This window comes from Quercus robur, chromosome 3 (genome assembly GCF_932294415.1).
Source record: "Quercus robur chromosome 3, dhQueRobu3.1, whole genome shotgun sequence".
Taxonomy (NCBI): Eukaryota; Viridiplantae; Streptophyta; class Magnoliopsida; order Fagales; family Fagaceae; genus Quercus; species Quercus robur.
Genome location: NC_065536.1, coordinates 928,240 through 1,000,328, shown reverse-complemented (window position 1 = coordinate 1,000,328; position 72,089 = coordinate 928,240). Strand labels below are relative to the sequence as shown.

Here is a 72,089-nt window from a genome sequence, read left to right as displayed (position 1 = left end):
CGAAAAGATCCGTCTAGCTTTGTTCAACTTGATAATGTTGAATACTATGGCTCAGATCTAACCGTCTATGCTAATATTACTTTGGCAGATTGTGAAGACAAATGCAGGAACTCATGTATTTGCAAAGGCTTTCAATATAAATTTGTTGTGTATAATGGTTACTATTTTGTTACCCCAAGTTTCTACTAGTTAGTGGACACCATTCACCGAATTTTCAAGGAGATTTTTATTTGAGAGTTCCCAAAGCGCTGGCCTTTCCAATAGCAAGAGTCCTGATGAAGCATCCAGATTGAAGTGCTCTGCCAAAAATTCCACACAACAAAGAATAACGCATGAAAATAAGACGGTAAAGCTTTTGCTTTGGTTTGCCACAGCAGTGGGAGGTGTTGAGGTGACCAGTATTGTCTTGGTCTGGCTTTTCTTGTTAAGAAGTAGTAAATATCCAAATCCAGCTCCAAAAGGATACCTCTTGACTAATAGATTTCAACGATTCACCTTCGATGAGCTAAGAAAGGTGACGCAAGGATTCAAAGAAGTGATTGGACAAGGAGCAGGAGGGATAGTATACAAAGGTGTACTGCCTAATCAGTGTGTTGCAGCAATCAAGCGACTCAATGAAGCTAACCAAGGAGAAGCTGAGTTTCTAGCAGAAGTTAACACCATTGGAATGTTGAACCACATGTACTTGATAGATGTAAGGTTGAATTTATTCAACCATCTAATTGGCTTTATTCCGTGCCAAATTTGCTTGTATTTCAGCATTTAGTAACCCTGTATTTAGGTGGGCTTGTTGTAAGGGTAGTGAGTGAGATAGAGTGAAGTTTGCTCAAGAGTGTGTAAGAAAACAGAGACTCGCGGCTTAACCTCGTGGGTGACTCGCGGCTGCAAGCCGCCAGACTCAGCACACGTGCCAAGCATGCCAGAAGGTGAACAGTCATGCTAACTGGAGCACTACAGGACAAAACAGGACAACTGGCCATACGGTTATCTCGCGACTGGATCTCACGACTCAGTCAAGTCGCGAGGCCAAGCCGCGAGCCAGCCCTGTTTTGAAAAACCTGACGTTTCACATTCCTCTCTCACCCTAGTATATATACCCCTTATACCCACAAAAGAAAGAGAGCTTTCAGAGAGAATTTTGAGAGAGAAACCCTAGAGTAAAACAAGATTGATTCATCTACAATCTTTACATAAGTGCCTCTTCAAATTCCTCAACTCTCTTCCTCTCCATTGCCAAACCCTTGAGAGGTTTTTTACCAAAACCTTGTTCTCACCATATCCATTACTGTGAGAGGGCTGTTTGGTGTTCTGGGAAGCAGTTAGGAAGGAACCAATCTTCATTGGTTGATGCTATGGTCTAGTAGCGGAATCCGGGAAGCTAGAAAAGAAAAAGGTTCGGCGCAACCTCGTTGGAGCAAGAAGCTTGGAGGGCTTAGGTGCACTGGGTAGATTAGGCTTGGAGGGTCTATTGTTGTCCATGTATCCCAACTACATTTTCTAGTGGATTGTTTACCGTTTGGAGGGCGGCGGAGAGGTTTTACGCCGAGGGCTTCGGTTTCCTCTTCGATAACACATCACGTGTTGTCTTTGTGTTTGCATCTTCCTTTCCTTTTATTTTTGCCTTTTATTATCTGCTGTGGGTTGTGATTTTAATTTGGCTTAGATAGTTTTTCCAATTCCATATTATAGCTTATGTTAATTTTTCGCACACTAGTTGTTTGACATAATGCTTGAATTGGTTAAGTTGTAATTTGGGGGTCTAAACGTTCAAGAGTGTTTATACACATATTTGAACTTTCAATAGAGATGTGGGGATACTGTGTAGAGGGAAAACATAAGCTCTTGGTGTACGAGTACATGGAGCATGGATCTTTAGCTGAAAATCTTAATTCTAATGCACTTGATTGGGAGAAGAGGTTTGAAATTGCAGTGGGCAATGCGAAAGGCCTAGCATATCTTCATGAAGAGTGTTTAGAGTGGGTCTTACATTGTGATGTAAAGCCTCAAAATATACTACTAGATGCTGATTATCAACCAAAAGTAGCAGATTTTGGCTTGTCTAAACTACAAAGTAGAAGTACAATTGATCATTCAAACTTCTCTAAGATGAGGGGAACCAGAGGTTATATGGCTCCTGAGTGGATTTACAATCTTCCCATTACTTCGGAAGTGGATGTCTACAGTTATGGGATTGTGTTATTGGAGATGGTGACTGGAAAAAGTCTAAATGGCATGCATACCTTAGACAGCGGAGAGATAAGAGAGCATAAGAGGTTGGTGACATGGGTAAGAGAAACTATTGACTTTGAGAATGCTATAACAATGTCATGGATTGAGGAAATTATAGATCCCATGATTTGTGGTATTTATGACAAGGTTAAGGTGGAACTTTTGGTCAAAGTGGCTTTGCAACGTGTGGTAGAAAATAAGGATGATAGTCCTACCATGAACCAGGTAGTTGAAATGCTTCTAAGCCATGAGGAATGATGTTATAGGAAAATTAATTTTGAAGTTTAATGTAACTAGTAAGTTGCCCGTGCGATGCACGGATATTGTTGTAATGTTTTATATAAGATGGTTTTGGAGAATTTGTATATTTATTATAACATAATTGTTATAAAACTTTGTTAGTTAATAAGTTTATCATAAGAAACAACAATTATAAATTGCACACACATAACTATTATAATTATTCAGTTTAAGAAATGAGTAAAAAAAAAAAAAAACTTTGGAGGAATATTGTAGAATAAAAGTTGTTACAAAATGTCTCCCTCTTCCCTTAATTCTAAAACAAAATAAACATCTCAAATACTCACAGTCAATCTCAGCCTCTACAAAAACCATATGTCCAAAGGAAACAAATAATATTCAATTTTTAATTTTAAAAATCTTGAAACATTGAATCAAATGTGTTAGGTTCTAAAGACTTAGGATCTTATGTATTTAGAACTCTAATGTGTATTGTTGGCAAACCATGATTAAAACAAGATGTTTAATTGTATTTAGACTTGCTCAAAGTTGGTTCATTTATGTAAAGTTGGAACAAGTTGATGCAGAAATTAATATTGCTTCTTGGCCTAGTTCGATCGATCGAAACTTAGGCTCGATCAATCGAAAATTGGGTTAGATGCGTTTTTCTGTAGAATTCCAACTCAGCCCTAGTTTATTTAAAACATTTAGGGTTTTGTGTTTTTGCCGCAGGTATATAAGGCAAATCCTAACCACGTTTTAGTGTTACTCATATTACTGTTTGTGTAAATCTCTTGTGAGATCTGTGAGGAGTTTTCCTTTACACAAGCTTAGGATTATCAAGAAGGAGATTCCTTTAAGAGTTTGATGATCATTCAGTTGCTGCCATAAGAACTAAAGAAACACAAGCGGGTGTGCTTGTACTTGCTGGAGAATCCAAGAAAGAAGGAGTCCGTGGTTTCAGAGATTACACATAGTCGTGTCAGTAAGTTTCTACTGGTGGGTAGTAATAAGATATTAGTGGTCTAAGTCCTGTTGAACAACTTCAATTCTTTCATAGTGGATTCAGGTTTACTTTGAGGATAGGTAGGTTAAATCCTCCTCAGGTTTTTACCAGTTTGGTTACTTGGGTATAGGTAGGTTAAATCCTCCCCAGGTTTTTACCGGTTTGGTTTCTTGGGTGATCATATCATTGTGTTATTTATCTTTCCGCTTCTTTGCATGATATGATTGTTTGATTGTGTTAGCCTAGATTTGAAATTGAACTAAGTAACAACTTGGCTAATTACCTAGCTTAATCCAATTGTGTTTTTTTAAGGGGTCTATAAACTATCAAGTGGTATCAGAACGGGTAGCTCTTTTGTTTTAGATCTTTTGATCTAAGAGTTGATCATTGACCCCTGTTGTCATAGATAATTTGAAGTGTCTTTCTGATCATGTTTCTGCCCATGCTTCTGTTGATTTTATTGATGCCTGTGAAACTCTTCATAAGGAATTATTGAAATCTATGAAAATTGCTAAGAAATTCAAGGAAGAGTTAAAATTGGCTAATCTTGAAAAAGAGGAATTGGTTGTTAGATTAGATGAATCTAATAAAAAGAATGAATTTTTGAGAAATCAAATTTCCTCTCAAGATGAGAAGATGAAAAGCTTGGAACAAGAGTTAGTTGAATCTAAAGCTAAAATTGAAAATTTGACTAGTACCAAGCCTGTTGTTGATAACAGAAGTATTTTTGTTTCTCTTAAGCCTAAAACTGAGAAAGTTTATATCTCTCCTTTTAAGAGGAATAATAAAGAAAAGACTTATTTTGCTAGGTTAGACAAAGGTAAAAGTTCTGATGTTAACGCTGATGTTTCTAAACCTAAGTATAAACTTACTGTTAGAAAGTATAATAAATCTGTTTTTGTGCCTACTTGTCATCTTTGTGGTGTTGTTGGTCATATTAGACCAAATTGTTCTTTGTTGAGGCAAAATTCGAAATCTGAGACTAGATTTGCTATTAGGAATATTGATGTTCCTAAATGTGTTCCTGTTTGTCACTTTTGTGGTGTCTTCGGTCACATTCGTCATAATTGTCATAAATTGAAATTTAAGCATTCTGTATTTCAATCTAGGATATGTGATGATATTTCTCCTGCCATAAGTCCATATAAATTGTTCCATATTATTTTGAAAAATTTAAGCTTGTTGGCTTGTAAAAGGAATTTACAGGATTTCAGTCTCTCTTAGAAGATTGTTGTAATTCTTCAAATACACTTTGCTTTTCATGGATTTTCACGTACAAAGTTGAAGACTCGTGCTATATGGGTGAGAAAAGATTCTCCAAGGTGAGTGTTACTGACTTGTCCCTGATTTAATTCTTTCAATTATTTGTGAACATGTTTTGCTTTTTGTTTTTGATTGTTTTGTTTTTTTTTTTAGGTTTTTTTTAAAAAAAAAAAATCCAAAAACATTGAAAATTTTTCAAAAAGACAAAAATATTTTATTTTGTGTCTAGATTTATTTTTCTTGAGGATTACATGAATTATGATATTTCTCTCTTAATTTAGAACATGCTTGACATTGTGGAGAAACTTGAATAGTATGTGTTATAAGTGCTAAGCTATTTCTAATTTTGTGTGAGTATGTACTAATTTGTACATGTACTCAAGGGTTAATTAAGAAATTGATATTTCTTATTTGTGTACCCTCTATAGCTTAGTTAAGCACTGTCATGCATTGCATTTGCATTGTTCTTTTAGCATAATGTGTGCTTTTTGTTTTTGGTCATAAATTTTTTTAAACCAAAAAGATTTTTGTGTTTTGTATTTCACATCTTGGATTTATAATCAAGGTTTGACCATATTATCTTTACATAACATGTTTATGTACCTTGTTTAGCTTGGATGAATTTCTTTTATTGCACTTTACTAGTTTGAGTTTTGTAGTGCATGTTGTGTGGGAAAGATGTTTATGGTTTTGATCACTTTGTCCTAATCTTGAAGTCACATGACTTTGACTGTCGGACTTGAACTTATTGAGAAAGGCATAAATAACCATCTCACCACTATTTACTAGCTAATCATGAACACCTCAGTGCATATCGTAAGATTTTGTGCTCAAGAAAGTGTAGCACATGCACAAAAAGAACATAAGGTGTAGCCTTAGTTTAAATATTAAAATTGGTGTGTACATTATTAGACTTAATGTTAAATCAAACAAATAAAATTGGTGTGTACATTATGAGGCAAATCAAGAAACTTACATGATTGCAAGCTTGTTTTCTAAGAGATGTGGGAGTTATATGATATAACTCTTTAGGTGATAATCTCTTTCAAATTCTATGTGATGAATTTTGTAGAAATTGTGATTGACTTCTATTTACAAATCACCACACATGTTTTTCAAGTTTTTGCTAGTTGCACATACTACACAAGTTACTCTTTGCTAAACTTGGTACATTATATTATGTATGATCTTGTTGTGGCCATCCAAGATTACAAGTTCCTTGATTTTGATGCAAAATGTGCTTAATGTTTGAGTTTTTGAGGAAAATTGGATTGAAAAACTTGTTTTTGGAAGATCTGGGTTGAATTAAAGTGTTTTTGAAAAACTTTTCATCTCATACTCATGCATTTTATTCATAAAACAATGTGTTTTGAGGAGTTTCTGCATTAAATTGCTCTATTTTTCAAAAGTTTGGTTTTTCCAGATTTTCGATCGATTGAGTGTGATTTTTGATCAATCGAAAAATTCCATATTTTTCAAGTCTAGCTTCTACCTGACTCAATTAGCATTCGATCGATGCTCGATCGATCGAAACTGAAAAATTTCATTTTTTAAGTATTTGTCCAATCTTTTTTTTTTTTTTTTTTTTTGCATCATGTATGTTTAGGATTCACGTGCATTGCATTGTTTTTGTATCCATCTTGCAGTTTTGCAGCCATATCTCTCATTGTTTTCACACATAGCATGCATACACTTTGCTAAATTATGGAGTCTCCACTTGATTTAAAAAATTGATTGATTAATTTTTGAGCTATGTACTTTTTAGTATATGCTATTTTTATGTGTGAACTGCATAAAAATATTTTTCTTAAGAGATATGATGGATAATCAATATGCAAATATTTTCTCTACTCATGCAATTGTTTATGGGTCACATAATGCTGAGTTTGCATTTATTGAAAGAGAGAATATTTTTCTTCATGTGTATCCTCACCTTATCAACTTAATTTTTTAAGTTTGGTTTGTGTGTCTTTATTTTTCCCCACCTCCTAAATGTTCCCCAAAACTGTTTTTCCCAAAACATGTTTTTTATTTTTCCTATTTTTGTAAAGGGAGAAAAGTTTTTTTTTTAACCTTTGTTGTTCTTAGGGGAAGTTGTTGCTCTTCATAGGGGGACTTGCCTCTATTTTTTATAGAGCTAATCTGTTTTATGTTCCCTTGGTTTTCTTTTTTCTCTCTTGTTTACTATCACTCTACTCTTTGTTTGAGTTATCTTTGTCAATTCGTGACAACAAGGGGGAGTTTTAGATGAAATGTGGAAATATGTGTGGAAAATACAAAAATGTTCTGTTTAGGGGGAGTTAACATTGTTTTGTTTGTATCTAACTTAGGAGGAGAGTTAGCTTGCATATTTGTTGATTTACTGTTTTTGTTTTTCTGTGACACATGCGGTTATGCATTTTTGTTTTAGTGTTTCAAGAAATATACAGGGTGATTCAATTGAGCTGCTGTCTACACTTGCAACTGATGGATAGTAGTTAGGATTGGATTTGTTTTATGAGCATTATTTTTTTTGTAAAGGGCTTTTCTTTGTAAACTTTGAGCTTTTAGTTGTGTTTTGTCACATATTGCCTTTGTTAGGTTCTAAAGACTTAGGATCTTATGTATTTAGAACTCTAATGTGTATTGTTGGCAAACCATGATAAAAAATAAGATGTTTAGTCGTATTTAGACTTGCTCAAAGTTGGTTCATTTATGTAAAGTTGGAACAAGTTGATGCAGAAATTAATATTGCTTCTCGGCCTGGTTCGATCGATCGAAGCTTAGGTTCGATCAATTGAAAATTAGGTCAGATGCATTTTTCTGCAGAATTCCAACTCAGCCCTAGTTTATTTAAAACATTTAGGGTTTTGTGTTTTTGCCCCAGGTATATAAGGTAAAACCTAACCACGTTTTAGTGTTGCTCATATTGCTGTTTGTGTAAATCTCTTGTGAGATCTGTGAGGAGCTTTCCTTTACACAAACTTAGGATTATCAAGAAGAAGATTTCTTTAAGAGCTTGATAATCATTCAGTTGCTGCCATAAGAATTTAAAGAAATACAAGCGGGTGTGCTTGTACTTGCTGGAGAATCCAAGAAAGAAGGAGTCCGTGGTTTCGGAGCTTGCACGTGGTCATGTCAGTAAGTTTCTACTAGTGGGTAGCAATAGGATGTTAGTGGTCTAATTCCTGTTGAACAACTTCGATTCTTTCATAGTTGATTTAGGTTTACCTTGAGGATAGGTAGGTTAAATCCTCCCCAGGTTTTTACCAATTTGGTTTCTTGGGTGATCATATCATTGTGTTATTTATCTTTCTGCTGCTTTGCATGATATGATTGTTTGATTGTGTTAGCCTAGATTTGAAATTGGACTAAGTAACAACTTGGCTAATTACATATCTTAATCCAATTGTGTTTTTTTAAGGGGTCTAAAAACTATCAAGTGGTATCAGACCGGGTAGCTCTTTTGTTTTAGATCTTTTGATCTAAGAGCTGATCCTTGACCCTTGTTGTCATGGATAATTTGAAGTGTCTTTCTGATCATGTTTTTGCCCATGCTTATGTTGATTTTATTGATGCCATTGAAACTCTTCGTAAGGAATTATTAAAATCTAAAAAAATTGCTAAGAAATTCAAGGAATAGTTAAAATTGGCTAATCTTGAAAAAGAGGAATTGGTTGTTAGATTAGATGAATCTAATAAAAAGAATGAATTTTTGAGAAATTAAATTTCCTCTCAAGATGAGAAGATGAAAAGCTTGGAACAAGAGTTAGTTGAATTTAAAGGTAAAATTGAAAATTTAACTAGTACCAAGCTTGTTGTTGATAACAGAAGTGTTTCTGTCTCTCTTAAGCCTAAAACTGAGAAAGTTTATATCCCTCTTTTTAAGTGGAATAATAAAGAAAAAGCTTATTTTGCTAGGTTAGACAAAGGTAAAAGTTCTGATGTTGACGCTGATATTTCTAAACCTAAGTCTAAACCTACTGTTAGAGAGCATGATAAATCTGTTTTTGTGCCTACTTGTCACCTTTGTGGTGTTGTTGGTCATATTAGACCAAATTGTTCTTTGTTGAGGCAAAAATCGAAATCTGAGACTAGATTTGCTGTTAGGAATACTGATGTTCCTAAATGTGTGCCTATTTGTCACTTTTGTGGTGTCTGGTCACATTCATCCTAATTGTCATAAATTGAAATTTAAGCATTCTGTGTTTCAATCTAGGATATATGATGATATTTCTCCTGCCATAAGTCCAAATAAATTGTTCCATATTATTTTGAAAAATTTAAGCTTGTTGGCTTGTGAAAGGAATTTGTAAGATTTCAGTCTCCCTCAGAAGATTGGTGTAATTCCTCAAATACACTCTGCTTCTCATGGATTTTCACCCTCGTGCTATGTGGCTTGTAATTGGGTAGTTCTAGGATGTGTTCAAATACTTCAAGAAACAAAGTTTCAAGATCAAGTGTTGAAGTCATCAAGTCTGTCCAAGCAACAAGCTGAGAAGTGCAAATTCATTAAAGCTCGACAGTTGTCTCGATAGCTGCACCTATCGAGGTTTAAGGAAGCTGTTTAGCCTGTGGCTCGACACCTGCTTGCCAGCTTATCTGTCGAGATTTAAGAAATTCAGAATTCTGATCTAATTTCTTGGAATCTGTGATTATGTGTTTAGGTCTTCTTTTCTTCTAACCCTAAACATATAAAAGGATTATTTTAAGGGCCGTCAAGGAGTTCACAAGTTGCACAAGTATTGAGCAAACTCTGTTCAAGCAAATTGTGATCGAAGACAAAGTTCTTACCCTAGTTCATCTCTTTCTCTTGAAGAAGTTGCTGTTTATGTGCACTGTAAAGTTTTGTAACCAAGCATCTTCTTGATCTTCATCGTGTGGATGAACTAAAGAACTTTGCAGCCAACAACCTTCTTAGTTGGTGATTGAAGTCGCGTACTGAGATCCGCACAATTGGTTAGTCACGTACTTGGGAGTCGTGCAACGAAAGGGGAACTGTCACTACAGAACAAGTCCAATTGGGTATTGGGGTAAGGGTTCAACTGTAGGTTAGTAAGGTACTTGAGATTCTTTTACTTGTAACTGCTTGTTGTGATAATAGTGGAGTTTTGGGAGTGGTGACTTGAAAATCACCCAGTGGGGTTTTTGTCGTTAGGTTTTCCCCATTTGTAAACAAATCACCGTGTCATTTATTTTCCGCCGCATATTTAGTTTATTGGTGATTTGTTTGTGCTACCACGTGTTTTGCATGTTAATTTGATTAATTAATAACTTGGCTAATTAATTAATTATTTTAATCACAAGGGGTAATTCGTTTTTGGCCTATCATTTAAGAAATTATAGACATCAACATAAAAGAAAAAAAGTACCACTATCCTCCAAACGTCAATGTTTAATCAAATCTTGTTAAAGCTCAAAATTGAGAATATTTTCTTGTAAGCACAGTTAGTGCAAAATTCAAATTTAGCAACACTTTTGTTATTTTCTATATGTATCCCAAACTAATATGAAAATAACCTTTTGGAATATGCAGTCACTTATCAACCAAAAACCACAATGGTTGAAAAGTGATTCTTAGAACATATATATGGATGCCCTTATAAAGCTTTCAAATCTTCATCATACAAAGAACATTCTATAAATATACATAATAAATTGCCAAACATAAGTATGTATATGGATACTCATACTCAGAAGTCATATTCTAGATTGCCCTCACAGCAATAACTATAGTTGATATTGCTGCCACGGGTGTCACCACATGTGCCAGAACTGGCACCACTGTCACTGCCACCGGTACAATTATGGCAAATCTAGGTGCAACGTCAACAAAATGAAAAATTGGGCACCAAAATACAATTTTTTTAACAATTTGCTTTGTTTGTCAAGATGTCACAAACTTGTCAGCCTAGTTCTCTTGGACCAATGCACCTCTAATGGATTCATCTACTTCTCATAAATTCAAATACAGGAACTTACATTAGAAGATTAACAATTTTATGATAATTCTTTCAATTTACCAAGAATTTTGTAACTATCATTTCTACCATATATTATTATTTAGTATAAGATCATGTATACAATCAATGATTAAACAAAGAATATTAGAAAAAAAACCTTTGCTTTTAGAAAATTAGACCAAAGGTTATGAAGAGTCATTAATAATTAACACCCCTCTATCTTATTCATTACTTGAAGTTTAATTAGTAAATTACTGATGTTGTATCTAAAAAGAGTAGTAAATTAATGATGATGCATTCACTCAAAAAAGGTAATGACAATTTAGAAGATTGTGGTGAGAGTTCAATTCTCCATTCATGGAGAGTGCCATTTGGCAAAACCTCATGCTGTCTCGCATGAGATCTCTGCTTTTATATATATACATATTAATTTAAATTGAAAAATTCCTACTTTACGTTGTATTAATAATGTAAAATTAGGGGGAAGTTGTAGGAGTCATGCCCAAATGCAGCTGTTCCGTGACGTTATTGATGAATGTGGATTTATTGACCTTGGTTTCATTGGGTCACAATTCACTTGGTAGAAGCATTTCTGGATGGACACTCCATTTGGGAAAGATTGGATCGAGGACTTGCAAATAATGATTGGTTTATGCAATTTGCTAGAACAAAAATTCACCACCTCTCATCCAATGCCTCAGACCATTTTCCATTATGGATTATCCTGGACGGTTTGGAAATCCCTAGCATTACTAAACCATTCAGATTTGAAAAGATGTGGTTATTTGATAGAGGGTGCTCAAATGTTGTGGAGGCAGTGTGGACATCCCATGAGGAGGCCAAGCCTAGCATCAAGGTGGTCAAGAAGATAAAAAAATGTGGGAAAGAACTCCAAGAATGGAACCGTAAGCACTTTAGGAATGTGAGAAGGGAGCTTGAAAAAACGAGAAAAATGCTAAAGGAGGCCGAGAGAGAAGCTATGAGAACAGGAGTGAATTTCCGAGTTAGAGAACTTAAAAAAGAAATTGATGAGCTAGTGGACAAAGAGTACAGGATGTGGTTCCAAAGGTCTAAGGCGTTGTGGGCAGCCAATGGAGACAAGAACTCAAAATTCTTTCACTATCGTGCCACCCAAAGGAAGAGGAAGAACTCAATCCTAAAGATCCGTAAAACTGATAGGGAGTGGAGCTCGGATATGGAACAACTCACAAAGATCTTAATCACCTATTTCAAGGAGCTGTATAACTTGGCAAATTTGCCACCATGTGCAGCAGCCACAAACTCAATCAATCAAGTGATCAATGGAGAGATGAATGAACAACTCTCTCAGGATTTTCAGGCTTGGGAGGTACAACAAGCTATAAAGCAGATGGCCCTACTAAAAGCACCAAGTCCAGATGGTATGCCTCCTTTATTTTTTCAGCATTATTGTAATTTGATTGGAGATGATGTAATTGATTCTGTTCTTACTCTTCTTAATTCTGCATCTGTACCCGAGCACCTAAACCACACTTTTATTACTCTCATCCCAAAGAAAAGAAATCCCAAGCATGTTTCTGACTTTAGGCCTATTAGCCTTTGTAATGTATTGTACAAGATTTTTTTGAAAGTCTTAGCAAATAGGCTTAAAAGCATTCTACCAAAAATTATCACTGAACACCAAAGTGTCTTCATCAAAAGCTGTCTTATTTCAGATAATATTTTGGTAGCCTTTGAATCCCTACATAGCATGCAAAAACAAACAGGGAAAGATGGCTTCATGGCAATCAAACTTGACATGAGCAAGGCCTATGATAGGGTGGAATGGCCTTACCTTGAAGCTGTCATGAAAAAATTGGGGTTCAATGATAGATGGATTAAACTTCTCATGTTATGTGTTACCACTGTATCCTACTCCATTCTGGTTAATGGGGAACCCAAAGGCTTAATCCATCCATCAAGAGGCATCAGACAAGGAGATCCCATCTCCCTATTCCTATTCCTATTATGCACAAAAGGCTTTCATGGCCTAATCAGTCAAGCAGCTGCACAGGGTGATATTAGAGGCTATTCTTCATCTAGAAATAGTCCTCGCCTAACCCACCTCTTTTTTGTAGATGATAGCCTCCTGTTTTGCAGGTCCACAATTCAAGAAGGTCAAAAAATCCTAGAAATTCTTGATACTTATGGCAGGTGTTCGGGTCAACAGATTAATAGAAATAAGACTACCATATTCTTCAGCAAATCCATAGATAAGGACACAAGGGACCACATTAAGCTTGCATTGGAATGGAGGAAATAAGACAATATGAGAAGTACCTTGGCCTTCCATCTCTTGTTGGAAAAAATAAAAAGGCCAGTTTTAACTACATCAAAGAAAGAGTATGGAGAAAAATTTAAGGGTGGAAAGAGAAACTTCTATCACAAGCAGGAAAGGAAATTCTAATCAAGGTTGTGGTCCAAGCAATTCCAAGCTACACCATGAGTTGTTTAAACTCCCTTTTGGTCTATGTTCAGAAATTGAAAGCCTAGTAAGAAAGTTTTGGTGGGGTTAGAAAGGAGACAGGAGGAAGATTCATTGGGTCAAATGGGAAACTCTATGCCTCCCAAAATCTGAAGGGGGTATGGGATTCAAAGACTTGGCCCTTTTCAATGATGCACTAATTGCAAAACAAGCATGGAGGCTTTTGCACAATCAGAATTCTCTATTTTATAGGGTATTCAAATCCAAATTCTTCTCGGATTGCTCGATTTTGGAGGCCTCAAATTCTCATTCAAGATCTTATGCTTGGCATAGTATCCTAAAAGGCTGGGATGTTTTGTTGAAAGGTGCTAGATGGAGAGTAGGAAGTGGGGAGTCCATTAGTGTGTGGCTTGATGCATGGCTGCCATCATTGGAGCACCCACGGATACAATCACACATTTTAGAAGGATTTGAAGATATTAAGGTAAAAGACCTCATAGATTCGGAGACACACAGCTGGTATGATAATCTCATTCAAGGTTTGTTCAACAATCAGGAGGTAAACTTAATAAAGAGTATTCCCTTATGCACTACCCCTATTGCTGATACACTCACATGGCCTTTCAATGCTTCAGGTTCATACACTGTCAAATCTGGATACAAGTTCTTAGCCAAAGACGAGCTTCAGAATCAATCACCTGCCCATTCAGACCAAAACAATGACCTTTGTAAGCTAATATGGGGTCTTGATGTCCCAAACAAAATTAAAAATTTTGTGTGGAGGTTTAGCAGAGATGTGATTCCAGTAAAGAAAAACATGAAAAAGAGAAAGATCTTGAATGATGACAAGTGCGAACAATGTGGACAAGTTGAATAATCGGTTCTACACGCAATCTGGGAGTGCTAAAAACTATCTCCAATATGGGACGTTATACCTGACTTCACATGCCATCAATCTCGCTCATTTGCAGATATAAAGGACCTGCTTCTTTATGTCTCAAATGTAGGCAGCAAGGTGGATTTATTGGTAGTCATCATGTGAAACATATGGTATCGTAGAAACCAACTGAGATTGAACAAGGACAATCCCATATCGCAGGTGCTTCAAACCTCCCAACGATGCTTACTGGATTACCAAAAGGAAAACAGAGTGCGGAGAACTTAGATGGACACCCCAACATCGACCCGAGTTGCTTGGCATCCCCCACCTGATGGCTGCGTGAAAATAAACTTTGACGGAGCAACTTTCAAGGACATCAATAAGGCTGGTCTTGGAATCGTTATTCGGGATGGGTCTGGACAGGTGCTGGCATCCCTATCAGAGCAGATTCAACTACCCTACTCATCGGACCTGGTTGAAGCAATGGCAGCGGCAAGAGCTATCTATTTTGCTACAGAACTTGGTTTTTCTAGTTACATCTTGGAAGGTGATTCAGAACTAATAATCAAGGCACTAAAGAATGAGGAAGACTCACTTGCACCCTTTGGTCACATCCTAGCTGCAACCAAAACCTCAACAGATGTCAGTTGTATTTCATTTTCCCACATTCGTAGACTTGGCAATTCTATTGCTCACAACCTTGCAAAACATGCACGACATGTTGCGGATTTAAAGGTGTGGATGGAGGATGTTCCTCCACACCTCTATTCTGTATTGTTATCCGACCATGGTTGATTTTCTTTAATGAAATTCCAGTCTTGTTTCTCAAAAAAAAAAATAATAATATAAAATTTTTTGTAAAAAATGTACAATATTTTTTATATTTTGTAAATGTGGACAACACTGTATGCTTTTATTTGGTTTACAATATAAAAGTTACATTATTTATACAATGTAAACCTACAATTATCTATTTAAATTAAGATAACTTTCCCTTTTCTTTTTTCTCACTTAGCGAATCTTAGAAGGTTACATGATAGCCTTGCACTATGTGTGAGGTACATCATTAAAAACATATTTTTATAATCGTAGAGTAATCGAAATTATTAGAGAATATGATACCAAAACCACTGAAACATTTATACATTCTATGCAACATTTCACTCAATAAATAGAAATTGAAAACAAATTAAAACTGTGGAGGCCAGTTAATCAATAATTGTTAAAACCGTGTTAATTAGGCCTATGGCCCATCCGAAGATGTTAAACCATCTGAGGAGGCCCACATAAGGTTATAAGGGGAACCAAATGAGAAGAGGGGTAGATATCACATGAGATGGGTCCAGTATTCATCCGAGGACAAAATCCTTCTCGGCAATATGTGTCCGAGGACGACTTGAACGCCGTATTGTTACAAACACACTTCGAAACTACATTACCACTAAAGGTGGGACATGGGGCCAAAGGTAAGAAAGAAAAGATAAACAAATATCTTTAACAACTGCTGTCTTTGCATTAATTGCCTCTCAACCAACTCTCTGGCCGAATTAATGTGGAGGTGATGCCTGAATAGTGATGAAGCAGCCTTACAGCTGCTAGTTGAAGGTTCCAGGAAGTGTTGGATGGGATAGGAAGGGATCTCCTGAATCCAACCTACACGTGTGTGGTGAAGATGACACTAAGTGGGCAATATATAACATGGAAGAATGCATTGAGAAAGAAAAGATCGGAACTTCTAAACAATTGATGCTTAGAAGAAAATCTTACGAAATAAAGAACTTAGCTTGTTTCAAGGATAAATTGATAGTAGCACTTGTATTAATCCATCTAGAAATTTAATCGTTTTTCTTCTGAGGTTAATCTAGTTCTTTTATATCCTCGCTCTACAAATTTATTGTTTGGGTCTTTAGCGTTCGAACCTAATACGAGTTTGGGATCGATACAAATTGAGTCCTTACAATTGGGGCTGTCTGTGGGAAGAGCTTGATTTAAATTAAAAGAAATCTGGTTCAACGTTCATGATGGAGGAAGCAGGTCCACATCAATACACAGCAGGACCACACCAGGTAGATGCCAACCCACACCAAGCAGAGTCAAGAGGTTCTCAGCATGGTAATCCGCATCGGAGTCTCGAACGGAGAGAAGGCCATGAGGGGAGTGTGCGCATAACTCATACCACCAAAAGTCACTCTCGTGGGAAGAGTCATGTTTCCCATGCAAAGAATGACAGGAACCTGCAACGTGAAATTGACGAGTTGAAAAGAGAGTTGCGTCACGCCTGGCGAGGATGTTCCCTGCCTAGCTCCACACCATCATTCGAAGAGACGGATGGAGCTAGTTATAGGCGGAGATCCAGAACTCTGCCTAGTGAGACTTTTTCCTATGAAGAGGAGTGCAACCATCAACATAGGTGCAAAAGCCCGCCTCGTAGGGGCTTAGGGAACAACGCCATGAACAAAGCGTTAAGCCAAGTCTCCAAATCACCCTTCACAAGAAATATAGAAGACGCGATTCTTCCTTGACGATTCCATCAGCCTACATTCACCCTATATGACGGTCGGAAAGACCCAGTAGAACGCGCTAGCCATTTTCGCCAAAGGATGGCTATCTACTCCAGAGATGAGGCCTTGATGTGCAAGGTCTTTCCATTAAGTTTGGGTCTGGTGGTGATGAGATGGTTTAACGGCTTAAGGGCCAACTCTATTGAGTCCTTCAAAAAGCTTACCTGGGCCTTTGGCGCTCGCTTTATCACTTGCAGTAGGGTTCCTCGGCCTTTGGGATCCTTGCTGACTATGTCTATGCGAGAGGGCGAGACTCTTAAAACTTATTCAGATAGATACTGGGAAATGTTTAATGAGATAAAGGGAGAGCATGATGATGTGGCTATAAGTACTTTCAAGGCTAGTCTTCCAGCCGAGCATGATTTAAGGAAATCTCTAACTGGTAAACCTGTTACCAGTGTACACCAATTGATGGATAGGATTGACAAGTACAAAAGAATAGAAGAAGACTAACTTTAGGGAAAAGGAAAGACTAAGATAATCCCTCAGGAGATGAGGGATTTCAGGCAAGATTGTTACAATAGTAACCGAACTCGGAAAGACTTCATTGGGCAGTCAGGTTCTACTAACACTCAGATGGTTCATGCAGTGTTTCGGAAGCCAGTGCAGCAAGTATTTGAGAAAATAAAGAATGAGCCCTTTTTTAAATGGCCAAACAAGATGGTAAGAGAGCCTAAGAGACGCAACCAAAATCTTTATTACCACTATCATTAGGATCATGGACACACGACGGAGGATTGCAGAAATTTATGGGACCATTTGGAGCAGTTAGTCTGAGAGGGAAAATTGAAGCAACTCTTATATCATTCCAGTGGTAGGGTAGGCCAAGCAGGCTCAGAGATGCGTGGGGACGCTTCTTTCAGACTCCTCCTTGGCACAATAAACGTTATTTTTGCCTCCCCAGGGAGGACTGGATCTTATCCTTCCAAGGTACTGTCGGTATTCCGACCTCCAGCCGAGGAGCATTGCCAAGCGTCAAAAAAAGCCAAGGTGGACGTCCCCCTGATTTTGGGCTTTTCGGATGAGGATAAGATTGGAATCATATAGCCCCATGATGATGCTCTGGTGGTCACGTTGAGAATTGGTGGGTACGATGTAAAAAGGGTAATGATTGATCAAGGTAATGTTGTTGATATAATGTACCCAAATTTGTATAAGGGGCTAGGTTTGAAGCCTGAGGACTTGGCAGCCTACAGTTCCCCTCTGGTGAGTTTTGAGGGAAGGATGGTCATTCCAAAAGGATAGATCAGACTATCTATGCAAACTGGTATGGATGTGGTGAAGGTGGACTTCATTGTTGTAGATGTTTTCTCTCCATACACGGCTATTATGGGCAGACCTTGGCTTCATACCCTAGGAGCAGTCTCATTTACTCTACATCAGAAAGTGAAGTACCCATCTAGAGGCCAAGTATTGGAGATAGTAGGAAGCCAGGTTGTAGCTCGACAGTGCCTGGTAGTGGCTATACAACATTGGCTAGAGGCAGAGACCTCGGTTACCGCCGATAATAGATTATAGCAATTAAAACCCCCAGCATTACCCTTAGATGGACCAGCCAACGGGGTAAAATGTGAAGATTTGGAGAGGGTAATTGTTGCTGATGATCCGGAAAGATTTTTCCAGGTTGGGGCTAAACTACCTTTGCAAGAGAAGGAGCGATTGATGGAATTCCTCAGAGAAAATGTGGATGTGTTTGCATGAAGCCCATATGAAGCCCCAGGTGTAGATCCAAATTTCATTTTTCATCGACTCAACGTGAATCCTTCCGTTATTCTGAAAAGATAGCCACCTCGACGACCATCAAAAGAGCATGCCGAAGCTGTCAGAAGTGAGGTGGCCAAGCTCAAGCAGGTTGGGGCTATCAAAGAAGTTTTTTACCCTCAATGGTTAGCCAATATGATGGTGGTAAAGAAGAAGACAGGAAAGTGGCGAGTGTGCGTGGACTTCACGGACCTCAATAAGGCTTGTCCCAAGGATCATTTTCCCATGCCAAAGATAGACCAGTTGGTGGATGCAACCGTTGGTCATCCTCAGATGAGTTTTTTGGATGCCTTTTAAGGATATCACCAAATACCGCTAGCATTGGAAGATCATACCGCTAGCATTGGAAGATCATACCGCTAGCATTGTAAGATCAAGAGAATACGGCTTTTGTCACCCCTATTGGAAATTATCATTATAAAGTGATGCTCTTTGGTTTGAAAAATGCATGATCTATCTATCAACGGATGATGACTAAAATGTTCGAACCGCAACTGGGCAAAAACATTGAAGTCTATATCGATGATATGGTAATGAAGAGTAAAGTGGTGTCTGAGCATGTGGAACATCTTATGAACATCTTTGGAATACTGAGAAAGCATAAGCTATGTCTGAATGCTTCAAAGTGTTCCTTTGGTGTAGGCTCCAGGAGGTTCTTGGGGTACATGGTGACTCATAGAGGAATTGAGGTGAACCCAAATCAGATTAAGGCCATCAACGATTTACAAGCACCTCGGAATCCGAAAGAGGTGCAGAAACTGACTGGAATGACTACTGCTTTGAACTGATTTATCTCCAGGTCGGCTGAGAGGTGCCGTCCCTTTTTCCTTCTATCGCATAAGTGGAAAGGATTTGAATGGACCGAGAAGTGTGCTGTAGCGTTTCAGCAATTGAAAGAGTACCTGTCTAGGTTGCCTATCACGTCTAGTCCTGAGGTGGATGAGGTCCTGTTTGCATATTTGGCAGTTGCCCCTCATGCAGTTAGTTTTGTCTTAATAGAAGAGGACAGTGGTGTCCAAAGACCAGTTTATTACGTAAGTAAGTCCCTTCATGAAGCTGAGGTGAGATACTTATCATTGGAAAAGGCCATTTTGGTGGTGGTTCATGCAACACGTAAACTTCCACATTACTTTCAGGCCCATACTGTGGTTATTTTAACTTAGCTACCTCTCAAGTCCATACTTAGATGTGCAGATTATACTGGGAGAATTGCTAAGTGGGGCACAATCCTTGGTGCTTTCGACATCAAGTATATACCTTGCACCTCTTTGAAAGGCCAAGTCCTTGCTGATCTGGTAGCTGAGTTCACCGAATGTCCAGAAGAAGCTAACATGAAGCAAAGTGACATGGATGAAAAGTTGGTTGGTCTGATTACCACACAAGGCGGTTCCTCCTGGAGAGTATATGTGGACGGAGCAACAAACCAGCGGGGGGCAGGATTGGGGCTAGTTCTAATATCCCCTGAAGAGATCATCATTGAGAAATCCTTGAGGTTGGGATTCTCGACTACTAACAACGAAGCAGAATATGAAACTTTGTTGATGGGAATGAGTATGGTCCAGAAAGTGGGTGGAAAGGTAGTAGAATTATTCTCGGGTTCAAGATTGATAGTCGGCGAAGTGAAAGGAGATCTGGAAGCGCGAGATCCAAGAATGCAGGGATATTAGAGTCAAGTTAGGTGTATGCAAACGAAATTTGAATCTTTTGACTTGTCGCATATCCCTTGAGGTGAAAATACCCACGTCGATTCCCTGGCAACCCTTGCCACCTCTTCAGCACGGAGTTTTCCTTGGGTGATAATCGTCGAAGATTTGTGTACACCCACCCCACCAGGAAAGGACGCACGTCAGGTTCATCAAATCAATCTAGTGTTGACCTGGATGGATCCCATATTGAAATTCCTCGAAAGTGACACCTTACCCGAAGAGAAAATAGAAGCTGAAAAAATACGAAGGAAAGCTCCTCGGTTTTGGTTATCCGAGGACAAAAAGTTATAAAAACGCTATTTTTCTCAGCCGTACCTACTTTGTATACATTCCGAGATGTCAGAGTCACTCCTAGAGGAGTTGTACAAAGGCATTTGTGGAAGTCATACAGGGGGAAGGTCCTTATCGCACTAGGCCATTACTCAAGCATATTTGTGGCCAAATATGCAGAAGGAAGCGCAGGAGTATGTTAGAAAATGTGACTAGTGTCAGAGGTTCACTCCAAACATCCACCAGCCTAGAGGAATTCTTAACCCTCTGTCCTGCCCTTGGCCTTTTGCTTAATGGGGGCTAGATATTGTCGGCCCTTTTCCTAAAGCCTTAGGAAACAAAAAGTATCTGTTGGTTGGTACAGATTATTTTACTAAATGGGTCGAAATTGAACCTTTGACTAACATCAGAGACGTAGATGTTAAGAGGTTTATCTGGAAGAATATTGTTACGCGATTTGGAACTCCGCGCACTCTTGTCTCAGATAACGGCCTTTAAATTTGATAGTAAGACCTTCAGGCAATACTGTTTAGACTTAGGTATAAAGAATAGATATTCCACTCCGGCCTATCCTCAGGGGAATAGGCAAGCTGAAGCTGTTAACAAAGTAATAGTCAATGGACTTAAGAAGAGACTGGATGATGCAAAAGGAAAATGGGTGGAGGAATTGCCACATGTCCTTTGGACCTATCGAACAACGCCTCGACGATTAACAGGAGAGACTCCTTTTTCCATGACCTATGGAGTCGAGGTTGTCATCCTTCTAGAAAATAGATTCCCAACGTTAAGGACTAGTACATTTTCCTCTGACAATAACGATGGGCTGTTGGGGAAAAGTTCAGACTTGATCGAAGAGCGAAGGGAGAATGCAATGGTCCAATTGGCTTACTACCAGCATAAACTCAAGCAAGGCTATGATACTAATGTAAAGTTGAGACCGTTAGCGGTAGGAGATCTGGTGCTGAGGAAAGTTCTAGGAACCACCAAGAATCCAACCTGGGGAAAATTGGGGCCTAATTGGGAAGGGCCTTATCGAATTACTTCAGTAGCCAGAATAGGAGCCTATTATCTGGAAGACCTAGATGAAAAAAGCTGTACTCCATCCTTGGAATGTAAGCAATCTCAAGAGGTATTATTATTAATAAAAGTAATCTAGTTTGGGTTTCTTTTAATTTATGCTAATCATGCATCTTGTGTTTCCATACCCTATGGCATCTTATGAAGTATTAAATAGAAACTAAGTTATGTCAGGTCCTCGGATCACAAGCTTAGTGGAAATTAATACCCTATGACATCTATTGAAGTATTGAACAGAAACTAAGTTATGTCATGTCCTCGAACCACAAGCTTGGTGGAAATTAATACCCTATGACATCTATTGAAGTATTGAATAGAAACTAAGCTATGTCAGGTCCTCGGACCACAAGCTTAGTGGAAATTAATACCCTATGACATCTATTGAAGTATTGAACAGAACAGAAACTAAGTTATGTGAGGTCCTCGGACCACAAATTTAGTGGAAATTAATACCCTATGACATCTATTGAAGTATTGAATAGAAACTAAGTTATTTCAGGTCCTCGGACCATAAACTTAGTGGAAATTAATATCCTGTGAAATCTATTAGGTCATTAAGTGGGTTCCATGGAAACTAATACAGCCTCTCGCTATTAAAATGCTAGTGCCACTTGGGCTTATGCAATCCAGAATAACAAATTCTCAAATATTGTTCTAGGATCACAGGGTTTTTAATTATCTATTGAAGATATAAAACCCAATAAGCCTATGAGCATCATCTAATGTATAACTGAAGTGTTTTAGACCTAACTTTATCCAACTTTTGAACATTCCCTTAAGTTTCAATTTATTAGAAGGAGCACATATGTATCCAAAATGTCTCCCTGAAATCTCACAGTATTAATGTTTATCACCCATTTTAGCTGCCAACTGTTAATGTGTATAAGTTATTTTTTCTCTTGCAAACGAAAGACAGTCAAGATGAATCCATTCAAGCTAAGATAACAGAGCGAACAAGTACAAAAATAAGATAAAACGGCAACAACAATAAGCAAATAGACACAAAGTCCTTACAAAAATCCTAATCAAATTGAAAAATAAGGCCTATTTTTTCAACTTAATTTGGAGCTTGGGAGCTTGGTTGGCTGATTTATCTGCCTCTGAGGTAATGACTCCCTCTTTGTTCTTAGTAGCCCCCTCAGCTGGCATGACTGTGGAAGACAAATCCTGTTGAAAGCCTTGAGAGGCTACCTCTGCCTCAGAAGCTGCTGCAATCTTGTCCAAGGAGGCTTCTTGAGGGGCATTGGTGTCTTTAGCTGGTTTGGTTGGCCAAAGGGAGGAAGATTTTGAGGCAAAACGTCCTGATTAGGATCAGTGGTTGAGGGGGTGTCTTCGGCTAGAGTGGATGGAGGATCCGGGGCATTGCTGTAGGATAGAACACATTTTCTTCCTTTCTTAACTCAGATGAGCCTCAACCCCAACTCGGTTAAGGGCTTCATTCTAGGTTTGGGCGCAGTAAATGCGACACACCATTGACACCTCTGCCTTTAGGGTTTCCTCTATCTCAGCCACCCCGAGGTCGTAACCTTTTTGTTCGGCCTTGTTCGTTGCCTATTCAGCCTCAACCCTTGCCCTCTTGGCTTCCTCCCTGGATTTTTTAGCTTGCTCCCTTAATTTTTGGGTTTCCTCCAAGTGCTTTTTAAGGACCGCCACTTGCTCCGGGTAGCCTTCAATTCTTCATTTGCTTCGCACAAGCACTTTCTCTGGTCCTCGGCTTGCTTTTGGTAGCCTTCCAAGGCCGAGTTAGAGCTTTTGCGAGCTTGCTCCTCAGCAATTAATTTTTTCTTCGTGTTCGCCAAGTTTTGCTCGGATATTGTTAAAGTTTGTACAGCGACGCCCGTCTTTTCCTTTCATCTTCTAACTAATTATAGCAGTTATTGAGCATCTCATCCAGTTTAAAAGTGTTTTGGATAACCTAAAAGGAAGAAATTAACACTACAGTCAGTAAAGAGTACACATCAGTGAGTAATGATCGTAAAAGGAAAAAGAAGATAGTTAGCACTATACCATTCCCAAATATCTTTTATTGTTAAGGATGAGCTCATTCTTCCTTACATTTTTTTATTTCGGCCATGTCCTTTGGGAGTAATAAAGCCTCCTCGACAGCCGAGGCTATGTGGCACCCAATGCCACCGTTGAAGTCCCTAATAGATACATCATCTTGTAGGGGTTCCCCACCGTGTATGGGTACTGGCAGCCAGGCTTGTGGCTTAGGAGGTTGAGTGTCAGACCTCTCCTGGCCTCGCTGAAGAGTATGGCTAGTTTTCTGCTGCTTTGCAGCTTGTTGGGCATCTTCTTCGTGGGTCGAACGAGACTTTCCAATGTCTACCACATCTTTCCCTTTCTGCTCCCTTCACCTTTTCAGTTCGGCAACATTAGCTCTGACCGGCTAGGGAGGTTGATGAGGAGTGGGAGGAGAAGGCCTGATGGGAAAAGGAGGAATCTAGGATTGCGTTGATTTTCCTAGTGCACTTTTCCTAGGCTGATTCTCTGTTAGCTCCATTAGACTTTTCTGGGGCTTCCTTTGTACTCCCATCTCGTCAAGATCTTCCTCGAAGTGTGTAGTTTGATTAAAAATCCCAAAATCGTCCGAGGAGTCTGATAGTTCTACAACTTCCTCTGGATTTTCTTCTTCTTCTTCCTCTTTTTCTTTGTCTTCCCCTTTCTCTTCTACTTCCTCTTCCCTGAGGGCAAGCTGGGATGAAGAGGCTCTTGTTGAGATAGCGGCAACAAAAAGAGGCTTAATGCGGGAGGTGTCCTTAGGAAGTGGAACACCTTCTGGAATGACGAACCCCTGGTAGGCAATGCTAATATGGCGAAACCGAGGATCGCGGGCTCTGATCACGCACTTCAGTGCTTGGAAAGCAAACGAGAGGGGGGTGTATCCGAGAATTAAATGGGTTGTTCGGAGTTGGCTGTCAGCTTCGTTCATTTATATCTCGGTTTGCAATATCCTATCCAAACTTACTTTGTTGACTAAACTAAGTTTGGGCTTGGTAGAACGTCTATCTGCAAAATCATTGAATTGGAATAAAGCGTCATTAAGGATAAGAATACTGAGACTCAAAAAAAAAAAAAAAAAGGGGGAAAATATGTATAAACCGAACGTTATGAATCTATGGCTGCATTCCCACCTGGTTCTCCTTCCTCCATGGGGCATGGCAGACCATCATGCTATTCCCCAGAAAAGATAAGGAAATCATTCTTTAAGTTCTTGTTTGAAGTGGGAAGGCACTGAATTAGCCTCACCGCGGGATACCTCGACTTGAGATAATATCCTTGCTCCTTCAAATGGTTGAGGTTGTACACCCAATTCACATCATGATGGGTCAGGTTTAGGTCCATTCTCTCATTTAAGGCTTCTATACTTCTCAGGACTCTAAACATGTTTGGGGCATACTGAGTGGGGGATAACCTAAAGAACCTAAGGTAATTCCTAGTAATAGTACCCATGGGGATGGTCATCCCGCCTTCTATGAAGGCAATTATGGAAATAACCACTTCCCCTTTTCTTCTAGCGCCGGCCCATTCCCCCTGGGCTGTGTACCTCATACCTACTGTTGGGGGGATCCTAAACTTAGCGCGGAAATTTCTCATACCTTCCTCGGACTCAACCAGACATTGAAACTTACTTACTTTCCCCATTTTCCCAAAGGGTTTTGTAGAAAAATTAACGAGTTTAAGATGAAAGCTGAAAAGGTTTTAAGAAGACTTATAAGTTTGAAAAAGGGTCCTCGGAACAGATTGTAGTATTTGGAGATGCACAAGAAAACAACGAAAAAGGAGAAAGACAGGTTCAGTGTATGAGTTCTAGAATTGTGTGATCGCTGAAGGTAAGAAAGAGAGTTGATTTGAAAATTCCTTTATAGTTGTGCAGAGGTTATGAGCGGAAAAGTTCCTGCTCGCAAAACGAGACAGACCCTCCACCGTTCGATTTACATCTTACCGTTGAATGTGGGGGACTGGGGCGTCACCAAAATTTAATGCTGCCGCGCTCGGGACGTTGAAGCGTCAGGAGCATGCCCAAAACATAAAAGGATATGGGCTGAGGACATCAAAGTCAACATTTTCTCCCGAGGAGTCGAAAAGCAAGATTTTGAGGGGCTATTGTGGGGGCCAGTTAATCAATAATTATTAAAACCGTGTTAATTGGGCCTGTGGCCCATCCGAAGACGTTAAACCATCCGAGGAGGCCCACATAAGGTTATAAGGGAAACCAAATGAAAAGAGGGATATATATCACATGAGATGGGTCCAGTATTCGTCCGAGGACAAAATCCTTCTCAACAATATGTGTCCGAGGATGACCTGAACGCCGTATTGTTACAAACACACTTTGAAACTACATTACCACTAAAGGTGGGACATGGGGCCAAGGGTAAGAAAGAAAAAATAAACAAATATCTTTAACAACTGCTGCCTTAGTATTAATTGCCTCTCAACCAACTTTCTGGCCGTATTAATGTGGAGGTGATGCCTGAACAGTGATGAAGCAGCCTTACAGCTGCTGGTTGAAGGTTCCAGGAAGTGTTGGATAGGACAGAAAGGGATCCCCCGAATCTAACCTACACGTGTATGGTGAAAATGACACTAAGAGGGCAATATATAAAATGGAAGAATGCATTGAGAAAGAAAAGATCAGAACTTCTAAACAATTGATGCTTAGAAGAAAATCTTACGAAATAAAGAACTTAGCTTATTTCAAGGATAAATTGATAGTAACACTTGTATTAATCCATCTAGAAACTTTAAGTTTAATCGTTTTTCTTCTGAAGTTAATCTAGTTCTTTTATATCTACGTTCTACAAATTTATTGTTTGGGCCTTTAGCGTTCGAACCCAATACGAGTTTGGGTTCGATACAAATTGAGTCCTTACAAAAACAAACTTGAATTATATGATATAAAGCTATAAAGAAAGTAAAAGAGTAGATTTTTTTTTTTTTCTTTTTACTTTTTTAATCTCTATCCCCTGTCAATAATTAAACACCCCCAACACACACACACAAGGCCGTGTATTATTATTCTTAAAAATTAGTATATTCCTTGAAATTTCCAAAAGTTTATTAACGTATTTTGGCTATTCCATGATATCTCATTCTACTAAAAATCTTTTAATATATAAGAAACATTTATATTTGTGAATTTGCTGGACTATTTCATCGGCAATGTTGGGTCAAAACTTAATAATTAGACACATAAAAAAAAAAAAAGAATCATTAATTAGTACATTTTATTATTATTCCTACAAAATGAGTACATTCCTTGAAACTTTCAAAAGGGTTTAAACGTACTCGGGCCGTTCTATTTTTCTCATTCTAAAAATAATAATAATAATAATATAAGAAGCAATTATAATTGTGACTTTGCTGGACAGTTTCATCAGCAATGTTGGGTCAAAAAGTAATAATTAGTCACATAAAAAAAAAAATAATAAATAACTAGTACATTGTATTATTATTCCTACAAAATGAGTACATTCCTTGAAACTTCAAAAAATGTATAAACGTATTCTGGCCGTGCTATTTTTTTTATTCTAAAAAATGATAATTTAATATAAGAAACAGTAATAATTGTGAATTTCTTAGAGTTTTTCATCAGCAATGTTGGGTAAAAACTTAATAATTAGTCACATAAAAAATAATTAATAATTAGTACATTGTATTATTATTCCTACAAAATGAGTACATTCATTGAAACTTCCAAAAGTGTATAAATGTATTTTAGCTGTGTTATTTTTCTCATTCTAAAAAACAATAATTTAATATAAGAAGCAGTTATGATTGTGAATTTGTTGGACTGTTTCATTAGCAATGTTGGGTTAAAACTTGATAATTAGTCACATAAAAAAAATTAATAATTAGTACATTGTATTATTATTATTATTATTATTATTATTATTTTTTGATACCTACTAAGAAAGACACAGAGTTTATCAAGATTACAAAAAAGTTGGATCAACCCAACTATGGTGTATTGGCATTCGGATTGCTAATTTTGCAGCAACATAAACAAAATCAAGAACACATTTGGGGACAACTAACAGATTATAAACAAGTCCATTTTGATACAAAAACTCCATATCAGCAATCAAGTATCTCTCCTGCCAAGCTGGATTCTTAGACTAGTTTAAAAGTTGGACTAGATACTTGTTGTTTGTCAAAAACAGATCGAAATCCGTAGGTTTTGGCTGTGATGACTGCTTCCATCAAGGCCTCCTGTACATTGTATTGTTATTCCTACAAAATGAGTACATTCCTTGAAACTTCCAACCCGTGCTATTTTTCTCATTCTAAAAAATAATAATTTAATATTAGAAACAGTTTAATTGTGAATTTGTTGGACGGTTTCATTAGTAATGTTGGGTCAAAATACAATAATCTCAGTACATTGTTTTTTTTTTTTTTTTTTTTTTTATTTATTCCAACAAATTAGTACATTCCTTGAAACTTCCAAAAGTGTATAAAATGTACTATGTTTTTCATTCTAGTAAAAATCATTAACTATAAGAAATAGTTATGAATGTGAATTTGTTGGAATGTTTCCTTAGTAATGTTTACTAATAATACAATAATCAAATATATGCATCCTTCCTCTTGAACTCATAACTGTGGTGGAACTTACATGTTGTGAAAATGAGAATGTCTATATCCAATATTGGGGAGAAAATTGGCTTTTGTCCCTTTCGCGCAAAATTTTCAGTAAAATACCCATGTTCTGAAACTATTTAGGGAAATGCCCTTATTTTAAAAATTGAGTTTTTAAAACTCGAGTTCCAATGAAAAACTCGATTTGCCTAAAATCGAGTTACTTGAAAAAAATTACATGGAACTCGAGTTCCTGAAACTCGAGTTCCATGTAAATTTTTTCAAGTTTTTGCCTATAACTCGATTTTGGGCGAATCGAGTTCTTCATTGGAACTCGATTTTTAAAAAATCGAGTTTCAAACAGGGGTATTTCTCTAAATAGTTTCAGAACAGGAGCATTTTGCTGAAAATTTTGCGCGAAAGTGATATATCCCCATTTTGGCCCCCAATATGTGAGATACCATTTCGTTAGAATACACGTTTTTTGACTTTGTGGTAATAATTCCATAGGGGATATAACACACACACACATACATATATATATAGGACAAAATGGGCTTCTGCCCTTTTCAGAAAAATTAATTAGCCTTTTGCCCTTCTTTCCAAACTAAATAGGGAAATGCCCTTTTTTTGAAACTCGACTTTCTCAAAATCGAGTTAAAAAAACAAAAAATTCTGGAGCTTTATAGTGACGTTTTCAAGGACCTATAGTGACGTTTTTAAGGACCTATAGTGGCATTTTGTAACTTGATATCCATGAAATCGAGTTATAGGCAATTTTATTGCCTATAACTCGATTTCATGGATATCAAGTTACAAAATGCCACTATAGGTCCTTAAAAACGTCACTATAGGTCCTTGAAAACGTCACTATAGGTCCTTGAAAATGTCAATATAGGGCTTAACTCGATTTTGAAAAAGTCGAGTTTCAAAAGAGGGGCATTTCCCTATTTAGTTTGGGAAGAAGGGCAAAAGGCTAATTAATTTCCCTGAAAAGGGCAAAAGCCCATTTTGTCCTATATATATATATATACTAAGTCTTGCTTGAGCTGCTTTATTGTACAGTTATTCTTTACATTTTCTCTTCCACACATAGTAGTGGTAGAAGTGGACTCCAGAGACACTACCAATTAATTGATTTAGTCTAGAAGGTTATGAGAAAGTGAGAAACAGACCCTCATAATATATTATTAGCGGTCAGAATTAATTATGATCGTTGTATACACAAATATATTGGCTATGTTGGTATTAGAGAGTGTTTATATTTGCATTGTTTCAGACATAGTGTATATATATATATTTTTTACCTATTTTTGTTTGGTTAACTCGTGGTGCTCTATTTTCGGCAGCCCAAAAAAAAAAAAAAAAAAAGATTTTGCATCTTTTCTGTATGTTGCAATACCACACATAACCATTTTAAGAAAAATTATTGATATATAATTCAAAAGTTAGAGATGAGAGGATTTGAATGTTGAATATTTCCATTTAAAACATGCATAAAAAAGTGTCAATTGAATTACTTTTTAAACTTTATATTATGCCACCTAATTAGTAGGCATGCAAGAAAGTAAAATTAGGGTTGTGAAATAGTACTTGCCCAAATGAAAACAAAAATTACACATAAACACAAGCTATATTCTACTAATTTCAAAAGGCACAAGTTGGTCAACAGATTGTGGTAAGTAGGTAAGGAACCATTTTATTTGTTACAACTTATAAGGTACATTATTATAAATATTGTAATTTTGTGTTTTTAATAACACATGAATAAAACCATGAATCTGTATTAATACAAGATGGTGGAATGGAATCAAATTCCAATCAAATATCCCAAAACTTAACCTTACAAAATTAATTTTACTTTTTATAATTCTCTCTTAATAGCCAATATTTATAAATTGAACCATTCTATAATTAATATCATCATTCTTTATTTAAAATAACTATTCCCATACATATTAGAAACGGAAAAAAGAAAAAGAGAAAAAGAACATCTCCCCTAAATATTAAATTCTGATGACTGACAGTTTCATTTGCTTTATTTGATTATTATGAAAATATTTAACATAAGCTTTTTTTTTTTTTTTTTTTTTTTTTTTTTTTTTTTAAATACACGTTTCCTAAAAGGTTGATTCTGATAAATATTTGAAATTAAAAATTATACATTAGAAAAAAAAATGTATATTAATATCCATTGTATAATAGAAGTTGATCAGACTAATATTGGTCAACTGTAGCCAAAGATGACTTTTAGGGATTGTTTTAGTTATTACGTGGGTTAAAGAATAACTATTACGAATCTTTTGATAATAAATATGCAACAAAATACCGAATGATGATTTAAATTTTCAATGGAATAGTTATTCCTTTTCTGCATACTAAACAGTAAACAATGGAAAATAGAAATTATAGTGTTCATGCATTATACGGTATAGGACCTTTTTTTTTTCTATGGGATATAGGACTGATATTTGTTAATCGTAAAAGAACTTTGTGGTTCATTTTATCGGGCATTATCTATTTATATCATAGGTTATGTTATTTTACTTTATTGTAGCAAACTTTTACACCCAAAATAAAGATAAAAAAAGGTATGTTGATGCTTGATACCTTATCCAAAAAAAAGGCAGTATGTTGATACCATACGTCACTCATAATTAACTAAATGAACAAGTGAAATATTTCGAGATTAAATAAATTCATTACAAATATAATAAGCTTAATAATTTTAATACACTTAGAGATTTATCATTTTTTAAAATTAATTTATTAATATACTTATTATATATTTCTCAATTGATCATTACTTAATTAAGAAATGTATAATTTTTTTGTCATAATTGTAAGCTGTAACCCATCTTGGGGTCACAAATGGGGTTTTGGATCGAGCATGTCATTGGTTGGACACAAACCTTGTGAACTTTCTCAATGCTTGATGGACTTGCACTAAAAAGATCCTCCAGGCCCATGCTATAGGCTTGGGCTTTAAAGGGCCCAGGCTTATCCCCTCCAACAACACTTTTAAAGTGTCAAAAAAAGAAAAAGAAAAATGTGTACCAGCGTATAAAAAAATCTGTAGTGCAATGAGGATTAAGGAAGAATGGATAAATACATTTATTACAGTCCACTCGTATCTATATTTTCACAAAAAAAAAAAAAAGAAAAAGAAAAATACATTGAAAAAGTTAAAAGTATTTTCTAGTACATAAAATTTCTAAATTACTTTCCCAACAACCTTAATCCTCATGGCTCATAAGCATCTCTACCACCTGAGTCATGGTGGGTCTTTCGTCCTTTTTTTCTGCAACACATTGCAAAGCCACTTTGATTAGAAGTTCCATCTTAGCCTTGTCATAATTGTTAGTTAACATGGGATCTATAATTTCTTCAATCCATGACTTCTTTGTAGTTGTTCCAATGTTAACATTCTCCCTTACCAACATGACCAACCTTTTATGCTCTCTTATTTCTCCATTGTCCGCAGTATGCATGTCATTTGGGCCTTTTCCAGTTATCATTTCCAACAACATAATTTCATAACTATACACATCAACTTTAGAAGTGATGGGAAGATTATAGACTCACTCAGGAGCCATATAACCTCTGGTTCCTCTCATCCTCGAGAAGCTTGAATGATCAATCTTACTTCTACTTTGTAGTTTAGACAAACCAAAATCTGCTACTTTTGGTTGATAGTCAGCATTTAGGAGTATATTCTGAGGCTTTACATCACAATGTAAAACCCACTCTAAGCATTCTTCATGCAAATAAGCTAGGCCTTTAGCAGCACCCACTGCAATTTCAAACCTTTTCATCCAATCAAGTGAATTAGAACTAAGATTTTCAGCTAAAGATCCATGCTCCATGTATTCATACACCAAGAGCTTATGCTTTCCCTCTACACAATATCCCCACATCTCTATCAAGTACATGTGGTTCAACATCCCAATGGTGTTTACTTCTGCAAGGAACTCTGCTTCTCCTCGGTTAGCTTCGTTGAGTTGCTTGATTGCTGCTACTCGTTGATCAGACAATACATCTTTGTAGACTATCCCTCCTGCTCCTTGTCCAATCACTTCTTTGAATCCTTGGGTTGCTTTTCTTAGCTCATTAAAGGTGAATCGTTTGAATTTAGTTGTTAGGCCTAGGTATCCTTGTGCAGTGGAGTCTGGACGTTTACTAGTTTTTAACAAGAAAAACCAAACCAGGACAATACAACTCACCTCCACACCTCCCACTGCTGTGGCGAACCAAAGCAAAAGCTTTACCATCTTATTTTCAAATGTGCTTCTTTCTTGGTTAGAGACAATGCTTGAACACTGCAATCTAAATTCTTCATCAGGCAGCTTGTGATTGGAAATACCAGCTTTTGGTACTCTCAAATAAAGATCTCCATCAAAATTTGGTGAACGGCGTCCATTTAGTAGCCGAGACTTGGGGTAACAGTTATAGCCACCATCTTCCATCCTAAATTTATATTGAAATCCTTTGCAATTGCACCTATTTAGGCATTCTTTTTGACAATCCTGGAAGGCAAGATTCTGTAAGAAGTCTATATCTGAGCCATAGTACTCAACATGAGCAAGTTGGATAAAAGTAGACTCATCTCGATGGTCGCAAGAGATACTAAATTCTGGTTCGCACCCAGAAGACCAATCACTATGATCTTTCATATTGAAGCCTTGCAAGCAAAAGCATCTTCGGCCAGAGACATGGTCGTAAGTACACACACCATTAGGTCCACAGATGCCATGAATCCTGCAAGGATCAGAGATGGCTTGCCATGTTACAACCCAATCCCAACTCCCATTCATCTCTTGCAGGCTGTATAATCGAAGGTTGCCATCAGGATCAAGCGTTAATCGTCTGAGTCACAGTACCAAAATCTGTTGCATAGAATTTTAAAAAGTCAGATGACCAGAAATAGCCTGAGTCATCTAGTAGTGCAGCTCTACTAGTATTGTAGATAGAAATCCCAGCATCTGAAATGTCTTCGAGGGATGGGTCTGGCCAGTAGAGACTTGAAAGTTTTGGACCTTGGAAAAGCAGGTGGAATGCATTATCTTCATCGAAAAAGAGCTTATAGTAGCCAGAAGAATGGACACCTTGGCCTCTATTTGAGATCAGGCTTGTACCAAATGTTAGTAGTTGTTGAGGAAGAAGAGTATCTGTAGATGAATCAAAGCTTTGCCAAATAGCAACACTTGAGAAATTATAAAGCATAAGATTGCCTGTGTTCATTAGCTGTAGTTGCAAATTGGAGGCCTCTGATGTGGTCAAGGCTTCTATTTTAGTTTTCCAAACGACACTACCAGCTGAATCGGTTAGGTGAAGCTTGCCGTCTTTCAAAACTGAAAGCTTTGAACCTTTTCAATCAACAGGATCGTCTCGGTTTGCTATCCAAACAACTGTGGGAACAGAGGGTTTTGTCATCCATATGGCAAAGCAGAAAGCATTATCACCAACAGGGTAAAACCCTGCAGAGAATTCACCATTTGCTGAAACCAACTTGTCACTTGGTTTCTCAACAGACAGAGATGTGCCTATGAGAGTGTCAAATGTTTTAGATGAAGCAGATAAAGAAAGAGCTTGCAGCAGACATAGAAGAAAGAAGAGAGTTGAGATATCCATGAGAAATGCAACAGGCTGAACAAGATGTTTCTTTTGGTTAAATCTTTATATACCGTATATTTATTATTTAACAGAGGAAAGAAATTGCTCAACTAATAAAACCTTTGCATCCCCCCTAGTGGCGCAGAACAAGACTCTTGGACCATGACACTTTGAACACCTTTGGTTTTACTGTTATTATTACATGGTTAATTTGCATTGATTTGTATTAGGTTTTTGCGTGTTTTGCTATATATAGAATAAATTAATAAAGCAGTGTTAATAACACTTTCACACAAGGCATACACAAAACAACTGAGATTGTGCATTGAAGACACGATTTACTTTAAGCCATTACCATTACAGCTAGATTAGTTAATTAGTTTCTTCCCTTTCAGTTAGAATGCTGTGTTTGACGGTGTACCTCATTGTAACATTAAGACTCATTTTTCACTTTCAATAATATTCTCATCCATATTTAGATTGAGAGAGTGAGAAAGAGAGTTAGATTTGAACACGTACGGTATGGATACTTTCTAATTGGTGGGGAAAAATAGCACTAGCAAAGTATAGTCAAAGCACTAAGTATAAAGACAAATTATGATCTTGTTTAGAGGGAAGATTAGGGAGATGTCTTGTTTAATTAGGTATTGTTTATTAGCTAGGCTTTTATCTTAAATCGCACTTGGAACATGGATCCTATTTACATTAACCTATCATTTTGAGGGATCTTTTGTTATCTTATCATTTTTGAGACCATGATGAATAATTTTGATCCAAAACTAAAAATTTAGGGAAAAGTTAACAAATGTCCTAGGGGCATTGGTTTAGAAATATTTAATGAGAAAATAATAAAGCAATTAATTAATTTATTTATATTTTCTTTGAAAGTTGTGTAAAACATTTCTTAAAACAATTTATTAACAATTGTCCTATAAGGACACTCATTAACATGACTCAAAAGTATATAGCGTGTTGATCAAAATGGTGGGACAAGTGTTCGACGAATGTGGGATGATGTTTATAATAAAAGTATATTGACCATCATATGATTTATATGAAAAGGAAGTGGCAAAGATGGGAAATAATGAGGAAATTAATGAATAACTTGTCAACAAGAAAAATGATTTGCTAGTGGAAAAAGAAATAACCAAATTTGGAAAGTGCACACAAACCCTAGATTATGAATTTAGTGCACATAAACCAATTATAAAATATATTTACGATCTTAAGATTAAGAACGACTTCATCTGGCATCAGCTAGATCACTAGATTTGTAGGCAAAGGAATAGAGAATTTCTCTCAAATATTTTATAAAACTCAACCCAAAATTTGCCTTTTGTTTTACAGTTAGTTGTTAACTGGTAGCTAGGCCTATATAAAAGGACCGTAAACTTGATTACCAAGAGAACAAAATATCTAGGAAAAACAGCAATATTAACGTTGGGTTGGGGAGATAATAGGAAACACTGTAATTAATGTTGGGGAGATAATCAGAAAGACCAATTAATATTTGGTTGGGGGAGATAATAGGAAACACAGTAATTAATGTTGGGGAGATAACAATAATAATGCTAGGTAGATATAAGAAAGACCAATTAATGTTGGGGAGATAATAGGAAAGATCAATTTTCTATGCAAGAGCACCTTCTATCACTCTCCAATAGAAATTTTACCAATTGAGTTAATTGGAATCTACAAATACTATAAAGTTTTATTCTTCGTGTCTGTACTATAAAGTTTTATTCTTCGTGTCTGTTTAGCTAGCTTATTTTTTGCCAATTTATTTTACTATTCAACTTATTTTTGCTATTATTCATAAGTCGCATTGCACTTTTTGATACTATTCATACGTTCTACTATACTATTTCAACTAGCATTTACCTTTATTTACAGTACTTTCAAAAAACGTTTTCAATTTCAGTAAAATAAGTAGATCCCAAAAAGACCCATCATATATAACAAAATCTATTGCTGGTCATTCATTAACCTGACCATATCTTTTTAAAATATTTGAATTAGCTAAGATTTTATGTTATGCTTGGATCTTCTCTATACAGCTGTAACTTTTGATTGGTAAGTCTTGAGAAAAGTTTGGATAATATTATCTTATACAATAATAGATAAATGTAATATCGTTTTCCATGAATCCCGTGCATCTCCACTAGTGAATAATGCAAGAGAAAGTGAAAAGCAAGAAAAGGACAATAATATATGGTAGCATATTGCATGCGGCACGGGGCATCCTAGTATTCCCAATACATTAGGGCAAAGGCAAAGAAACAATACAATGAACGGTTTGCAGAAAATATTCAAGAAAAAAGAAAAAAGAAAAAAAAAACGGTATGCAGAAACTAGAGTTTTATTTATTTATTTATTTAAATCACGTATAGAAAATCTTCATTTAGAAGTTGGTCCATATGCAGAGTCCTTTGCCTTGTTTTATTTATTTATTTATTTTTTGTTTATATTTTCTTGGCAATACATCATAAAAAGTCTTGGTGTGCGCAACTAGTGGCCAGGCAAACAAGTAGAAAGATTATTTCAACAAGTGGGCAGTTCAGATTTCGTTCTTCAATTATATATGATGAAGAAGAAAGATCTCGATCGTGCAATACCTCTTGCGTTTCCTTATGGATATCTCAATTTTCTTCCTTCTTTTATGTCTGCTACAAACTCTTCCTCTATCTTCATCTAATACATTAGACACTCTTAAAGGCACATCTCTATCAGTTGAGAAACCAAGTGACAAATTGGTTTCAGAAAATGGTGAATTCTCTGCGGGGTTTTTCCCTGTTGGAGATAATGCTTTTTGCTTTGCCATATGGCTAAACAAGTCCTCAACTCCCACAGTTGTTTGGATGGCAAACCGAGATGAACCTGTTAATGGAAGAGGTTCAGTGCTTTCTATTTTGGCAGACGGCCAGCTTATACTAACCAATTCACTTGGTATCACCATTTGGACAACTAAAGCAGCAGACTTGACCTCATTAGAGCCAGAGGTCACCAATTTGCAACTACAGCTCCAAAACACAGGCAATCTCGTTCTTCATAATTCCAAAGATGTTGTCATCTGGCAAAGCTTTGATTCACCATCAGATACGCTTCTACCTCAACAAGCACTCACCATGATGTCGAGCCTTATCTCAAAAAAAGGCCAAGATGACTATTCTTCTGGCAACTATAAGCTCTTTTTTGACAATGATAATGTGCTCCACCTGCTTTTCCAAGGTCCAACAATGTCCAGTCTCTACTGGCCGGATCCATGGCTTGAAAACCCTGGACAAGCTGGAAGGTCTATGTACAATACTAGTAGACGTGCACTACTACACGACTCGGGTTATTTTGAGTCATCTGATCATTTTCAATTCAATGCAACAGATTTTGGTGTGGTAACTCACAGACGATTAACACTTGACCCTGATGGCAACCTTCGATTATACAGCCTACAAAAGATGAATGGGAGTTGGGATGTAACATGGCAAGCCTTCTCTGACCCATGCAGGATTCATGGCATATGTGGACCTAACAGTCTTTGCAGTTATGATCATGTTTCTGGCAGGAGATGCTCTTGCTTGCAGGGCTTCAAGACTTTAGATCAGACTGATTGGTCTTATGGGTGCGAACCAGAATTCAGCATCCCTTGCAACCATACAGATGAGTCTAGCTTTGTCCAACTTGCTCATGCTGAATTCTATGGGTCAGATATCTTCTTCTATCAGAATGTTACCTTTCAATTTTGTCAAGAACAGTGCCTGAATAGGTGTGATTGCAATGGCTTCCAATATAAATACGATGAGGGTAGTGGTTACTATAATTGTTACCCCAAGTATCTACTAATGAACGGACACCAATCACCAAATTTTGTCGGAGATTTTTATTTAAGACTACCAAAAGCAGGTATTTTTCATAGCAAGACTCCTGGTGAAGAATTCAAGTTACAATGTTCTGCCAAACTATCCAAGCAAATCATAAGAACGTATGAAAATAAGACGGTAAGGCTTTTGCTTTGGTTTGCCACAGCAGTGGGAGGCTTGGAGGCGACTTGTGTTTTTCTGGTCTGGTTATTCTTGTTAAGAACTAGTAAACATCCTAACCCAGATCCTACTTCACAAGGATATCTCCTCACAGCTAAATTTAAGCGATTCACCTTTGATGAGCTAAGAAAGGCAACGCGGGGATTCAAAGAAGTGATTGGGCGAGGAGCAGGAGGGACAGTATATAAAGGTGTACTGCCTGATCAGCGGGTTGCAGCAATCAAGCGACTTGATGAAGCTAAACAAGGAGAAGCAGAATTTCTAGCTGAAGTAAGCACCATTGGGATGTTGAACCACATGTACTTGATAGAGATGTGGGGATATTGTGCAGAGGGAAAGCATAAGCTTCTGGTGTACGAGTACATGGAACATGGATCTTTGGCTGAAAATATTACCTCTAATACACTTGATTGGAAGAAGAGGTTTGAAATAGCAGTGGGCACTGCAAAAGGCCTAGCTTATTTGCATGAAGAGTGCTTAGAGTGGGTTTTACATTGTGATGTAAAGCCTTAGAATATATTGCTAGATTTGAATTTTCAACCAAAAGTCGCAGATTTTGGCTTGTCTAAACTAGTAAGTAGAAGTATGAGTGATCATTCAAGCTTCTCAAGGATGAGGGGAACTAGAGGTTACATGGCTCCTGAGTGGGTTTATAATCTTCCCATTACTTCTAAAGTGGATGTTTATAGCTATGGAATTGTGTTGTTGGAAATGGTGACTGGAAAGAGCCCAGGTGGCATGCATACCTCTAACAGTGGAGAGACAAGAGAGCATAAGAGGTTGGTCACTTTGGTAAAAGAGCATATAAACATTGGAGCTGCAACAAGGAAGTCATGGATCGAAGAAATTATAGATCCCAAGATGTCTGGCAAATATGACAAGGTTAAGATGGAACTTTTGGTCAAAGTGGCCTTGCAATGTGTGGCAGAGGACAGGGATGAGAGACCTAGCATGAACCAGGTAGTAGAGATGCTCATAGGCCATGAGGATTAATATTTGTTGAAATAATTTAGAAGTTTTGTTTAATTTGAGTTGTAAAAAGATTTCATTATGCATTCCTATTTCTTTTTTGTGGAAGAGTAGAAATTTCTGAACTGTAATAAAGGAATTTTTGGATTAATATTCTCTCCACTGTATATAGACTCTTCTTTGATTTTTTCCAACATGTAAAATTTGATAAGGAGTAATGCTATAGTGACAACTAATTGGCAATATTTTTACAAAATGTTGATATCTTATTAGTTTTCATTAAGGCCCACAATTAATATAACTTTTTCATTTACCAATGATTACTCACTGTATCAGCAGTTTGTAAAAATTTTTATAAAATAATTTGTATTTCTATATTATTCTTTGATAAGTACGTAAAAGAGAAAGCAGAAAATGTTGGACGCTTTTGGCCTATTGGTTAATTAAACATGCTTTACAACGCTGTTACTAAGCTGTTGGCCAGACATATGAAGCCTTTCCCATATGAACTCATTAATCCATTTCAGGCGAGCTTCATCTTCGGCAGAAGAGCAATAGATAACATTGTATATTCCAAAAGGCTGTTATGAAATTCATGGGAAGCAAGCCCAAATGTCGATCAAGATTGGTTTTGTGAAATTTTATGACATGCTATAATAGAGTTTCATTCCTTGGAGTCTAGAAATTGGTTTTGAGAAAACCTTCCTCTTACTAGTGATAGGAATATAAAGTAGTACACATCCTAAGCTCTTGTGTTTCTTCCTTGTAAGGCCTTGGACCAGAGGGAGCTGGTGGTGTGATTAGGGTTATGATAGTAAGGGATAAAAGGCTTTTCGAGGAATGTTAAGATAGCTTTGGGATAACCATGACCTGAGTGGGTCAAAGTGAGTTTCAAAATAGTTACTCCATTAATGAAAATTTCCCATAGATAAAGGGTTTTACATTTGCATTTGTCACTAATTATTTTAAGAAAAAACCAAGTAAATTTTTTTTAAAAAAAATACATATTTATCTATTTATATACGTCTAAAAGCTGAAGTTCAGTATTTATTGTTGCTATGCTCCTGTTGAGCAAAATCAACAGCAACATTATCCACCCATTTTCAACATATTCTTTTTTTTTTTTTTTTTTTTTTTCATATTAATTTCCCAAATTATTGTTATACTTTCTCCAACTTTTTCCCTCCCTTTTACATTTTCATCTTCCTATTACTATCTACCTTATTACCCGTTTGGATACTGTATCTGCGTTCCACGCTTAGCGTTTCACTTTTTTTTTTGTTGAGAATAGCGTTAATTGAGTTCCAATGGGTCCCGTGCACTGTTCACGGGACCCACAAACCTATTTTTTCAACAAAACTTTCATTAAAAATGGGTCCCACAGCATTATTCACTCATTTAAAAATTATTTTGTTACAGTGTTTTCAGTTTTCAATTTTCAGCAAAATGAGCGGTATCCAAACGGACCCTTGATATCACTTTTCCTCTATCCCTTTACCTTCATTTATTTTTGGCTTTATCTTATTCCCTTTTTCTTACTATAAATTTACAATTATCTCTCTCATTCTATATATAGTTTTCCTACAAACAAAATGTTGTCTCCCTCTTTCTCTCTCTCAAAATTTTGTTTTCCATTTTTCGGTGGATTTTTTTTTTTTTTTTTTTTTTAAATTTTCTTGCCTCTCTAGATTCTCTACTTTAGGTTAATGAAATTTTGTATTATTTGGAATTCTAATTTGGGTTGATTTGATTAAGTTGTATTTTTAAGTTGTTTTCTTTTTTCTTCTCTCTGATTTCATAGAGGGGTGTTATCATATTGCATTATAAATATAGTATATAAGAATATAATGCTATTTCATTACATAACATAACCTGATTTGGATAATTTAGTGTTTACTACTATATATATATATATATATATATTTTTTATTTTTACCTTTTTCTTCTCATATTATTTTCTGTAGATTTCTTATTATTCTCTATTGAAAAAGTAACTATTCTTTCTCTCTTGATTTAAAAAAAATAATAATAAATTCTTTCTTGCAATTCTACTTTATACTGATGAATCATTGTGATTTATAACCTCTAATTTGGGTTCATATGTTTTGGTGTTGTATTTTTTAGTTCCCCATATACAAGTAGTATCTCTCTCTCTCTCTCTCTCAGGTTTGATTTATTTATTTATTTTTGAGTTAATACTTGATAATTTTGGAAGTAAGAATTTGAGTTTATATCCAAACACAATCTTGGCTATGCTAATTACAGATCGACATTCAGTTCATTTTGGTCTATTTGGGTTCACTTCATCCACTTTGGTCTAATTCATTCTACTTCAGTCCATTTTGGTCTACTTCGATCCACTCCAGTTCAATTAGGTCCATTCGGTCTAGTTTGAATAATACTAAAGCTACATTGCTGATTTGAATAAAATACATCTTTCTTTTTTAAAAAAAAAACTAAAGCCTTTTTGGGTGATTCCGATGTGGTTGGGTTTGTTATTCTCCAATTTGTTGATTCGAGTGGTTGTTCAATCAAATCAATACATGATTGGCTTGAATTAGTCTATATATAATTGGAACAACGACCATGGGAATGGCGATGGCAGTGCTTGACATGGCAAAACATTAGAGAGATGGAAGAAAATTTTTCTAGAGCCCAGACTCTTATACAATGAAAAGACTAAATGTTGAATTGTGTATCAAATTGTACAAAGGAATGCCTTTGATATATGCATAGAAGTATAAGTATAATATAGATGATGTCACAGAAACTTGAAGAAAGCACACACAATACTCTCATGATGGAATAGAAACTAAACTATTAGCTTCTGGTATTAAATCTCAAATCCACGAGGGGTTTCCCTGAATCCACAAGGCAATAAACTAGAATCTACCGAAGTAAGAATTTGACAAAAGTTTGTATTTATTGCTAATAGTCTAATTTGCCTCTGACGGCTACAAAATATATAAATATTAAGAAAAATGTCTAAAACCCTAATTTGCACTAATTAGGTGACAAAATATCGTAATTTACCAAAAATGGCAAAATTAAGTTAAATGAAGAATCATAAACTACTAACCTTAAGGGTCGTCCCAAAACAAGTGGGACCTTATTCTGACTTTTGAGAAAAATATTATTAAGGAAATAAAAATTACTATAAATGGCAAAATTGCAGTTTTCAGGACTTAAATGAAGGAATTCGCCATTTTAGGGGTACCTCATGGCAAAGTAATGTTTATTACTCAGAAGGTCGTTTCACTTCAGTTTGCCAAATTTCATGTGATTTCGACTCCGAGGCCCATGGTTTCTACTAGTGTCTTTTTGCTTTGTGTGATGATCTCAAGATGTTGATACCCCATTTTGCAACTCGCATTTAACCTCATATGGAGGGTAAAAGGGTAATTTCATCTTGGAAATATGCATATTTATTCTGGTCACTAGATCATTAATCTCATTTCACCAAAATGATCTTGATGTTGTAACGATCAAATCGACTGGTCATAAACCCTAATTGGACTATCAGATTGAAAGTTAGCATCAAATCAAGTTTTAATGGCTGAGATGCACTATCACAAATTGAGTCCAATTATATGTGATTATGAACAATTGATTCCAATTGGTTATAATTATAATCAATTTGGGGTAATGATTTATCAAAATTTGATTGGTTAGGACTACATTTTATGGTGAGGTTGCATACACCTAATTAATTAGATAGATAAACATTAATTATTCAATGAGTAATTTGTGAAATTATCTTTTAATTAGGGTAAATTTGGAACTAATTAAGTCTGAAATAGGAGTGATTGGAGCCATTTAATGTTAATTGAGAGCTAATTTGAGACCTATTAATGTTAATTATGCTGAAATTATTTTCTAACAAATGACCTCTACTCACCATTTCGTTGATGTCTCTCCAAATATTTTGAATCTGTGAATAAAGTTAATTTTCCTAGAAACTAGACATTTGCGGCTTCAATTTGAGCATAAGAACGAGACAATTCCAATCAGAATTGAGTCAGATATGATTATTCGAAGTTGACTTTACAGGCTGTTACTACAGCTACAGGAAAACCGAAATTTGGCTTACTCCTTACTCCCACCAATCTTTACATTTAATGCATCAGATTTCCCTAAAGGCTAAAATAAGGTCTAGGTTCATAATTCTTTGTCAACCTTCATTAAATGACATTCCATTCATATTTCCTTCACCACTACTATATAAACCCCTCCCTTCCTTCATTCCAAGGCACACAAAAACCTCATCTCTTCTCTTCTCTTGAGTTCTAGTGAAGTTGAGTAATCTTGTCATATCCTGGTCTTCCTGAGACTCAAGGTATCGAGTGAGACTCACTTTCCCTCTCCTAGCTCTTCTTTTCCTCCATCCTTAGGACCTCCATCAAGAGTCCCCTCCTCCACCATATGGATCTTGCATGAATATATAATCCCCTTCCCTAACTGTTTATTTATGTTGCCAAGATGAGAATTTAAGATTAAAGCATAATAGTAATTATTTAAATTCCCTTGAATATGTTTGAATGTTCTTAATTGCTCTTATGTGTTCTTTACATGTTCTTGATTGTTCTTCACATGTTCATGCATATCACTAGTTTTAATCTTAAATCCACATAAAAAATATGAAAAATATGTTTGTTTAATAATTCTTTCAAATCATTGAATCTAGGTTATCACCATCCACACACATTCACTAGAATTTATTTTTCAATCCAAATGCAATGCTTAATAAATCATACATGGAATGGGACCACTTACCCAATATTGGTGATTGTCACTATTGTCAAGGCTAACAAAAAGACCCATATAAAGATTAGCAAACCACAATGCACTGTACTATTGAAGTTAGAAGCAGATCTCACCTGCTTGAATTCCAGCTGCTAATAGAGAAAATTAATTAGCAAAGCACAATGCACTGTACTATTGACCAAAATTTTGAACTTACATTTTAGAGCGAGTTGCGCATGTAAGAAACAAGAAGTTAGTTTGTCAAAAGTTGACTGATATTTTTGGTGACAGGTGTGTATATAATGGCTGTCTTACATTTTGCTCGAAAATCAATTGAAGAAAGCGAACGTTGCCCCAAGGAGTCCATTGTTTATATATACTAGCCGCGAACCCGTGCGTTGCGCGTGATAATTATTTTTATGGTGGTTTTATTAATATATATATATATTTTTTTTACAATTTAAACTAATCTAAAAATGAGTAATGTATTTCATAATCATATTTTTATTTATCATAGTAACAATCATAAATATAATATAGAAACAATCCAAAACACCAAAAAAACGTAAACTAAAAAAAAATTAATAAAACCTAACAATGATTAATTGAACTAATATTAGGATAATTTTTTTTTTTTTGATAATCTATTAAGGTTATTTTCTTTTTAGAAATTATAATTTCGGCCACCCAAAACATATTATCAAATAAACAATTATTAGCAAAACCAAAGAATTATATTTCTATACATACATTGTTATAAAATAATAATAATAATAATAAAATTGCAAAAGTTAAAATTTTTCACCTATCCAATTATTTTCGTTTGGCTAACCTTTGCTTTTTTTTTAAAATAAATAACATTATAGAGTACTTCTAATACAACTATTAAGAGTCTTTGTCAACCACAAAGGATTAGACAATAAACAAAAATTAGTAAAGTCTCATAGTTTAACATCTAAATTGAGCACTATAAAAAATCATGCTATGTAACCGAATAAATACCAAATTATCTAAATCATGCTATGTGTAAGGTTGAATTTATTCAACCATCTAATTGGCTTTATTCCGTGCCAAATTTGCTTGTAATTCAGCATTTAGTAACCCTGTATTTAGGTGGGTTTGTTGTAAGGGTAGTGAGTGAGATAGAGTGAGGATTGCTCAAGAGTGTGCAAGAAAACAGAGACTCGCGACTGGGACTCGCGGGTGACTCGCGGCTGCAAGCCGCCAGAAGCAGCACACGTGCCAAGCATGCTGGAAGATGAACAGTCATGCTAGCTGGAGCACTACAGGACAAAACAGGACAACTGGCCATACGGTTAACTCGCGACTGGATCTCGCGACTTAGTCAAGCCGCGAGCCACCCCTGTTTTGTAAAACCTGACGTTTCACATTCCTCTCCCACTCTAGTATAAATACCCCTTTTACCCACGATTGAAAGAGAGCTTCCAGAGAGAATTTTGAGAGAGAAACCCTAAAGGAAAACCAGATTGATTCACCCACAATCTATACATTAGAGTCTCTTCAAATTCCTCAACTCTCTTTCTCTCCATTGTCAAATCCTTGAGAGGTATTATACCAAACCTGGTTCTCACCATCATCATTACTGTGAGACAGTTGTTTGGATTTCTGGGAAGCACTTAGGAAGGAACCAATCTTCATTGGTTGATGCTACGGTCTAGTAGCGGAATCCGGGAAGCTAGAAAAGAAAAAGGTTCGGCGCAATCTCGTTGGAGCAAGAAGCTTGGAGGGCTTAGGTGCACTAGGTAGATTAGGCTTGGAGGGTCTATTGCTGTCCTTGTATCCCAACTGTATTTTCTAGTGGATTGTTTACCGTTTGGAGGGCGGCGGAGAGGTTTTACGCCGAGGGCTTCGGTTTCCTCTTCGATAACACATCGCATGTTGTCTTTGTGTTTGCATCTTCCTTCCTCTCTATCTTTGCCTTTTTATTATCTGCTGTGGATTATATTTTGTTTTGGCTTAGATAGTTTTTAACCAATTTCGTATTATAGCATATGTTAAGTTTCCGCACACTAGTTGTTTGACATATTGCTTGAATTGGTTAAGTTGTAATTTGGGGGTCTAAACGTTCAAAGGTGTTTTGTACACGTTTTTGAACTTTCAATTGGTATCAGAGCGGGTACACTTGTTTTGGTTTTATTACCTAAGTGTGATCCTTGACCCCTTGTGTGTTTTGCCATGGATAATGTTTTGTATGCTTCTATGGATATTGTTGATTGGAACATGCCATGTGTTTGTGAAAATGCCTCTATGAGTGCTAATCCTCATAATTGTGATGACATGTTAATTGAATCTATGGGTGTTGTTGACAAACTCTTGAAGAAAGGAGCTAAGAAGTTTCAAAAGAATTTGAGCAACTTAGTTTGTGAAAAGGATGATTTGATTGCTAAACTCAATGAATCCAACACATTGGTTGAGAAATATAAGAATCTTGCTGAAATTTCTCTTGAAAAGCTGAAAGAGTTTGAATGTTTAAATAAGGACTTGGATGCTAAACTTGTTTTGTCTAACAAACTTGCTGATGATCTTAAATCTGAAAATGAATCTCTTAAGATGCATGCCAAGTGTTTGATTGCTGAACCTATAGCTAAAATGGAAGAAAATATATGTTGCAATCATGTTGTGGTACCCGATTTTGTGCCTATTGTGTGTTCTACCTCAAAGGATAAATCGGTGTACATTCCTCCACACAAAAGAAATCAAAAAGTGGAGAGAAAGGCTTTTAAGCCTAAGCCTCTGTTTAGGTCCCAATCTAGGGATTTGAGTGGATCTAAGTTTGTTCCTACTTGCCACCATTGCGGTGTGATCGGTCACATAAGACCCCAATGCCCCAAGTTAAAAAGAGAACAAACCTTTGTTGTTAGATCCCTTCCCAAAAAGCCTAATGGACCTAAATACATTGTTTGTCACCATTGTGGTGCCTTTGGTCATCTAAGACCTCATTGCTCTAAGTTTCAAGCTCTTAAGAAAATCAAAAGAAAAGAGAAACTTGAGTTTTTTGGAAGTTGTGCTTTGAAAGCTAAACCAGATTGGATGGAAAATGGTAAGTTGTTGAAGAAAGTGGTTAATGCTCTTACCTCCTTGTCTATATGCATCTCCGGTTCTCATTCTTCCAACCCTCATCTCACTTCTCTTGAGACACTCATTCCAAACAATCGTTCCGTTTGGATGAGGAAGGGTTCCTATGGTTGAGCTTTTGCTCTTTTGGTCCTTGATCTAATTCTTTCGATCTTTGTAGGACCCTTCATGCATTAAATGTCATATCTTCATGCATTTTGTGCATCTTGCATTCATTTATATGCATTGTTTTGTTTTTGATCTTACTTTTATATTTCTGTTTTGTGTGAGTAAAAAATCCAAAACCACATAAAAAGTGAAAAATTCAAAAAGTTTGATCGTATATGTTTGAGCACATATCACATGTGAGTTTGGCCTTGTACCTTTGTACAAATGACTTTGTGCATTTTCGAGCTTAGCTTGTTATTTTTGCACTTATATCTTTGTGGGAAAAATCTTGACATCTTTGTGTGATTGTTGTAAATCGATCTTCAAGCTTGTCATGAATGATTTGTCAATAGTCATGTTGGTTTTGATACATGCGTAGACTTGTGCTTATATCTCTTCCCACTCTTTTATTTTTATTGCTTAAAGAGCTCAATAAATGTAAATCTCAAAATGAAAAGAGATAATGAGCTGCAAAAGCCGTCGCACATACTAGTATTCGACTAAGAAAAAGGGAAAGCGACTTAAATGAAATTGTATGATGCCCAAAAAGCCAAAGGCTTGTTCATCAAATTGAAATATCACAAATTTCAGGCATCGATTTCAAAATGAGATGTTTTGATTCAAAATTATCAAATGTTATGAATTGTAAAGAAGCCAAATGAAAAGCTTCATCATATGTAATCATTTTCTTGTAGGAGGTCATATATACTCATTTCTATAATTGAGATAGACCACTTGACTTAGCACTAGTTATGTATGACTTGATTGAATTGATCATTGAAGCTTCACTCTAGACTAAGGACTATTCCACATTTGATACACACACACAACACACATGCCTAATATTCAATGAATGTCTTATTCATTTGTTAGATTGTACTTGTCTAAATGTGATGTGTGTGTGCTCAATCTTATATGGATTAATCTAAAAAGATTTTTGATCATTTTATATGTTTTTGAAAGTGATTTTTATCACTTTTTGTGTTTATGTTTAGTGCTTACTTTGTTTTTCAATGTTTAAACATGTTCTGGTTTGAAAAACAAGTGTCAGAATTTTTGGCCACTCATTTTGGCTACTTGCGTGAGCTGCCAGCAAGCTGCCAGTTTTGGCTACTCGGGTTGGCGGCTTGCAAGCCGCGAGTTTAAGCTGCGAGTTCATACAGAAAGGTTTCGCGGCTCACTCGCGACTTGGCTCGCGACTCGCCGCCCAGAATCAGCTTTTTAAAGAGCTTTTTCGTGGAAAACTTGTTTTAAACCTCTCCCATCCTCTCTAAAACCCCTCTTTCAATATTTTTACATCAAAACCCAACCAATTTGAATGGTTTTTCAATCCATTAACATTTCTAAGGTAATTATAAATTCTTTTCATTATTTTTTATCCTTGGATTATGTTTTGGAGAGTTTTGTGCTTTTGGTTGAGATTTTTATCATTGGGGTTGGGAAAACTTAATTTTTGTCAAATTTCTTCATGGGATTGGTTTCTTTTGTTGATATGCATTGGATGTTGGCCCTTTGTGGCAGAAAGAACATGTATTAAGGGTGGATTTCATGATGTTCATGCATTGTTTCACATTTTTGTTCATAGTGTTCATGCTAGGTGTTTGATAAAATGCCTCTTAGACATTTTCTCGCTTGTTTGGACTCCGATGAGTACCAAACTTTGGGGTTTCTCATGTTTCCTCATTAGGAACATGTTTGGTTCATTGGTTGTGTATTTAACACACCTTACCCCACATGTGCATTTTTCATGCATTGGTCATGCATTGCACTTAGCCACCTCTTGCACACACCTTTGCTACCCTTGTCATGCATTGGTCTACCTTGCTTCTTCATCCTAGCATGTCATGTCTACCTTATGCTTTGTAGCATTTTACTTTGTCTTGGGTTTGACCTTCATTTTCTCATTCATCTCGCACCCCTCATGTATTATTAGCATTGTTCGTACCTTCATCTCTTGCCCTCGTTTCTTCTTGATCCTTTGTCTATTCCTGACAAAAAGGGGGAGAGTATTCTCTAGAGAATATACCAGAGTATTTTGTCATTTCTATATGACTCTTGTGCACATCCTTAGGGGGAGAAATTCTATTTCTCATGCACATTTGTAAGGGGAGAGATATTCCATAGGGGAGATGCATATACCAAGGGGGAGAAGACATTGAAATAATAAGAAAACTTTGTTTTGTTTGTTTTCTTGTTGGCTTTATGGTGCTTTGAGTTATACTTGTCCTTTTATTACTTGCTTTACCTTGAGGGTCTAATGTGTTTTGTGCAAGTGTTTCAGGTTACAAGTATATATGTTCCAAGTGCATCATAGCTTCTCATCACTTTGAAGGGGAGAAACTTTAAGCACTTTTAGTTTATATTATTTAAGTTTATATTCAGTATTTTGTGCTTTGTACCCATGTGCTTATGTAAGCTTTTAGGGTTAATGTTTTTATGCATAATTTGTAGGCTTTATGGTATGTACCTTGCTTAATGCAGCCTTTATGCTTTGTTGAAATCAGTACTTTAATCTAAATGTCTTGCATTTTGATTTATGTACTGTCACTCTTGTGCCCTTGTAGGATTGTTCCTAGATGCATATGCCTTGTGTGTTATGCATTGGTTGAGTGTTGAGCATACAAGTGTCTTGCCTTGTGCTTGTTAACTTGTATGTCCTTGTGTTCATTCCAAGTGTGAATGAGCACTGTGATCACTACCTTGTGGTGTTCACTTGGTTGATCAAGCCATGGTTTGTTTCTTAACTCCATCTTTGCTTGATCACATATTGCCTGTTTCATATGCATTTATAATTTTCTGCTTACAATGATCATGGTGTATTGTTGTGTTTCAGGAGTATTATGTTCATATGATTCAAGTGCTTCACAGCTTCTAGAGTTAGGTGTGAGTGAGTTTTGTTCAACTGTTCCCAACTCACATGTTAAGTCTAGAGTCTGTTTTAGGGTTTTGTCACGGAATAGCCAAAGGGGGAGATTGTAAGGTTGAATTTATTCAACCATCTAATTGGCTTTATTCCGTGCCAAATTTGCTTGTAATTCAGCATTTAGTAACCCTGTATTTAGGTGGGTTTGTTGTAAGGGTAGTGAGTGAAATAGAGTGAAGATTGCTCAAGAGTGTGCAAGAAAACAGAGACTCGCGGCTGGGACTCGCGGCTGGGACTCGCGGGTGACTCGCGGGTGACTCGCGGCTGCAAACCGCCAGAAGCAGCACACGTGCCAAGCATGCTGGAAGATGAACAGTCATGCTAGCTGGAGCACTACAGGACAAAACAAGACAACTGGCCATACGGTTAACTCGCGACTGGATCTCGCGACTTAGTCAAGCCGCGAGGTCAAGCCGCGAGCCACCCCTGTTTTGTAAAACCTAACGTTTCACATTCCTCTCCCACTCCAGTATAAATACCCCTTTTACCCACGATTGAAAGAGAGCGTCCAGAGAGAATTTTGAGAGAGAAACCCTAAAGGAAAACTAGATTGATTCACCCACAATCTATACATTAGAGTCTCTTCAAATTCCTCAACTCTCTTCCTCTCCATTGTCAAATCCTTGAGAGGTATTATACCAAACCTGGTTCTCACCATCATCATCACTGTGAGACAGTTGTTTGGATTTCTGGGAAGTAGTTAGGAAGGAACCAATCTTCATTGGTTGATGCTACGGTCTAGTAGCGGAATCCGGGAAGCTAGAAAAGAAAAAGGTTCGGCGCAACCTCGTTGGAGCAAGAAGCTTGGAGGGCTTAGGTGCACTGGGTAGATTAGGCTTGGAGGGTCTATTGCTGTCCTTGTATCCCAACTGTATTTTCTAGTGGATTGTTTACCGCTTGGAGGGCGGCGGAGAGGTTTTACGCCGAGAGCTTCGGTTTCCTCTTCGATAACACATCGCGTGTTGTCTTTGTGTTTGCATCTTCCTTCCTCTCTATCTTTGCCTTTTTATTATTTGCTGTGGATTATATTTTGTTTTGGCTTAGATAGTTTTTAACCAATTTCGTATTATAGCATATGTTAAGTTTCTGCACACTAGTTGTTTGACATATTACTTGAATTGGTTAAGTTGTAATTTGGGGGTCTAAACGTTCAAAGGTGTTTTGTACACGTTTTTGAACTTTCACTATGTAATAGAATAATATTATATTTTTATATGCTATATTTAATTCTTTAGAACGCAATAGGATAACATTTAACAATCAAAGAGAATAAAAAAAAAAAAAAAAAAAAACAACAACAACAACAACAACAATTTAAAAAACAAAACTAAATCGCATTAACCCAAAATAGAGTTTTAAAGAATATAAAAAATTATCAACCTAAAGTAGAGATGCAAGAAAAATAAAAAAATCCACCAAAAAATTTAGAGAGAGAGAGAGAGGGGACCTTTTTTTTTGTGAGGGAAAACTATGCATAGAATAGAAGAGATAATGACAAATTTATAGTAAGAGGGTGTGAATAAGAAGAGACAAAAATAAAGGAGGATGAAGAGAAAGAGAAAGAATGATATTAATGTAGAGGGTAGTAAGGAGATGAAATGGTAGGGGAGGGAGAAAGATTGAAGTAGTGGAGAGATGAAATGGTAAGAGAGAGAGAAAGGTTGGAGAAGTATAAATATTAAAAAAATAAATGTTAAAAACAATTATAAGAAAATTGGAAAAAAAAAAAAAAAAAAAAAAAACCCTAAAGCTTGAAAGGTTTCAACGTTTTGTTTTGTTTTTGTTTTTGTTTTTGTTTTTTTTTTTTTTTTTTTTTTTTTTTTTTGGTTTTTTTAAGGCTGAAAAGGCTCACTTAAAACCCTAAAGCTGAACTGAAAAGGCTTTGGGTTGGTCTTTATTGTGGAACTAAATAAATAAGAGGTGGACTGAATTAATTATACAGATTTATTACAGGGTGATAGTGGAAGTAAATAAAAAAGTAGTGGGCTACATTTATAGGATTGAAAACTGTAAAAACTATTTTAAAATTGTAGGACAAATTATATTTTAAAAAAGAAAAAGAAAAAAAAAAAAGAATGACATGGCAGCTGATGTGGTACAACGTGAGAGCAGCAGCATTAAACGCTATGCTTCAGCTTTTAATAATATATAGATTACTCTAACTTGTAGAAAAAGATAACTATTAAGTTAACCCTCAAGATTTAGCAAAAAAAAAAAGTTAAACACTCAAGATAAATTGGCTAAAAGCATATGAATAATTGAAGGTTGTCCAGGTCTCTTCTACATTAGGTTATATATCAAATCAATTTCTTTTCCTTTTTCTTTGTTCTTACTTGCAAATTATAATATGAAATCACTTTCTCTTTATTTTTGGCTAAACAACAAAAAGAAGTTTCTGGTGTGGACTCATCAACCTCACGTCATGTGACAGTAAGGATAATACAACGTGTTAGGACATATGAAATCACTTGTCATGATATATGAAGTCATTATCAAATGTTTGTTTTTTATATTTTACTAGCCGCGAACCCGTGCGTTGCGCGTGATAATTATTTTTATGGTGGTTTTATTAATTTTTTTTTTTTTACAATTTAAACTAATCTAATAATGAGTAATGTATTTCATAATCATATTTTTATTTATTATAGGAACAATCATAAATATAATATAGGAACAATCCAAAACAACAAAAAAACGTAAACTAAAAAAAAATTAATAAAACTTAACAATGATTAATTGAACTAATATTAGAATTTTTTTTTTTTTTGATAATCTATTAAGGTTATTTTCTTTGTAGAAATTATAATTTCGGCCACCCAAAACATATTATCAAATAAACAATTATTAGCAAAACCTAAGAATTATATTTATATACATGCATTGTTATAAAATAATAATAATAAAAATAAAATTGCAAAAGTTAAAATTTTTCACATTTCCAATTATTTTCGTTTGGCTAACCTTTTCTTTTCTTTAAATAAATGGCATTATAGAGTACTTCTAATACAACTATTAAAAGTCCTTGTCAACCACAAAGGATTGGAAAATAAACAAAAATTAGTAAAGTCTCATAGTTTAACATCTAAATTGAGCACTATAAAAAATCATGCTATGTAACCGAATAAATACCAAATTATCCAAATCATGCTATGTAATAGAATAATATTATATTTTTATATGCTATATTTAATTATTTAGAACGCAATAGGATAACATTTAACAATCAAAGAGAAAAAAAAAAAAAAAAAAAAAAAAAAAAAAAAAAAAAAAAAAAAAAAAAAAAAAAAAAAAAAAACAACAACAACAACAATTTTAAAAACAAAACTAAATCACAATTTTAAAAACAAAACTAAATCGCATTAACCCAAAATAGAGTTTTAAAGAATATAAAAAATTATCAACCTAAAGTAGAGATGCAAGAAAAATAAAAAAATCCACCCAAAAATTTACACAGAGAGAGAGAGAGAGGGGACCTTTTTTTTTTGTGAGGGAAAACTATGCATAGAATAGAAGAGATAATGACAAATTTATGGTAAGAGGGTGTGAATAAGAAGAGACAAAAATAAAGGAGGATGAAGAGAAAGAGGAAGAATGATATTAATGTAGAGGGTAGTCGGGAGATGAAAAGGTAAGGGAGGGAGAAAGATTGAAGTAGTGGAGAGATGAAATGGTAAGAGAGAGAGAAAGGTTGGAGAAGTATAAATATTAAAAAAATAAATGTTAAAAACAGTTATAAGAAAATTAAAAAAAAAAAAAAAAAAAAAAAACCCTAAAGCTTGAAAGGTTTCAACGTTTTGTTTTGTTTTTTTGTTTTTTTGTTTTTTTTTTTTTTTTTTTTTTTTTTTTTTTTTTTTAAGCTGAAAAGTCTCACTTAAAACCCTAAAGCAGAACTGAAAAGGCTTTGGGTTGGTCTTGATTGTGGAACTAAATAAATAACAGGTGGGCTGAATTAATTATACAGATTTATTATAGGGTGATAGTGGAAGTAAATAAATAAGTAGTGGGCTACATTTATAGGGTTGAAAATTGTAAAAACCATTTCAAAATTGTAGGACAAATTATATTTTAAAAAGGAAAAAGAAAAAAAAATGACGTGGCAGCTGATGTGGTACAACATGAGAGCAGCAGCATTAAACGCTACGCTTTAGCTTTTAGTAATATATAGATTACTCTAACTTGTAGAAAAAGATAACTATTAAGTTAACCCTCAAGATTTAGCAAAAAAAAAAAGTTAAACCCTCAAGATAAATTGGCTACAAGCATATGAATAATTGAAGGTTGTCCAGGTCTCTTCTACATTAGGTTATATATCAAATCAATTTCTTTTCCTTTTTCTTTGTTCTTACTTGCAAGTTATAATATGAAATCACTTTCTCTTTATTTTTGGCTAAACAAGAAAAAGAAGTTTCTGGTGTGGACTCATCAATCTCACATTACGTGAAAGTAAGGATAATACAACGTGTTTGGACATATGAAATCACTTGTCATGATATATGAAGTCATTACCAAATGTTTGTTTTTTATATTTTATTAGCCGCGAACCCGTGCGTTGCGCATGATAATTATTTTTATGGTGGTTTTATTATTATTTTTTTATTTTTACAATTTAAACTAATCTAATAATGAGTAATGTATTTCATAATTATATTTTTATTTATTATAGGAACAATCCAAAACACCATAAAAACGTAAACTAAAAAAAAAATTAATAAAACTTAACAATGATTAATTGAACTAATATTAGAATAATTTTTTTTTGATAATCTATTAAGGTTATTTTCTTTGTAGAAATTATAATTTCGGCCACCCAAAACATATTATCAAATAAACAATTATTAGCAAAACCTAAGAATTATATTTCTATACATGCATTGTTATAAAATAATAATAATAAAAATAAAATTGCAAAAGTTAAAAATTTTCACCTATCCAATAATTTTCGTTTGACTAACTTTTGCTTTTCTTTAAATAAATGGTATTATAGAGTACTTCTAATACAACTATTAAGAGTCTTTGTCAACCACAAAGGATTAGAAAATAAACAAAAATTAGTAAAGTCTCATAGTTTAACATCTAAATTGAACACTATAAAAAATCATGCTATGTAACCAAATAAATACCAAATTATCCAAATCATGCTGTGTAATAGAATAATATTATATTTTTATATACTATATTTAATTCTTTAGAACGCAATAGGATAACATTTAACAATCAAAGAGAATAAAAGATAAAAAAAAACAACAACAACAATTTAAAAAAAAAAAATTAAATCACAATTTTAAAAACAAAACTAAATCGCATTATCCCAAAATAGAGTTTTAAAGAATATAAAAAATTATCAACCTAAAGTAGAGATGCAAGAAAAATAAAAAAAATCCACCAAAAAATTTAGAGAGAGAGAGGGAGGGGACCTTTTTTTTTTGTGAGGGAAAACTATGCATAGAATAGAAGAGATAATGACAAATTTATTGTAAGAGGGTGTGAATAAGAAGAGACAAAAATAAAGGAGGATGAAGAGAAACAGGAAGAATGATATTAATGTAGAGGGTAGTAGGGAGATAAAAAGGTGAGGGAGGGAGAAAGATTGAAGTAGTGGAGAGATGAAATGGTAAGAGGGAGAGAAAGGTTGGAGAAGTATAAATATTAAAAAAATAAATATTAAAAACAATTATAAGAAAATTGGAAAAAAAAAAAAAAAAAAAAAAAAAAACCCTAAAGCTTGAAAGGTTTCAACGTTTTGTTTTGTTTTTGTTTTTGTTTTTGTTTTTGGTTTTTTTTTTTTGTTTTTTGTTTTTTTTTTATTTTTTATTTTTAAGCTGAAAAGGCTCACTTAAAACCCTAAAGCTGAACTGAAAAGGCTTTGGGTTGGTCTTGATTGTGGAACTAAATAAATAAGAGGTGGGTTGAATTAATTATACAAATTTATTATAGGGTGATAGTGGAAGTAAATAAATAAGTAGTGGCTACATTTATAGGGTTGAAAATTGTAAAAACCATTTTAAAATTGTAGGACAAATTATATTTTAAAAAAGAAAAAGAAAAAGAAAAGAATGACGTGGCAGCTGATGTGGTACAACGTGAGAGCAGCAGCATTAAACACTACGTTTCAACTTTTAGTAATATATAGATTACTCTAACTTGTAGAAAAAGATAACTATTAAGTTAACCCTCGAGATTTAGCAAAAAAAAAAGTTAAACCCTCAAGATAAATTGGCTACAAGCATATGAATAATTGAAGGTTGTCCAGGTCTCTTCTACATTAGGTTATATATCAAATCAATTTCTTTTCATTTTTCTTTGTTCTTACTTGCAAGTTATAATATGAAATCACTTTCTCTTTATTTTTGGCTAAACAACAAAAAGAAGTTTCTGGTGTGGACTCATCAACCTCACGTCACGTGACAGTAAGGATAATACAATGTGTTAGGACATATGAAATCACTTGTCATGATATATGAAGTCATTACCAAATGTTTGTTTTTTATATTTTACTAGCCGCGAACCTGTGCGTTGCGCGTGATAATTATTTTTATGGTGGTTTTATTATTATTATTATTTTTTTTACAATTTAAACTAATCTAATAATGAGTAATGTATTTCATAGTCATATTTTTATTTATTATAAGAACAATCATAAATATAATATAAGAACAATCCAAAACAACAAAAAAACGTAAACTAAAAAAAAAAAATTAATAAAACTTAACAATAATTAATTGAACTAATATTAGGATAAATTTTATTTTTTGATAATCTATTAAGGTTATTTTTTTTTGTAGAAATTATAATTTCGTTCACCCAAAACATATTATCAAATAAACAATTATTAGCAAAACCTAAGAATTATATTTCTATACATGCATTGTTATAAAATAATAATAATAAAAATAAAATTGCAAAAGTTAAAATTTTTCACCTATCCAATTATTTTCGTTTGGCTAACCTTTGCTTTTCTTTAAATAAATGGCATTATAGAGTACTTCTAATACAACTATTAAGAGTCTTTGTCAACCACAAAGGATTAGAAAATAAACAAAAATTAGTAAAGTCTCATAGTTTGACATCTAAATTGAGCACTATAAAAAATCATGCTATGTAACCGAATAAATACCAAATTATCCAAATCATGCTATGTAATAGAATAATATTATATTTTTATATGCTATATTTAATTCTTTAGAAGGCAATAGGATAACATTTAACAATCAAAGAGAATAAAAAAAAAAAAAAAAAAAAAACAACAACAACAATTTAAAAAACAAAACTAAATCATAATTTTAACAACAAAACTAAATCGCAGTAACCCAAAATAGAGTTTTAAAGAATATAAAAAATTATCAACCTAAAGTAGAGATGCAAGAAAAATAAAAAAATCTACCAAAAAATTTAGAGAGAGAGAGAGAGAGGGGACCTTTTTTTTTGTGAGGGAAAATTATGCAAAGAATAGAAGAGATAATGACAAATTTATAGTAAGGGGATGTGAATAAGAAGAGACAAAAATAAAAGAGGATGAAGAGAAAGAGGAAGAATGATATTAATGTAGAGGGTAGTAGGGAGATGAAAAGGTAAGGGAGGGAGAAAGATTGAAGTAGTGGGGAGATGAAATGGTAAGAGAGAGAGAAAGGTTGGAGAAGTATAAATATTAAAAAAATAAATGTTAAAAATAATTATAAGAAAATTGGAAAAAAAAAAAAAAAAAAACCCCTAAAGCTTGAAAGGTTTCAACGTTTTGTTTTGTTTTTGTTTTTGTTTTTGTTTTTGTTTTTGTTTTTTTTTTTTTTTTTTTGTTTTTGTTTTTGTTTTTTTAAGCTGAAAAGGCTCACATAAAACCCTAAAACTGAACTGAAAAGGCTTTGGGTTGGTCTTGATTGTGAAACTAAATAAATAAGAGGTGGGCTGGATTAATTATATAGATTTATTATAGGGTAATAATGGAATTAAATAAATAAGTAGTGGGCTACATTTATAGGGTTCAAAATTGTAAAAACCATTTTAAAATTGTAGGACAAATTAAATTTTAAAAAAGAAAAAAAAAAAAAAAGAATGACGTGGCAGCTGATGTGGCACAATGTGAGAGCAGCAATATTAAACGCTACGCTTCAGCTTTTAGTAATATATAGATTCGACTAGACTTGGACCTGATTAATTCTTCTAATAACAAAGTCTCCAAGATGCCGTACTCGCAGGAACAAAATTACTATATTTGGCATATTAATTATATTAATTATTAAACACTATCCTCAAGTTGTGCGTGGACTCAATATTGTGCATGGACTCATTATTTCAATTAGGCATCAATTCGGCAAATATATTACTATAGAGAGCTTGTTATTCTTTATTGAGCTTATACTCTGTTGGTCACTAGTCAGTTTACGCTAGGGGGTGTCAAATGGGTGGGTTTAGGGTGGGCATAATTGGGTTAGGTATATAAAACCCATTTACTCGTTAAAATCCATTTAACTAATTGCTTCTAACCCAAATCTAACACAACCCAATTATTATGGAAAACCCCAACTCACCCAATTACTCAATTATCAAAATTACCAAAATTCCATTAAAGTGAAAACCCCAATACTTTCTTGGATTCCCTTTTCCACTCTCTCTAGGCTCCATTCTTGGAATTAAAAAATTCCACATAAGCACATCCACATCAGCAATTATATTAAAAATCCAAATAAAAAAATATTTTCTTTTCTTCTCTATTTTCTCTCACTTTCTTGGCAACCAGACAGTGCAACAAATACCCACACTGAGCTCACCAACTACGGCTTCCCAGTCGGACTCTTACCCTCCTCAGTCCATGGCTGCTCCATAAACAAGACCTTCGGCGACTGCAAGATCAATCTCCCGCCGAACAACTACCTCGCCACCTATTCCAAGACAGTCAAGGGAAAGATCGTTTCAGGTAAGATCGCTGAGCTCGATGGGATTCGGGTCCGTGCATTATTCAAGTGGTGGTCCCATCACTGGGATTTGATCCATCGGCGAAGACTTGGTGTTCGAGGTCGGCATGGTCACCGTCAAGGCTCAGATCTGGGACACTGCTGGTCAAGAATGGTACCTTATCTAGTCTAGAAACTCATACTACTTTTGTTTGATTCGTAGGGTTTTGATTTCTATGATTGTTTGTTGAGAAAATAATCCCTATGAAAAATATAAATTTATACTTTGATTGTTCATATACTGCTTTCTTTCTTTCTTTTTATTTTATTTTATGGGAGGGGCTGGGTTAAATTTGGGTATATTGTTTTTGGGTTAAACGAGTCTCAATGGGTTTTTAGTTAAAACCCAACAATCACTGGGTCTAATTGGGTTGATGCCTATTTAACCTAACTAATAATTAGGTAGGTTTGGGTTCAATTAGAGTGGGTGGGTAAATGGGTTTTGGTTTACTTAGCCACCCCTAGTTTACGCAGCGTGAAACACAAGGGTGCATGGGTCTTGCCGCACTATAACTAACTTAAGTTTTTTTAACATATTTTTATCTACTATCATTAAAAAAATGTTATTAAAAGCTTTAAATTTCTACGATTGTACTTAGCTGTTGAGTAAAAGTAAGAAATTCACATATTTATTTCCACAATAGGCATAACAGTTGAAATTAATGTTTAAAAAAATGAAAGCTTGAAAATGTGTTAAAAAACACAAGAGTTGTTTAGACCCCCGAATAAAAGTTACGGCTCGATAAATTTTACACTATCTTAATTCTAAGTGCGGAATAGTGTAAATGTGAGCGGATAAACAAACAATCTACTCTAACACATATTCATATAATCATAGCAATAAAATGAAATGTAAAAGAGTAGGGAAGAAGAATACAAACACAGATAACACGCCGATGTGTTATCGAAGAGGAAACCGAAGAACTCGGCAAAAAACCTCTCCGCTGCCCTCCAAGCGGTAATCAATCCACTAGACAATCAGTTGGGATACATGGGTTAGCAAGAGACCTTCCAAGCCTAATCTACTCGCTGTACCTAGGCCCTCCAAGCTCCTACTCCAACAAGGCTTCTTGGAACTATGTCTTGTCTAGCTCTCCAGATCCTGCAACAAGCTCCATGTTGCATCTGCCATCCTTGGCTTCTTCCAATGCTTCCTAACAACTCCAAAAACACTCACTACATTCTGAAAAGGTATGGATTGTGTTTGGATACAAATTTCCTCTCAATGTATGATAATGGGAGAGGGAAGGAGAAGAGGTTATAATGAATTCTCACTAAGGATGAGTAGCTCTCTCTAAAAGATGGGTGTATGTGTTGTAGAAAATCTATCTAGGGTTTTTCTCTCTGATTGGTCTCTTTTACATTTGTGGGTAATGAGGGTATATATAGTATGGGTGAAGGGTATGAAAGTCTCACTTAAAAATCCTCCAGGCAGAATGTTTCGCCAGTACCTCGCGGGAAGGCCTTAACCGTGAGACACTCGCGAAAACGACAGCCTGGCACGACTTTTCAGCTTTCAGTCATGTGCTTCTCACATGCCTTTTCGTGGGAACTCTTCTTGCAAACATCTCGCGAGCTAGTCGCAAAATGCACTGATCTTCAGATAAGCTTGAGTCTTCACCAACTTAATACTAAACCCAATACAATAAAATCCCACAAAATACAAGGAACAAAATTAAAACAATTACTACACTTTTTATCATGGAATAAAACAAACATAAAACATAGTTGTAAATTACAACTTTACAAAAAATATATATTTTTAGTTTTTTTCTTTGGTCATGAAATACTTAGAATTCTTACCCACTAGAGATATAAAGAAAATTTTATTTTTAACACAAGATATAAAGAATATTATTGAGACTTTTTTTTTAATGATTATTATTATTATTATTGCTTATTGAGACTTCTGAATTATTGTTTACAGCTGATGGACCAATTTTTATTTTATTTTAATTAAATTATAGACACCAATTTAAAAACTTTTAAAAAAACTATTTGAGAGGTGATAGTCTAAGAGATCCAAATATTGATGGCGCAGACATTTATAAAACAAATAAACTAATCTTAGAGTTTGTCTAAAATTCTCAAGTATATGAACTCTATATTGAGTTTATTATAATAAACACTTGAATATTAAAATATGTTGCTCTTCTATTCAAGTGCTCAATGTAATAAACACTGGAATACAAAACAAGTAAACTTATTTTTATTTTATTTTTCTATTTTTACGCTTTTTTATAACTTCTCAACCCTAAAAAATGATTGATAAATAGGAACACTTTATTGCTCTTTATTCAATGAACTTTCTTTTATTAGTATATATATATATATATATATATATATATATAAAAGATGCATAAAAAATACATATAAATGTAAAAAAAAAATTTAAAAAAAGGATGAGAAGATGACCACGTGCATCATGCATGACCACGTGCCATCATGATGATGTTTGCTCATATGCACAAGCATCTCACATAACCCCATAACCATGATCAATCTTAAGCCTTTTGAGGGTAGACACATCTTGTGAACCATATGTCGTACAACCACTAGTAGCATTAATATGATACTTCCATTCGGGACAAAATTGGCCTTTGTTCTTTTTAAAAAAACAATCCAGCATTTTGTCTCATTTCCCAAATTAATTAGGGAAATACCTCTCTTTTGAAACTCGATTTTCTCAAAATCGAGTTAAAAAAAAAAAAAAAAAAAAATTCTGAAGCCCTATAGTGGCGTTTTGTAACTCGAGCTTCATGAACTCGAGTTACATGTAATTTTTTTTTTTTTTTTTTTTGACTATGTCTTGATTTCATGGAGCTCGAGTTTTGAAACGTCACTATAGGCTCCTTAAAAACGCCATTATAGGGCTTAATTCGATTTTGAGTAAATTGAGTTGTAAAAGAGGGACATTTCTCTAATTAGTTTGGGAAATGGGGCAAAATGCTAGTTTTTTTTTTTTTTTTTTGAAAAGGGCATTTGCCCATTTACTTCCTTCCATTTGTGGATGCAATTTTCAATAGTTGCTGTCGACCATCAACTGTGGCCATTCGCTATCACCGACGTTCGTTTTTGCTTTTCCAGATTGGTCATGTTATTCATTCAAGATATTTCAAATTCAAGGATTCATTTTAAGTTTGAGGGGTGTGTTAGAACTTGTAAGTATTATGGCCCAATAAAACCAAACCATTTGTAAACGCGCCCATATATTTGTAGAGTAAGTACACAAATCCTAGGTTTAATGTAAGAGTAGCCTAGGATTTTATTGTATGTAAATCCCACATTGTGTTTATATTTATAAAAATATGAATAACAAAGATATAGTTGTCAAGAGCTTTTCAATGTAGATGTAAATTATGTTATATTTTTGTTTCCGTTTTTCTCTTTTCAATTAGTCTTTCACTCAATAGCCTTAACAATATAAATTCCAAGGAAAAACAAGTAAATACGCCATAAAAATTCAGAAAGTAAAAAAAAAAAAAAAAAATCAAAGTATTCCAAAGACAAGTATGATATCTTATGCTATCAATATAATATTTTTTAGTTTCATGTGAGACTCGTGTGGTCATTATCTTTGTCATACATGGCGTGGGATCACCTGCCCAATAATGGTGCTTGTCACTATTGTCCTTGATTCAAGGCTAATAAAAAAGCCCATATATAAAACCTATTATAAAAAGATTACAATATTCAAATGTTTTAGAATTTTATTAAGAATTTTGTTATGTTTGTATACCCTTTAAATCTACAAATAAAAAACTGTTTTCTTATTCATGAAAATTTCTATAAAAATATAATAAATTTGTTAAGAATACACGAGTGAGTGAGGTCTACAATTGAATAAATAATGATAAGAGTAAGCGATATTATAATATAATTGAGCCAAAACTCATAAGTTTAAGTCTTTTAGATCAAATAGTGTATTTTTATTAACTATTTAATTGGATAACTCAAAAAAAAAAAAAAAAAAAAAAACTATTTAATTGGAAGCCACCCAAGATATTATGTCCCCATCAAAGACAGTTTACGTTTTGCCCCCAAATCCCAAGTGAGAGCATTTTGAAGTTAGAAGTAGATCCCACCTGCCTGAATTCCAGCTGCCAATAGGAAAAATTAATTAGCAAACCACAATGGGCTATACTATTGACCAATATATTGAAAATTATTTTAGAGCAAGTTGCTTATTTAACAAATCAAGAAGTTAGTTTGTCAAAAGTTTACTGACATTTTTGGTAACAGGTGTTTGCAATGGCTGTCATATGTGAAATTGATCAATGTAAAATGCGTATGTTAGACCATGAGATGTACCATTTTACTTTAAAATCAATTAATTGGTGATAAGTAATGGAGGCATACTCAAGTCATTTATGACATTCAACATCGTGTCTTGGAGGCCTGTTATTAGAATAGTCGAAGGGAACCGAATTGTGATCCTCCAATAACATATATCCATGTTAGAGGATAGTTAGAAGTTCAATTGAAACTTTACAATGTACTGTGTTTACTTTGAAATCTATCCCAAAAGAAAGAGAATTTGGATAAACTTAACCATTATTCAACAACTGACCAAGAAAATCATTCAGGGAAGGGCTTAAAATGATTATTATATTATCAGTGGTCAAATAATGTCACTAGCACATTGAAAATAATATTACTAACAACTCCCATTTTCTGTCTTTTTTTTTTTTTTTTTGAGCAAACTTTTTCTCTTTGTCTTGAGTAATGAAACCATCTTCCCACATTGATATACCACTACGAAGTCTGACCATTGTGATAAACATGCATAACCTCTTACACCTAGATCCAAAATTTTAAGCAATTAATGGTCTCAAAAATGAAAAAATAAAACAAAACCCCCCTCAAGACCTAGACTTAATCTTGATTAACTCTTCCAATAGCAAAAGTCTCTAGATGAAGTACTCGCAGAAACAAAATTACAATATTTGGTAATATTAAACAAAGTCTTCCAATGACAAGTAGGATATCCTATGCTATCAATATCTCCTTGTTTCATTAATTTTTCTCATTTGTCTAACATTACATTCCAAGTCTTGTTCTGCAAACTGCAAAGGTTTCGTTATTTGCCATTTGCCAAGCAAGGAAAACAATGACTTCTGGTTTTGACTTGTGAGCATTTGCTATCTTCAATTATATATATATACGGTATGAATGAATAATATTTAACAAGTAGATTGATCTCGATCGTGCAATGCCTCTTGCATTTCTAATGGATACCTCATTTTTCTTCCTTTTTCTATGTCTATTACAAACTCTTCCTCTATCTTCCTCTAATACTTTTGACACACTCAGAGGCACTTCTCTATCTGTTGAGAACCCAAATGACATATTGGTTTCAGCAAATGGTGAATACTCAGCAGGGTTTCTCTAAGTTGGGGACAACGCATTCTGCTTTGCTATATGGTTCAACAAATCCACAGTTTCCACCGTGGTTTGGATGGCAAATCGAGATGGTCCTGTTGATGGAAGAGGTTCACAACTCTCAGTTTTGAACGAAGGAAAACTTATCCTGTACCAACTCGGTATCACCGTTTGGACCACTATAGCACCAGCCTTGACCTCATCCGAGGCCACCAATTTGCAACTACATCTCCTGAACACAGGCAATCTCGTTCTTCATAATTCCAAAAGTGTTGTCATCTGGCAAAGCTTTAATTCACCAACAGATACTCTTCTTCCCCACCAAACACTCACCATGGTTTCAAGCCTTATCTCAAGAAGAAGCCAAGATGACTATTCCTCTGGCTACTGCAAGCTCTTTTTTGGCAATGATAATGTGCTCCGCCTGCTCTTTCAAAGTCCAACAATGACTAGTCTGTACTGGCCGGACCCTTGGGTTGAAGACCCCGGACAAGTTGGAAGGTCTAAGTACAATACAAGTACACAAACACTACTAGATGACTCAGGCTATTTCTGGTCATCTGATGATTTCACATTCTTTGCAACAGATTTTGGTGCAGTAACACACAGACGATTAACGCTTGATCCTGATGGCAATCTTCGATTATACAGTTTGCAAAAGATGAATGGGAGTTGGGATTGGGTTGTCACATGGCAAGCCTTCTCTCAACCTTGCCACATTCATGGAATCTGTGGACCCAATAGTCTGTGTACTTATGATCATGTTTCTGGCAGGAGATGCTCTTGCTTGCAGGGCTTCAAGATGAAAGATCATACTGATTGGTCTTACGGGTGTGAACCAGAATTCAGTCTCTCATGCAACCGTACAGATGAGGCAAGCTTTGTCCAATTTGAACATCTCGAATACTATGGCTCAGATCTAAACTACTATCCTAATGTTACCTTGCAGCAATGTCAAGATATATGCATGAATTGGTGTAAATGCAAAGGTTTTCAATTTAAATTTAGCAGCAACGGTACTGTTGGTGCATATAATTGTTACCCCAAGTTTCTGCTAATAAATGGTCACCAATCACCAAATTTTGAAGGAGATTTTTATTTAAGATTACCCAGAATTGGTCTTACCTATAACAAGACTCCTGGTGATGAATTGAGGTTAGAATGTTCTGACAAAAATTCCAAGCAACAAAGAATAACATACGAAAATATGACGGTAAAGCTTTTGCTTTGGTTTGCCACTGCTGTGGGAGGTATTGTGGTGGCCTGTATTGTCCTGGTTTGGCTTTTCTTGTCAAGAAGTAGAAAAGATTCAAACTCAGCAGCACAAGGTTACCTCCTGACTAATAGAATTCAACGATTCACCTTTGATGAGCTAAGGAAGGCAACGTGAGGATTTAAAGAAGTGATTGGACAAGGAGCAGGAGGGATAGTATACAAAGGTGTACTGCTTGATCAGCGGGTTGCAGCAATCAAGCGACTCAATGAAGCCAACCAAGGAGAAGCTGAATTTCTAGCAGAAGTGAACACCATGGGATGTTGAACCACACGTACTTAATTGAGATGTGGGGATATTTTGTAGAGGGAAATCATAAGCTTCTGGTGTATGAGTACATGGAGCATGGATCTTTAGCTGAAAATCTTAGTTCTAATACACTTGATTGGAAAAAGAGGTTTGAAATTGCTGTGGGAACTGCAAAAGGCCTAGCTTATCTACATGAAGAGTGCTTGGAGTGGGTTTTGCATTGTGATGTAAAACCTCAAAACATACTTCTAGATGCTAACTATCAACTAAAGCCCTTTGATCATTTAAGCTTCTCCAAGATGAGGGGGATTAGAGGTTATATGGCTCCTGAATGGGTTTACAATCTTCCCATTACTTCTAAAGTGGAAGTGTACAGTTATGGGATTGTGCTATTAGAAATGGTAACTGGAAAGAGCCCAAAGGGCTTGCATACCTCTGACAGTGGAGAGACAAGAGACCATAAGAGGTGGGTCACATTAGTAAGAGAGACTATTGACATTGAGAATGCTAAAATGTCATGGATTGAGGAAATTATAGATCCCATGATGGCTGGTAAATATGATAAGGCTAAGATGGAACTTCTGATCAAAGTTGCTTTGCAATGTGTGGCAGAAGAAAAGGATGATAGACCCACCATGAACCGGGTTGTAAAATTGCTTTTAAGCCATGAGGAATGATGTTGTTGGAAAGGTAATTTAAAAGATCGTATGCGTTTTTTCTTTTGTGAAAAACAAATGTTTCCGAGCCGTAATAAAGGGATTTAATATTTATTCATCCTTCTACCTACAAATCTTGAAAGGTTACACGATAGCCTTACACTATGGGTGAGATACATTATTAACAGCAATATTTTTATATTTGTTTTGAAATCTGTAGAAGTATACCCGGAAGTAATGCAACGTTAGATGCATTAAAAAAATGTATTTGTATTTTATATTTACTGCATGTTGTAAGCATTAAAAGGTTTTCTTCAAAATCTAAATTTAAAATATACCAGAGGAGTCTATAAAATCATTTGTGATAAACAAGTTGCAATATTTGCAATTAAAAATGGTCTCGGCACAAGAGGTCAACATATTAGTCGTTAATATTACTATTATTTGATAGGGAAAAATTTAAGTACAGTACCATAAATACAGTACTTTAGATTTCTTACTTAAAATTTTGATATCTATTCAATTTAACAACCAAAGCAATGGTGTTAAAACTATTTTTTTTTTCTTTTTCTTGTACTGCAACTACAAGAGAACCCCCGACTTCAAATCTTTCAAATGGTAGGATCTATGCCTTTTGCTAAAGAATAAATAGATATCATCATCAAAAGCAAACAAAAAAAGCCCCAGCAAAAAAAATAAGGAAGAAAGGGGGATAAAAGCAGAAAGCTTCCTTCCTAGACTCGCTCTTGATCTTTAAGTCCAACGACTCACCTCTTATCAAAATCGAAACCTTCTCCATCATCGGACTGATCTTCGCCACTCTCAGATCGTCCGCAGAGCTCAACCTCTTCGAGATCGATGGCTCCATCGTGGTGACATACCTCTTCATCTCTTGCCGGACCACTGATTTTCGACTAGATATAGTGTTAGAATAGTTAAAGTTAGGGTTTCCATAGTTTCTCCAGCGATAAAAAACCGCCAGCTTCTTTATTTTCTCCTTTCTTCTTTATTTTTTTGCTAGGGATTTTTTGTTTGCTTTTGATGAGCACCGTGGGAAAGCAGAAAGCATAGCCTTTGATGGGCTGAGATGAGAACAAGTTTATAGTTGATGGGCTACAGTCCCTTACAAATAATCTTTACTACACGTAAGTTCCTTGAAAGTTGTTTTAGCTTTTAATATAAGTGGACTTCTTTGTTTTCCTTTTTGTTCTCTCAAAAGGAGTACCTCCACTATTTTCATGGTTATTTTTAGGCAAAAATGCAAAACTGACCCTTTAACTTTCACCGTTTTTCATTTCAGTACTCTAATTTTCAGTTTTGTCAATTCAGTCCTCTAACTTTTAATTTTTGTCAATTCAGGGCTCCGTTACAACTCAGTTAATGGCTGCCGTTAGAACTACTGAAATGATGCCATTTTGGTTTTTTTTTCTTTCTTTTTTTTTTTTTTAAATTCGAAATTAAAAGAAAATAAGAAAAATCTAAAAAAAAAAAAAAACGTGTCCCCTGAAATCAAATCAAAACAAAACAAAGAAGGAGCTTGCAGTTCCAAGAGGAATAGGAAGAAGAGGAAGAAAAGGGAGAAGGATTTTGTTCGATTTGTCTCTGTGTTTGTCTAAATCTCCAATATGTTTTCATTTTTCTGCAGGTTTTTCTTAGCAACCAAACACAAAGAAAGGGATAGAGAGAGGGAGCAAAACATAGAAGCCACGAACGGTGAGATTGATTTTTCTCGGTGGCCGAGCTCGAACTTCGATGATACTGCAGCTCAGTTTAGAGATCCTCTTTCTCCTCTGGTTAAAGCCTGAACCAGTGAACTTGGTTTAGTTTGTCCATTACATACTGCAAAGCGTCAAGGCTCAAGATTCTTTTTATCCTTAAAAAAAATTATTTATAAATAACTTAAATAAGTTGAGAGGGGGAATCTGGTAATCAATCTGTGGAATTGTATTTGTAAGAGTAGGAATAATCAGGAATTGAATTGGGTTAGTAGTGGATTCGAACGGTTTTGTTGCCGCTGCAAGTGGTGAAGAAGAGAGGCATTTCAGCGGTGCCAATGGCCGGGTTCCAAGCGAGGCTCCATACTCTGTCAGTGTGGCCTTCGAGAGTTTGGAGTAGTTTCATCTCGCAAGCTCCTTCGTAAAACTCCATGGAGAGTTGAGTGATGAGTTTGTGAAGAGTGTGTGAAAAAGAAGTTTTTGAGATTTGGGGGTTTGGGTGCTCTACATGTGCACTGTGTAGTTTTGATTCAGGGGAAGGGGAACGTCCTTAATATATATTTATTATTATTATTATTATTATTTCAGATTTTTCTTATTTTCTTTTAATTCCGAATTAAAAAAAAAAGAAAAAGAAAAAGCAAAACGGCGTCGTTTTAGGAGTTTTAACGACAGTCACTAATTGAGTTGTAACGGAGTCCTAAATTGACAAAAATTGAAAGTTAGAGGACTGAATTGACAAAATTGAAAGTTAAAGGACTGAAATGAAAAACAGTGAAAGTTAGAGGATCAGTTTTGCATTTTTTCCTTATTTTTATTGTTTTATATGGTTTTAGTTGTAGTGACTATTGGATTTCCCACGGTGCTTTTTGCTTTTTACTTTATTTGGATTTATTTGGAGCAGAAAGCATAGCTCATCTATTTATTCTTCAGCGGAAGGCACAAATCTTACAATCCGAAAGATCTGAATCTGAAGCAGTGGGTTCTCTTGCAGTTGTGGTACAGGAAAAAGAGGAAAGAAGGAAAAAAAAAAAAAAAAGAAAAAAAAAAAGAAAGAATTTTTAGTTTTAACGCTATTTGTTTGGATTGTTAAATTGGACAGATGTCAAAATTTTAAATAAGAAATCTAAGGTAGTGTATCTAAATTTTGCCCTATTTGATATGGTACTAAAAATATAATTTTCATTGATTACGTATCATCAAAGAAGATGGTAGCTGGCACATTGACAAGAGAAATTTTAAAAAGACGTTTTTGTGGGTCATGTCAAGTTATCAATGTTCTTAAGTTCACTTGTTTCGATCTGTTGTATGTAAAATAATAATAAAATTAAATTAACTAGAAAGTAACTAAAAAAACCTTTAAGAATAAATCATAATATATTATAAAAAGTGAAATATTCTTAAAAAAAATTAAAGAAAAATATGTAAATATTTAATATGAATTTCACTACTCAATGTTTGTAGTAAAATTTAGCATTGAAATTCTTCATACTTGAGAATTGAGATATGAGAGTGAGAACGAGAAGCACATACAAAGACAATAACATTTCAAATGTAAAGGTTTAGGTTTAAAGAATTAAAAAAAAAAAAAAATTAATAGTGGGGTGGTGTACTAAACTATTAAGCTAGTGTGCGAAACAAATAAGACTTTATGAATGTGATGTTAATATAGTGAATAGTCGCTTTTGACAATTTAGTCAAATTGACTTGACCCCTCTCGAAAATTAATCAGGTCGGTTGGGTTGACCAATTTTTTTTTTTTTTTTTTTTTTACTTGGGTTAAAAATCTTGAATTGGGTTTAGTATTTTCGTTCGAGTTTGGGTCAGGTTAACGTGTCTGAGTCTAATTTTACTAAGTCTAGGACTATTAGCCAAATACTATCTACTCTTTTTCTTTCATTTAGAGTACGTTTGGATTGGGCTGATTTCCAGCGCATCTGTATCTGCATTTTTTCCTTCTTTTTTTTTTTTTTTTTTTTTTTTTCACGCGTTTTTGAGACTTGCGGCTACTGTTCATGTACTGTTCAATGAACAGTAGCTGCAAAGTTTAACTTTTCTAACTTTTTTCAGTCAATCAGTGCATATCATATACTATTTACGGACCCACAAATTTCACTTTTCAACAACTTTTTCATTAAAAATGGGTCCCATAGTACTATTCACACATTTAAAAATTATTTTGCTACAGTGTTTTTCAGTTTTCAGTTTTCAGCTGTATCCAAACGGACCGTAATCTATTTGTGAATATTTGTTGTTTTAGTCCTAATAATTTTTTGCTTCACTAAATTCCACAAATCTACATGAGAGGAGTGTTTTTTTTTTTTTTTTTTTTTTTGAAGAACATGAGAGGAGTATTAGAAGTTCAAAATTTAATTAAAATTTTTTGATGTATAGTTTATTTATTTATTATGGTAATTTAATAGTTAAAATGGGGAAGGTGAATTTAAACCCTAAATATACAGTATTTAATTTCAAATTAATTCCTTTAAAAGCCAAGAGATAGAATTTGTGTCCACTCCTGATATTTTCTTTTTATTATCAAATTAAGATATCAATTGGTTTTTGGTGTAGTCAAAGATCGAACTCCGGATCTCTTATTCGACGACAAAATTTTTTATCAGTTAAACTAACTAACCCAAAAAATCATTTAGAGAAAGGCTCAATAATTAATATATCGATGGTCAAATAATATCATTAGGGCATTGAATATTCATGCATTAGAAGATAATAATTAATGCTCATGTCAAAATATATAATAATAATAATTATTATTAATACTAACAACTCTCATTGAACCTAAACCACTCTGACTACTGTGATCAACACGCTTGGATTCTTTTACCTCTGGATCCAAATTTTTGATCACCAATTTCGCGGGGGGGGGGGGGGGGGGGGGGGGAGTCTTTATCATTTTTGGGTTCGGCTTACCTCTAGTACTTTTTTAATAGGAATCTCATTTTGTTTTCATGAGAGAATACCACGTCATCCACTAACTAAATAAAATGTGAAGATTAAAATCCACTACTACTTGTCATTGTATATTTAAAATAAAATGACATGTCCAGTTAAAAAAATACTGGAGGTAAGTAAAATCCATCATTTTTATCTTAATTATCTACTATTCTATATCATTAGGACATGATAATATCAATTCTGAGTTGCATGTATTTTCGAAGTTTGATTTAAAATAATATTATCCTAAAAAACATTGCAGAAAGAGAAGGTAGCTCGCAATTACCTTGTGGTGCTTAATGTTTAGTTTTGCCACCAAATAAGAAAGTCTCCATGTGCATTCTCGCCGGAACAAAATTAATTTCTACCTTTGGAATATTAAACAACGTCCTCAAGCTGTTCTAAATTAGACCAACACTACATTTTGGAATATTAAATAACTCTGTCAACTTCGGTTCATTTAGTCTACTTTGGTCCATTTTGGAATAATTGGGCCTTAAATTGGTTCTTTTTGTAAGCTGCCTTTTAAATTTTAGGCTCAATTTTTTTTTTTTTTAAGCCACATCAGCGTAGTATTTTAGTATATTCAGTCTAATTTAGTCAATTTGGTTCACTTAACTCAATTCGGCCTACTTTGGCCACATTCGGTCCACTTAGGTTCACTTAAGTCCGATTTGGTCCATTTAGTCCTACTAGGTCCGCTTAGGTTCAATTTAGTCTACTTCAGTTCCATTCAGTCCCGTTTTTCCTATTTGGTCCAGTTCGGTCTATTCTATCCATTTTGGTCAACTTAATTCACTTCAGTCCATTCCGTCTAACTTGGTCCATTCAGTCAATTTTTGACTAATTTGGCCTTAGGTTTTTTTATTTAATAGAAATTGAGACTTAAATTGATTCGTTTTGTAGGCTTTTTTTTTTGGGCTCAAAATTTATTTTTTCACCTTAATTTTTGGTTTGAACATATGAAATTTTATTTTCTTTGGGTCAAACACTTTAGTTTTGAGCTGAAAATACAAAAGTTAGGCATTAAAAATTAGAGATATAGGCCCTAAAAAAGCAAAAAAAATGATAAATATGGGCATTATTTTAAAATTCAAGTTTCAAAAAAATTTGATGATTTTGAATTTATATAGTAATCTAAACTTAACGCAATATGTTACATGTGTTCTATGGACTAAGGGTGTACATTTGTTTTTGTTTTTTATTCTTGGATATGTTCAAATTAGTCAATTAATTATGGTATATTGAAAAAAGTCCTTTTAATAACACCTTCTCTATTTTTATTAAAAAAAAAAATATTATAACCTTGTAATTTAAATATTTTTGTTATATACTTACGCTCTGTTTGTTTCAGCATTAACATTTTCTGGAAAATGGTTCATTTTCCAAAAAGCATTTTGTAGAAAACTGTCTTATTTTCCAGTGTTTG

At 35.0% G+C, this 72,089-nt stretch overlaps 4 protein-coding genes and 3 pseudogenes across 4 annotated transcripts; 5 read left to right on the top strand and 2 right to left on the bottom strand.

Annotated features, from left to right (window-relative positions):
- The window catches only part of LOC126716505 (putative receptor protein kinase ZmPK1), a 3,501-nt pseudogene extending 1,014 nt beyond the window's left edge, over positions 1–2,487 (top strand).
- Positions 2,488–14,288: 11,801 nt separating this feature from the next.
- On the top strand, positions 14,289–14,798 carry LOC126716504 (uncharacterized). The gene has a single exon (XM_050417323.1). It carries the CDS (start codon positions 14,289–14,291, stop codon positions 14,796–14,798), a length of 510 nt encoding a protein of 169 aa, XP_050273280.1.
- A 5,921-nt stretch (positions 14,799–20,719) lies between these two features.
- Positions 20,720–23,757, top strand: LOC126716503 (uncharacterized). Its single transcript, XM_050417322.1, has 2 exons — positions 20,720–21,259; positions 23,659–23,757. Exons 1-2 carry the CDS (start codon positions 20,720–20,722, stop codon positions 23,755–23,757), a joined length of 639 nt encoding a protein of 212 aa, XP_050273279.1.
- Positions 23,758–31,132: 7,375 nt separating this feature from the next.
- Positions 31,133–33,715, bottom strand: LOC126716598 (putative receptor protein kinase ZmPK1). The gene has a single exon (XM_050417432.1). The coding sequence runs from the start codon at positions 32,775–32,777 to the stop codon at positions 31,545–31,547; it is 1,233 nt and encodes a 410-aa protein (XP_050273389.1). The 5' UTR covers positions 32,778–33,715; the 3' UTR covers positions 31,133–31,544.
- Positions 32,815–33,594, bottom strand: LOC126716502 (putative receptor protein kinase ZmPK1). The gene is made up of 2 exons (XM_050417321.1): positions 33,426–33,594; positions 32,815–33,329 (listed from the first exon to the last, which is right to left on the bottom strand). Exons 1-2 carry the CDS (start codon positions 33,592–33,594, stop codon positions 32,815–32,817), a joined length of 684 nt encoding a protein of 227 aa, XP_050273278.1.
- A 2,415-nt stretch (positions 33,716–36,130) lies between the features above and the next one.
- Positions 36,131–38,734, top strand: LOC126716595 (putative receptor protein kinase ZmPK1; annotated as a pseudogene).
- A 24,878-nt stretch (positions 38,735–63,612) lies between these two features.
- On the top strand, positions 63,613–66,074 carry LOC126716597 (putative receptor protein kinase ZmPK1; annotated as a pseudogene).
- The last annotated feature ends 6,015 nt before the right edge of the window (positions 66,075–72,089 follow it).

Bases quoted from the DNA above. Each gene is read 5' to 3' on its own strand.
- LOC126716504 (XM_050417323.1), top strand. From the start codon at position 14,289: ATGGACACCCCAACATCGACCCGAGTTGCTTGGCATCCCCCACCTGAT.
- LOC126716503 (XM_050417322.1), top strand. From the start codon at position 20,720: ATGTTAAGAGGTTTATCTGGAAGAATATTGTTACGCGATTTGGAACTC. The intron at 21,260-23,658 runs GTGCTGAGGAAA...GCTGCTTTGCAG, and splicing joins CGTTAGCGGTAGGAGATCTG to CTTGTTGGGCATCTTCTTCG.
- LOC126716598 (XM_050417432.1), bottom strand. From the start codon at position 32,777: ATGAATGGGAGTTGGGATTGGGTTGTAACATGGCAAGCCATCTCTGAT.
- LOC126716502 (XM_050417321.1), bottom strand. From the start codon at position 33,594: ATGGATATCTCAACTCTCTTCTTTCTTCTATGTCTGCTGCAAGCTCTT. The intron at 33,330-33,425 runs GTGATAATGCTT...TTGATTGAAAAG, and splicing joins TGCAGGGTTTTACCCTGTTG to GTTCAAAGCTTTCAGTTTTG.